The following is a 72,089-nucleotide window of genomic DNA, read 5'->3' on the forward strand; positions in this document are numbered from 1 at the left end:
TTATGTCTGCAGGAAGTGTGTTTGGCTGCGATTCCTATTGGAATGCATGGATCGGTTGGGATGACAGTTAGAGCCAAGGAGGAATTTATGGGAGCTAGGGGGTGTGATGAATGGCAGTTGCAGGAAGGGAGATAAACTGAAGATACATTCAGGTAGATGGATGACCTTCAGGAAAGGTAGGAGAGGGAGGCAGGTCATGCAGGAGTCTCCTGTGGCTATCCCTATCTCAAACAAGTATGCTGTTTCGGAAAATGTAGCTGATGATGGATTCTCAGGGGAATGTAGCATTGACAGCCAGGCTTCTGGTACCGAGACTGGCTCTAATGTACTGAGGGGTATGCCAGGTTCCAAGCTGTCAATTGTGATAGGAGAGTCTCTAGTCAGAGACACAGGCAGACATTTCTGCGGCCGCCAATGAGCCATTAGAATGGTGTGTTGCCTCCCAGGTGCCAGGATCAAGGATATCTCGGAGAGGGTGCAGAATATCCTCAGACAGGAGAAGGACCAGCAAGAGGTTGTTATACACGTTGGAACTAATGACATAGGAAGAGATGAGGACAAGAATCTGAGGACAGTCTATAGGAAGTTAGGCAAGAATTTAAAAAAGGAGATCCTTGAGGGAAGTAATATCTGGATTACTCCTAGTGCCACAAACTAATGAGGGTAGCAATTGGAGGATAGAGCAGATGAATGCGTGGCTGAGGATCTGGTGTAGGGGGGAAGGATTCACATTTTTGGATCATTGGAGTCTCTTTTGGGGTAGAAGAGACCGTTATAAGAAGGATGGATTGCACCTGAATTAGAAGGGGACTATTATACTGGCAGGGGGATTTGCTAAAGCTGCTGGGGATGTATTCAAAAATGAGAAACTGAGAGTCCAGAGACAGTATGTTCCTGTTAGGGTGAAGGGCAAAGCTGGTAGGTGTAGGGAATGCTGGATGACTAGAAAATTGAGGCTTTGGTCAAGAGGAAGAAGGAAGCATACGTCAGGTATAAACAGCAGGGATTGAGTGAATCCCAAGAAGAGTATAAAAGCAATAGGACTATACTTAAGAGGGAAATCAGGAGGGCAAAAAGAGAACATGAAATAAGTTTGGCAAATAGGGTTAATGAGAATCCAAAGGGATTCTACAAATATATTAAAGACAAAAGGGTAACTAGGGAGAGAGAGCTCCTTAAAGATTGCAAGGCCATCTATGAGTGAAATCGTAGGAGATGGGGGAGATACTATAAATGATTATTTTGCACAGTGTTTACTGTGGAGAAGGATATGGAAAATATCGAATGTGGGGAAATTAATAGCGACATCTTGAAAAATATCCACATTACAGAGGAGGACATGCTAAACATCTTAAAACGCATCAAAGTGGATAAATCCCCAGGACCTGATCAGGTGCATCTAGAACTCTGTGGGAAGCTAGGGAAGTGATTGCTGGGCCCCTTGCTGAGATATTTGTATCATCGATAGCCACAGGTAAGGTGCCAGAAGACTGGAGGTTGGCTAATGTGGTTCCACTGTTGAAGAAAGGTAGTAAGAAAAAGCCAGGGAACTGTAGACTGGTGAGCCTGACTTTGGTGGTGGGCAAGTTGGTGGAGGGAATCCTGAGGGACAGGTTTTACATGTGTTTGGAAAGGCAAGGACTGATTAGGGATAGTCAACATGGCTTTGTGCGTGGGAAATCATGTCTCACTAACTTGATTGAATTTTTGAAGAAGTAACAAAGAGGATTGATGAGGGTAGAGCTGTTGATGTGATCTATATGGACTTCAAAAAGGCGTTCGACAAGGGTCCTCACGGTAGACTGGTTAGCAAGGTTAGATCACATGGAATACAGGGAGAACTAACTATTTGGATACAGAACTGGCTCAAAGGTAGAAGACAGAAGGTGGTAACAGAGGGTTGCTTCTCAGACTGGAGACCTGTGACCAGTGATGAGCCACAAGGATCAATGCTGAGTCCACTGCTTCTTGTCATTTATATTGGGCGGCACATTGGCTCAGTGGTTAGCACTGCTGCCTCACAGCATAAAGAACCTAGATTCAATTCCAGCCTCTGGCAATTGTCTGTGTGGAGTTTACACTTTCTCTCCATGTCTGTGTGGTTTCCTCCTACAGTCCAAAGATGTGCAAGTTGGTGGATTGGCCATGCTAAATTGCCCCATAGTGGCCAGGGATGTGTTAGCTGTGGGTTGGGGGATGGGTCTGTGTGTGATGCCCTTAAGAGGGTCGGTGTGGACGTGTTGGCCCAAATGACCTGTTTCCATAGCGTAGGGACTCTGATTCTATATAAATGATTTGGATGTGAATCTAGGAAGTATGGTTAGTAAGTTTGCACTAAAATTAGAGGTGTAGTCGACAGCGAAGGAGGTTACAAGGTTGTAGATTTGCTCGCTTGTGTCCTTCTTTGTCTGTGTGTATTAAGACCAGTGAAAACTGGTCATGTCTCTTGGTGGCTAGTTGGTGTTTGTGTATCCTTATTGTCAGTCTTCTGTACACACGGACAAAGAAGGACACAAATTCAACTGGGACAACACATCCATAATAGCACAAGCCAAACAGAGACACACCAGGTAATTCCTGGACACCTGGCATTCCAAACAGAACTTCAACAGCAAAAACATTGAACTGGACCCGATATACAAACCACTGAAAAACAGAACGGGAAGTAATGCCACCCACCCCAGCAAACTGAGACAAATAATTAACAATTGGGACAGAACATCAACGCTTCACCGGAGGCACACTGACGATGTTACCTAGCAGGGTAACGAAACATTTGCAACCAAACCCACCGGCTCGGCAAGCAAATCTACAACGTCAGCCACAATTCGAGCTACACACTTTGAAGAACGTTACCTTAGAGTACGATTGGATCTTGATCAAATGGGCCTATGGGCTGAGGTGGAGTTTAATTTAGATAAATATGTGGTGCTGCATTTTGGAAAGGAAAATCAGGGCAGGACACTTAATGGTAAGATCCTGATAAGGAGTGTTGCTGAACAAAGAGACCTTGGAGTGCAGGTTCATAGTCACTTGAAAGTGGAGTCGCAGGCAGATAGGATAGTGAAGGCGGCGTTTGGTATGCTTGCCTTTGTTGGTCAGTGCATCGAGTATAGGAGTTAGGAGGTCATGCTGTGGCTGTATAGGACATTGGTTTGGCCACTTTTGGAGTATTGTGTGCAATTCTGGTCTCCCTCCTACAGGAAGGATGTTGTGAATCTAGAAAGGGTTCAGAAATGATTTACCAGGATGTTGCTAGGGTTGAAGGGTTGAGCTATAGGGAGAGGCTGAATAGGCTGGGGCTATTTTCCCTGGAGCATCGGAGGCTGAGGGCTGGCCTTATGGAAGTTTATAAAATCATGAGGAGCATAGATCGGGTAAATAGACAAGGTCTTTTCCCTGGGTTTGGGGGATTCCAAAACTAGAGGGCATAGGTTTAAGATGAGAGGGGAAAGATTTAAAAGGAACTTCAGGGGCAACTTGTTCACGCAGAGGGTGGTGAGTGTATGGAATGAGCTGCCAGAGGAATTGGTGGAGGCTGGTACGACGACAACTTTTAAAAAACATCAGATGGGTATATGAATAGGAAGGGTTTAGAGGTATATGGGCCAAATGCCAGCAAATGGGACTAGATTTATGTAGGATATCTGGTCAGCATGGACCAGTTGGACTGAAGGGTCTGTTTTTGTGCTGTACATCTCTATGACTTTATGTCTCTCAAAAACATTCATTTTAGTTCAGACAATTTCGTTTATTCCAAATTGGATTCATGAAACTTAGATAATCTGTGTAGTCAGCTGATTCCTGTGGCCATTTTAAATCAATGTTTCTCCTTTTTAAAACCATTTCAGTCCATGAAAGTCCTCAGGTATTAAAATCAAAAGATGGAATTTGAAAGTCAATGGTCCATATTTTATTACATTCATGACAGTAGCTAGTGTTGCTTGAAAAATCAGGGCAGAAATTTAGGGGTCATGCTTGCTGCTTGACACCAGGTTAGGTATGAGCCTGGGTAAAACACAAGGCGAAATCACAGTTCACTCTGATTGTTCTTCTTTGTAACTAGCATGGCTTCACACTGGCAGAGCAGTATATCACAATTTCTGTCCTTTGGAATATTGGAAAACTTACTTGATCGTGCATTCAGATGTCAAGCTACAGATAAAATAACTCGCAAAAGAGAACTTGTTAGAGGAAAATCTATGCCATTGAAAATGAGAAGCAGTTTGAACAGAAAGTGTACTTAATAAAGTTGAATTATGCAAAACAGTGGCCACAATCGAAGAAAAAAATTGCTGTGACTTGAAAGACTGAACTCAATTCAATTTAAAATATTTATAGCACTGAATCAAATGTGCAAAGAAGTCATCTATGACTTAAGGATTAATCTGAATATTTTGCAATTATTGTTTATCGTGTCAGCTGCAAAAAGTTGTCTAATATAATTTATTTGTCTTTAATGGGAAATTTATCTCTTAGTATTGTTAATAATAAACTGCCATTGTATTTGAGAATATGCTCTCAGTCACTGCCAATGAACATTGTATAAGGATATATTTATCTCCTGCATTTGATTCACTATTTCTTACAGATCCTATTATAGGTTTTTTTTTTGTGTACTGCAAAATGTTTGTTACCTAGTGTAAAATATTGGGCCTGCGCCCACCTCCATTAGGCCAGTTTATCCCCAGATAATCTTGCAGCCAACAACATTTTAAATGATACAAGGGGAGTCCTCCATCCCACACAAGAACAAAGTTCCATGTAAATGGAAGGCTGGCAGCTCTACTGTACCTGCAGTGCCACCAAGAATGGTCACCATTGCTGATACCACACAAGGTATCAAGAAAGCATTCATCAGTTTGAGTTAACCTGTTCATTCCTTTGGTGCTACAGTTGAAGGAATCTCACTGCAACTCAATCCTTCTAAAGCATTAGTACCGCTAATTCAACTTTTGCTCAGAACAGGGAGTTCAGATAGTGAGTAAGTTAATGGGGGGCTTTTTTTTTTAGAAAGTAATAACTAAGTTTTAGGTAGTAATTGAAACTTAACTTGTAAACTAACAGCCGATAGATGGTTAGTCATGTCATTTGGTGGGATTTTGTAATCTGCCTGTGAGATGTGGTCAATCGCGGATGCTGAGATGATCCCTGATAATTACATCTGCAGGAAGTGTACCCACCTCAACTCTCACCAAAGGAATGGATCGGCTTGAGTGGCAGTTCGAGACACTAAGGAGCACACAAATGGCAGAGAACATTGTAGATAGAAGTTATAGAAACGTGGTCACACCCAAGGCACAGGAAGATAGATGGGTGACTGTTAGACGGGGCAGGCAGTCTGTGTAAGAGTCCCCTGTAGCTGTCTCCCGTGTTCCGTTTTGGATATTGGTGGGGTTGCTAGTCATCAGGTGACACCAGCAGTAACCAGGGCGACGGCACCATGGCTGGCCCTGGTGTACCGAGGAGAGGGACAGAGCGTTGTAGAACAATAGTAATTGGAGATTTCATAGTCAGGGGCACAGATCGGTGCTTCTATGGCCATGAGAGAAACTCCAGGAGGGGATGCTGCCTCCCTGGTGCCACGGTCATGGATGTCTCTAACCAGGTACAGGGCATCCTGAAACGGGAGGGTAAACAGGCAGAAGTCATTGTCCAAATTGGCACAAATGACATAGGTGGGAAGAGTGACAAGGTCCTGCAATGACAATTCAGAGAGTTAGGTACTAAACTAAAAGGCAGGACTTCTGGCATACTAATCGTAGGATTACTCTCTGTGCCGCATGCTACTGAGGCTCGGGACAGACAGAGAACAGTTGAACATGTGGCTAAAGACCTGATGTAGAGGGGAGGGCTTCAGAAATTGAATCATTGGAATGTCTTCCAGGGAAGGTGGAACCTGTACAAGAAGGACGGGTTGCACTTAAACTGGAGGGAACCAATATCCTGGCAAGGAGGTTTGTTAGTGCCACTCAGGAGAGTTTAAACTAGTGCGGCAGCAGAGTGATAACCAGAGCAGCAGGTCAGTAAGTATAAAGACAAGGAAGAGCTTGAGACTAAGGCAAATATAGCTCAGAGGAAGAGTAGTCAGGGAGAGGTTGCTGAGCCCAGTGGAACTGGAGGCTTGGAATGTATTTACTTCAATGCAAGAAGTATAACAGGTAAGATAGATGAACTTAGAGCCTGGTGCTGTTATGCTATCACAGAGCCATGATTGAAAGAGGAGCAGGAATAGCAGCTTAATGTTCTGGGATATTGATGTTTTAGATGAGACAGAGAAGGAAGCAAAGGCAGTGGGGGAGTTGCATTACTTGTTAGGGAGCATATCACAGTTATGTTTATGGAGGACAGCCTGGAGAGATCTTGCAGTGAGGCATTATGAGTAAAGCTCGGGAATATGAAGGGTGAAATCACAATGCTGGGATTGTACTACAGACCTCTCAGCTGCCAGCAGGAGATAAAGGAATGCACATGTCATCAGATTCTGGAAAGAAGTAAAAATAACATGGTTGTTGTGGTTGAGGATTTTAATTTCCCCCCTGTATTGATTGGGTCTCCCTTATGTGCTGGGGGTTTGGATGGGGAGTAATTTGTTAGATATGTCCAGGAGGATCTTTTAAAACAGTATGTGGATAGTCCATTGAGGGAGGGGACCATACTAGGCCTGGTATTGGGAAATGAGCCTGGCCGGGTGATCAAAGGTCCTTTTTAGGAATAGTGACCATAATTCCATAAATTTTCAGATACTTATGGATAAGGACAAGAGTGGACCTTGGATGAAGGTGTTAAATTGGGGGAAGACCAACTATAACTAAATTAGGCAAGAATTGGAGAAGTGGATTGGGGCCAGCTGTTTGAGTGTATATGCGCATCTGACATATGGGAGTCTTTTAAAGACCAGTTGATTAGACTGCAGACAGGCATGTTCCTGTGACAATGAAGGACAGGAATAGCAGTTTTTGGGAAGCTTGGATGACAGAGGAAATTATCAACTTGGTCAAAAAAAAAATCCAATGTCTAGGAACTAAAAACAGGCAAACTCCTTGAAGAATATAGTGAATAAAGAACAAAGAAACATACAGCACAGGAACAGGCCCTTTGGCCCTGCAAGCCTGCGCTGATACATTTTGCCTTTCCATACTAAAACTGCCTTCACTTACAGGATCCTTATCCCTCCATTCCCTTCCTACTCATGTATTCGTTCAGCTGCTTCCTAAATGCTGCTATTGAGTCTGCTTCCACCATCTCCTCTGGCAACACATTCCAGGCACTCACCACCTTTTGTGTGAAAAACGTGCCTCACACATCTCTTTTAAATATCCCTCACCTGCACCTTGAACCTAATAAATGGCAAAACCCTTAGGAGCATTGACATACAGGGGGATCTGGGTGTTCAGTTCCACAGATCCCTGAAAGCAGCAACACAGGTGGATCAGGTGGTCAAGAAGGCATACAACACACTTGTCTTCATCAGCTGGGGCATCGAATATAAAAATTGGCAGTTATGTTACAGCTGTATAAAACTTTAGTTAGGCCACATGAGGAATATTGCATGCTCTTTTGATTGCCACACGAGGAGAAGGGCATGGAAACTTTGGAGAGGGTACAGAGAAGTTTTACAAGAATGTTGCCTGGTCTGGAGGAGAGGTTATGAGGAGAGCTTGGATAAACTCAGATTGTTTCCACAGGAAAGACGGAGGCTGAGGGGCAACCTGATAGAGGTTTAGAATATTATGAGAGGCATATGTACAGTGGATAGTCAGAGGCTTTTTCCCAGTTGGAAGGGTCAACTACAAGAGGGCACAGGTTCAAGGTGAGAGGGAGAAAGTTAAGGGGAGAAGTGTGGGGAGAATTCTTCATACAGAGGGTGGTGGGTGCTGAGAACGCTCTACCAGGGAAGGTGGTGGAAGCAGGCACATTAGCAGTGTTTTAAGGCTTATTTTGATAGACACATAAATGGGCGGCAAACAGAGGGATAAAAACCACGTATGGGCAATAAGTAGGGGGTCGAAAGAAGGATTAGGAATTGGTGCAGGGTTGGTGGATATCTTGTGCTGTGTTCTAATGTATTGTATCAACAGATCACTCTTTGGGTTAGTTTGAAATTACGCTGAACATGGTTGACATGCCCTGGTTTAAGGGGGAGTGGCCTTAAGAGGAGTGGGGGAAGCAAAACTGATAGGATGGGGTGAATTCAGTGAGGAAAACTGGGTGGGAGGTGGTGGCATTGTGGCAGTGTGAGCAGCCTCCCATTGACACCAGAGACCCAGAATGGAGGCACATATCCCTCTGACCAGAGCTAACAGGGTCAAATGTTCCAGTCTGTAGTTGGCCACAGGCGTCTCCAATCACCCTCCAATCAGAGCCACAGATGGGATGACACCCTTAAGACCTGCTTTCCCACCCACAGGGGTGCTATAATCCTAGCTTATATTATTAAGAATGTTACAGGAAGACTGACACGGGGCCTATCTCATGACTAAGTGGGTCTGACCACCATTTTTCCAGATTAAAAGCATCTCACAGTTCTCAAACTTTCCACTCTAAAATATCACAGAAAAATCAAGGTCTTTGGCTCACAGACTGGCCTTTTGCTAGCACAATACAATTAGTCCATCAGTTAATCATTCTCTTTACCCATAGCCCTGTTAATTCTTCCCACTTAAATTCTATTCTCCTTGCCTCATGTTTTTGGCTATTGTACAGTAAGTGATAAAGGTTGGTAATCGTGACTAAACAATAACTTCATTGTTCTATCATACAATGGCTGGGAAGTTAAAACATGAACTAGATGGACTATAATCATGTCTTCTCTTCAAACTTCCATGTCGCTATGTAGAACTACATAAAGCATGACATAATGTATTGGATGCTTCAGTGAAACCATTTAAGATAATATCTTGTAATTAGCTGTATTCCATAGTATCCTTTGGGAGTAGTAATCTTTCACATATTGATTGCCAACCAAAACCAGTCATTGTGATGGTATGTATGGATGTAAGACTACCATAGGGTGGACATCAAAAAAATCTGGAATTTCTCTGTTTATCATCCTTAGAAAGTTGAGATGACAGAACTTTCATTGCTGGCAGCAGTGGGAAAATGGAATCCACTGAACAATTAACAGACTCTGTTGATAACGATTCAGAGCATTATGAAAAGTAGTTTCAGAATATTTTTCCTAAAAATATATAGCACTATATTCAAAAATATGTTAAAGCACATTACTCTTTCTTTAAGGCAATATGATTTTGCAGTCCCAGTAGGGGAATCTCAATGCCACAACACACATTAAAATTGTAGGCCTTTGCTGAACACAAATGGCTCACCAATTGTCTTAAACGATCATAAAATTACCTGCAGTGCCCACCTGAACATGCTCCTATTGAGAGAAGCTTCTTTAAGGAAACACAGAATCTGAAAATTATCATTAATGTTTCCTACAGCCATGCTGCCATAGGCATTTGGCGTTTTGACTCATGCAATTCTACAACAATGTTTCCCTTGCTTTTTAAATTTACCGAATTTAAATTCAGAAGCAGAAGAAAAGATGACAAGTCATATTTGATGCTTGTGAGCTGAACCATCCAGTCATATAGATTGGTCCTCGTTTGGGATAGTGACAAATTACTGCTACAAAATATTTTACAATTGTTCACTAAATAATGTTCCTGATGCCACAATGTTCGGAGTCTATGACAAACTGGTCCCTGAGTCTGCCACAAATTATTTTTTACATACAATTGGTGCACATCACTAGTGCATTGTTTCTATTTTGGTCTCCCTTTGATTAAACTGTGCGCATAGGGACTCATTTTCCTGCCTGTTACTCCCATATACTTCAATACATAGGAGATAATAAACTGGAAAGATAGATTGAGATACATAATGGAAGATCACTGTCTTAGGTAAGGTGAATATTTCGAGGATTGTTGCAAGGCAAGAACAGAGAGCTCCCTTCCTTTTAAATATTGAAGACTGAGTGTTATTCAGAAACCTGAGAACCAATCACACAGATGTTGGCAGGCAAAAGGTTCCTGTCATCAACAACTGGTCACTGCTCTATAGTCCAATCAATTCCTTGTTGCCAACTAAAGCTCCACCTGTAAGCAACCCATAGGTTCCAGTTTGCCTGCAAACCAATCTTCAATTACGCTTGATCAAACTGCTGTTTACACAATGAATGCCATCAGTGTCAGGTTTACCTGCTTTTCACGACATGCAGCAATCTTTAAAACATTGGTTGAACAAACAGTTCTTTCTCATTTCAGTCCACAATTTTAACAAACACAAACATAAAAATACATGGTCTTTAAATTCGGCATAGAAACCACATTACGAGAGTACACACTGACAAGAAAGGCATTGAGGGTGTGAATAAGCAGAAACACAAGGTTTACATAATTCCTTTTGTAAAATATATAAATGTGTGCAGAAACATAAGCTAGATGACTTTTTGAACATTTTAAATCATAGCACAGAGAACATTAACAAAGAGGTAAAATTAAATTTGTGCCTAAGTATGGTTATAGCTACAGCTGTGGTATCCCATTCTGGAAATACACCTTTTCAGATAAAAGTGGATAAAGCAGAAGATCCACAGCCATATAGCGAGTAGGCCAGTGAAATTTGTTTTCCATTAGAACAAAGAACAAAGAAAATTACAGCACAGGAACAGGCCCTTCGGCCCTCCAAGCCTGCGCCAAACCAGATCCTCTGTCTAAACCTGTCGCCTATTTTCCAAAGATCTGTATCCCTCTGTTCCCTGCCCATTCATGTATCTGTCTAGATACATCTTAAATGACACTATCGTGCCCGCCTCTACCAGCTCCGCTGGCAACGTGTTCCAGGCACCCACCACCCTCTGCATAAAGAACTTTCCACGCATATCTCCCTTAAACTTTTCCCCTCTCACCTTGAAATTGTGACCCCTAGTAATTGAGTCCCCCACTCTGGGAAAAAGCTTCTTGCTATTCACCCTGTCTATACCTCTCATGATTTTGTAGACCTGAATCAGGTCCCCCCTCAACCTTCGTCTTTCTATCTAATGTAAATAATCTTAATCTACTCAACCTCTCTTCATAGATAGCGCCCTCCATACCAGGCAACATCCTGGTGAACCTCCTCTGCACCCTCTCCAAAGCATCCACATCCTTTTGGTAATGTGGCGACCAGAACTGTACGCAGTATTCCAAATGTGGTCGAACCAAAGTCCTATACAACTGTAACATGACCTGCCAACTCTTGTACTCAATACCCCGTCCGATGAATGAAAGCATGCCGTATGCCTTCTTGACCGCTCTATCCACCTGCGTTGCCACTTTCAGGGTACAATGGACCTGAACACCCAGATCTCTCTGTGCATCAATTTTCCCCAGGGCTTTTCCGTTTACCGTATAGTTCGGTCTTGAATTGTATCTTCCAAAATGCATCACCTCGTATTTGCCTGGATTGAACTCCATCTGCCATTTCTCCGCCCAACTCTCCAAGCTATCTATATTCTGCTGCATTCTCCAACAGTCCCCTTCACTATCTGCTACTCCACCAATCTTAGTGTCATCTGCAAACTTGCTAATCAGACCATCTATACCTTCCTCCAGATCATTTATGTATATCACAAACAACAGTGGTCCCAACACGGATCCCTGTGGAACACCAATGGTCACAGTTCTCCATTTTGAGAAACTCCCTTGCACTACAACGCTCTGTCTCCTGTTACCCAGCCAGTTCTCTATCCTCTGCATCTCTGCTAGTTCTTTATCAATGATCCACCTGACTTCCTCCGGTGCTATAAAATTCACTATATCAATTTCAGGGCTCTTGCTTTGTCTTGCGCAATGAGAACCAAAAACAGAAATTGCCAGAAAAGCTCAGCAGGTCTGGTGGCATCTGTGGAGAGAAATCAGAGTTACTGTTTCAGGTTGAGTGACCCTTTCTCACAAGGTTCTGAGGAAGGGTCACCCGACCCGAAACATCCTGAGGAAGAGTCATTTGACCCGAAACGTTGACTCTGATTTCTCTCCACAGATGCCACCAGACCTGCTGAGCTTTTCCAGCAATTTCTGTTTTTGGTTCTGATTTGCAGCATCCACAGTTCTTTCGGTTTTAACACTGCACAATGAGATACCAGTCTGGAGTATTTTTAGGTATCTGCCTATACCCTGTCCCTGAAGTTGTTTGCTCCTTATTTCTAAGTAAGGCTGTTCAACTCCTTCTGTGCATAGGAGGGTATCAAATACGGCTTTTAGGTGCCTTGCCTATGACCTTTCTCTCTCTTGCATTTTGGAATGGTGTCTTCTCTCTTCCTGAAAACAGTCAAGTGATCAGTTAAACGATCATGGGGAGGTGGAGGTACACATGAATTTTATTATACTACACTTCTACTGATCTGCCTTCTGAATCATGAAAATAAGAAACAAAATTATTTAATAGATTGCAATGATTCTAAGCTTAAAGAACAGTATCTGAGCTCTGAGAACAACTGCTTTGTTGTTGGGCATGCAATGAACAATTTCATTCTTCCACTGAAAGCTGCACACAATTTTCATGGTAATTAATCATGCCCTGTCTCCATACTGTTGGGGTCACATACCAGTAGTCCCTGAGATTCAGAATGTCCTTTCTTTTGCAGTGGCAATCATACTATCTTGTGATCTGCAGTGGTAGTGAAAGTGAATGAAATGGATAATGTGAAGCAGGCAACACGAGGTCAGACTGTGTGCCTGATAAAAATAAAACTGATTTTCATTTTATGAAAAAAAAGTGAAAAACATAAAAGATGCTTGAAAGGAAGCAAAACTATCATCAATGAATAAATTCTAAAGAAGTCAGTGCTAATATCCAGATGTTGAAACTCATTGTCTGAAATCATTACTTTTTATTCCTGTGAGATTGAACATTTAAGTGACTGTAATGTACATAGACAGTGAACATGCCTGTGGGGCCTATTCTCTGCTGAGTTATTGTTGCTACTTCTCCAGACAATCAACTTTTAAGAACCCGTCTGAACCTACGAATATTCTGCGTACGTGGAGTAGGAATTGTTCATTTGATATTAAATGTAATTTGTCATTAATTCCAGGACCACAATTAATTTCACTACAGCAAAACGTATCTCAGACTAGCACAATAGTTGGTCAGAGGCATGTCTACCACAGAATGATTATAATCCGAGGTCAGAACTTGGCTTTTAATGGTGGAGGTCAGAGTTGCACCCAATACCAAGGAAAGCTAATCATCTTCTCAGCTTCTGATACCTCTAGCCTTCAATCACTCCATTCCTCTTTCCTATGCAATTGCCCAACTCTACGACATTTTTCCTTTGATGCTGATTTACTCTTTGCACTTCTAAACCATTTTTCTGTCATTCCCAAAGTGTGACCTGTTATATCTGGTTTTGCCATTTTTAAGGGGGGCTGCAATATTCCATTACAACATTTTATCTTTTGCATATTTGTTTTATCGTATTTTTGTGAAGTCCCCGAGACATTTTATGACATTAATGATGCTATACAAATGAATGTTGTTGTTAAATGACTTCACAGGTCACAGTCAGTCACCTCCCATTCCAAACCTGAACACAAGTTCCTTCTGGACATGAAGGACATGGAGGAATTTATTTCCTTGGTTTTGATTTATCCCCTGGGGAGCAGTCCCCTCCCTGGCGAACAAGTCCGAGGTTTGGGCAGTTCACTCCAACAAACGTTTGGCGACTGTTGCTTCTTTAATTAGCTTGAGGTAAGTCGACTGCCACTATCTAGAGAGGAAGTCACACCTCTGAGAACTGCTGGACAATCAAATATCTGACAGCTCCCTGTTCTCAGGAGCGCTGCAGGTAATCACTGCTGTATCCAGTCCCTACATTGCAAAGCCTTAGATTTAATGTTAAGTAGAGTCGGCTAGAGGTGTGGGCAGGATGACGCTTCGGCAGGGCCACAGTCCAGGCTGCATTGAGAGGGGGCAGTGAGGAGCATGGTCAACAAGGAAAGAGGCAAAGGAGAAATTCAATGGGGGAGAGGGGGAAGGTGTATAAGACCTGGGGCGGTAGACTTCTGATGGACCCAGTGGGCTTGTAAAGTAGGTACATCCCACTGCCACTAGACATTGGAGTGAAAGCTGCCAAGCAGGGCACTGGCCTGGACTTCTTCATCTGAATGAATGAATGAATGAATGATTTTTTTGTCACATATATCTAGAAAAATACAGTGAAAAGTGTTTTGTTGCCTTACTGGGTATAATCGAGGTTATAGCAGGATGAACCTCCTAAGTGGCCACTAATCAGCCATTAGGGGCCTTAACAGGCCCAAGGGTGGCTAGGTTCCCAATATCTCCCCTGACATTAGTAAAATTGCAGCAGAGGCAAGTATATAGGTACAAGTAACATGGTCCTCAATTTTAGGGGCCCCTCCCAGTTGCTATCCCACCATGAGGCGGGTGGCACTGTCAAATCTAGCCCCTTTGTGTATCCTATTACTGTTAACAGTTTAAAATAAATAAAATAAATTCTGAGGAAGGGTCACTGAACCTGAAATGTTAACTCTGATTTCTCTCCACAGATGCTCATAGACCTGCTGAGCTTTGCCAGCAATTTCTGTTTCTGTTTCCGATTTCCAGCATCCACAGTTTTTGTTTCGATTTTTATTAAGTTAATCTAAATGTTTCCCAACCGGAAATCATGAACGAATCAGGAGATCCACTCCCTATTGAAGTCGTCCAGGTCTGATGTGTACAAGTCAGGCAACCCTGATCTATACAGGAAATCCAGGTCCAACCTTCATAGGGCCATCAAAGATGCCAAGAGGCAATACCAAACTAAGCTTGAGACCCAGACTATTCACACGGACACCCGTCATTTGTGGCAAGGCTTACATGAAATAACAGGCTACAAAATGAAGTCAAACAGAATCGTGGGCAACAGCACATCCCTATCCAATGAGTTTAATGCAATCTACGCTCGCTTTGAACAGAAGGTCAGTGAAACATGTCACCTATCTCCAACAGCCTTGAATGTCCCTGTACCCATGGTCACTGCCACGGGCATTAAATCAGTCTTCTTGAGAGTGAATCCATGGAAAGCGACTAGCACAGATTGATTCCCCAGCCATGCTCTCGGATCCTGTGTGGTCAGCTGGTGGGAAGTTGCAGAGATCTTTAATCTCTCCTTACTTTGATCTGAAGTCACCGACTGATTTAAGAAGACCACCATCATCCCAGTGCCAAAGAAAAATTATGCAGCACATCTCAATCACTACTACCCAGTTGTCCTGACCTCCATAATTATGAAGTGTTTTAGGGGTTAGTCATGGTTCACATCAATTCCAGCCTATCAAATTGCCTTGATCCTTTGCAGTTCACCTACCATTGCAACAGGTCCACAGCAGGTGCCATCTCCCTGGCCCACACTCATCCCTGGAACATCTGGATAACAAGGATAACTACATCAGGCTCCCACATATTGACTACAGTTCAGCTTTCAACACCATAATTCCAACCAACTAATCTCTAAACTCCGAGGTCTTGGTCTCGGCTCCCACCTCTGTAACTGGATCCTCCACTTTCTGACCCACAGACTGTAATCAGTAAGAATAGGCAACAAAGACCTCCTGCAACATAATCCTCAATACTGATGCCCCGCAAGATGTCTACTCAGCCCCCTACTGTATTCCTTGTACGCTCATGACTGTATGGGCAAATTTCACCCCAACTCCATTTACAAGTTTGCTGATGACACCGCCATCGTATGTCAGATCTCAAACAATGACAAGACAGAATACAGGAAAGAGATTGAATGTTTAGTGGCATGATGTAAAGAGAACAATCTCTTGATCAATGTCAGCAAAATGAAGGGGCTGGTCATTGACTTCAGGAAGCGGAGTGTAGGGCACGTCCCTGTCTGTATCAATGGTGCTGAGATGGAGATGGTGATGATCACTAACAATCTGTCCTGGTCCACCCACATTGACGTGACATTCAAAAAAGCACAACAACATCTCCACTTCCTCAGGAGGCTAAGGAAATTTGTCATGTCCACAAGGACTCTTACCAATTTTTATAGATGCACCATAGAAAGAATTAAATGTGGATACATCATAGTGTGGTATGGCATCTGCTATTCTCAAGACCGCAAGAAACTGCAGAAAGTCATGAGCACAGCCCAGTCTATTAAACAAACCAGCCTTCCATTTATTGACTCCATGTATACTTCCTGTTGCCTCAGGAAAGCAACCAACATAATCAAAGACCCTTTCCACTCAGTTATACTTTCTTCCATCCTCTTCCGTTGGGCAGAAAATATAAATGTCTGAGTACACGTACAAACAGATTCGAGAACAACTTCTTCCCCACTCTTACGTGACTTTTGAATGGACCTCTCAAATGTTAATGTTGATCTCTCTAGCTGCGCCTTTTCTGTGGTTGTCACACTGTATTCTGCTCTCTGTTCTGCCACCCTGATTCACTCTGTATGGTATAATCTGCCTGTATAGCATGCAAAACAACATGTTTTATGTATCTTAGTACATGTGACAACAATACATCAATCAATCAGCACTTGTGTCATTCCAATGCATCTCTTCTGCTGTCTCTCTAAAGCCTTGATCTCCTTTCTGAAGTATGGTGCACAGATTGGACACAATACTCAAGCTGAGGCCTAAACTAGTGATTTACAAAGGAGCAGCAAAACCTCCTTGCTTTGCTCTGAAGCACTAGCACCTTCCTCTCATACTGTATAAATTGGTGTTCCTTTTCTAAGTTTTATTTCTTGAGTCCAGGTCCTGATGAATACAAGATGGAATGCTTTGATTTTGTGTCTCTTTTTAAGCTATGTTTAAGACGTGTACTAATCAGCTGTAATAACTGCAATGTTTTAAAATATCAGAGTGAATTATCCAATTTCATGTGAGCTCCTATGTTTGAGTATCAATGAATTGGGAATGGATAGTAGGTAATGTATTATTGTCTTTTTGTTGTGAGGGATTGAGCAAAGTCTGCTCGACTAAAAGGAGAATTTATGGGTTGAATTAAATTTCATTCTAGAGGTGATTTTGGTGTTGGTGTTGGAAAAGTGAGACGTCAAGGGTGGGTGGACTGGGGGTGAGATTTAATATGGCCTCCTGCTGCTAACCTTCTAAAGGCCTGTGGAAACCCTTCCCGTTCTCATGCCAGTTGAGCAATCCTAGGTCAGAGACAGTAACAGCAACAGTCATCTCCCTGATGGCATGGCCAAGTAATGAAGAACTGCTGGCCTCTGTTTGGCCTACCACCCTCAGATGGTGGGACATCCGTCTTGATCCTGGGGCTGTTCTGCCGTTGCACAGTGAAGTGTCTGATCAGCACTTGGTTTGGCAGGTCTTCCTGAAAAGATGCAACGTGGGCCTTTCGGTAGTTGTTTGCATAAAGTAGCACCCTATAATTCTGCACTTGTGTTCATTACTGCTTTATATGATAATTTCAACATATATGCCAGTGGATTAACCTCTCTGCTCCTATGATGCTGCTTGGCCTGCTGTGTTCATCCAGACCTGCACCTTGTTGTCTCGGATTCTCCAGCATCTGCAGTTCCTACTACCTCTGAGTCAATAATAGCATTTTCTTTTATTCTGTGGGTCTGTTTCAACAATATACTGTCAATATTATGGCTCAGATCAAGTTTCCATGCAATAGATTTCAGGTGATCCGACTCCCTGTAAATCAATGTTGACAGATTGTGGAGGCATGTTAATCTGCTGTCATTCCGTCTGACCATTTAACTGTGGATCTGACAAGTAATATAGGCTTTGATGTGACTGAAGTCTCATAAAATAAAATAAAAACATCAGAACCTAAGTACAGTAATAGGAGCTGGAGTAGGGCATGTGGCCTTTAAAGCTTACTCTGCTATTCAATAAGATCATAGCTGATTTTGTATCTTAATTGCACCTTCCTGCACTATTCACATAATTACTGACTTGATGGTAATCCAAAAATTTATCAACCCCTGTCTTGAATGTGCTCAGCAGCTGAATAGTCATAGTTTTCTAAGGTAGAGAATTCCAAAGATTCTCCACACTGAGTGAAGAAATTTCTCTTTATCTTAATTCTAAATAATTAAATGCTAGTTCTGAAATTTAAACCCTTATTCTAGACTCCCTAGCCAGAGGAAGCAATCTCCCAATGTCTACCCTGACACAGCTCTTATTGATATTGATATATTTCAATGCAGAATATTAATACATAACAAGACAATAAGAAATCTGTTCATTTTAATGCGGGCTTTTTGGGGCTTGATTGTGTTTTAGATTGTAGAAATGGTTTAATCCTAACAGCATGTTACTGAGAATGCATTTACACTTTTACATCATGTTGTGTATTTTCAAAGCATTAAAATATTCGATTTAAATTTTTAATAAATTAGTTAATTTACCAGTTCTGTAACCAATAGTCATTGTTACCTCATTACAAAATAGCAATGTATCTGTTTTTAACTTTCAGTAGCAGGGGATTTCACAATTCAGTTCAATTATAAACCAACCATTATTTTGTATAATCCAGAATAATTTTCTTAAAAATCGTTCTGTCTCCTATTTGAATTAGTTCTTTTTAAATTTAATTTAATTCCACTTTCCTGTTTATTGCACCAGTGTGATAATGTAAGATGTCATTTTATTGATCATACTGGTTTTATACTCATTATTAATTGCACATCAAAGTCAATATCAATTCCACTAAACTAGATTTCCCACAAAAACAATATACAGTCATGAAACAAAGGTTCTTCACTAAATGTTGAGGTGAGGAGAGCTAACCTCATTTTTCTACGTATTGGCATGCTTTGTATTTTTGAGAAATGGGAGTAGATAGTGTGTTTTCCTTGCAGTTTATATTCAGAGCTTCCAATAAAGCAGAGTCAATGAAATTTGATTCATAGCATTTATCAGTGCTCATTCTTGTTCTTATTTATGTGTGGCACACCGGGGAGTGAAGCAGTTTTTATTTCTGCTGACAGCTAAGATGTAATGCAGAGTTTCCCTATTACTGCCATATGAATGCTTAAGATTGTCCCAATTGACTTTGACATTTGGGTTGATATGATGCAGATGGGGAGTTTGAGAAAGGGAAACAGGACACTGCACTAAATATGCACAATAATTACTGTCTGGTTTAATACATAACTACTGCCAACATGGATGGCCTACTCTGTTTTAATGACCTGTGGTAATGTTTGTCATTGAATCTCATGATGGGGAGCTTAATTACAACTTCTTGTTAGGAATTCCAGCTGCTTGTGTTTAGCTGCAATGGAACTTGACCTTCAACTTTCCAGAACACAATAGGAAGTTTCAGAAATAAATCCAAGTTAAATCACTAAAGCCTTAAAGGCTGCAACACAGCAACAACTTTGGTGTTTTTTTGGTAAAGGAAGTAGGGATTTTGTTTTTGTTTTCAGTGTGGGGAGGTGGTTGGGGGGCATAGGTTAGGCTTTTAATATGCAGAAATTCAGACCTCTATGTTCCAGAATCTCTAAACCAAGTCACTATGAAATTCACAGACGTAGCAGGCTGAACCTTACATGGTTATGGTCAAGGTTGAATTGAATTGGGTTTATTAGAAGGATTTCCACCTTGAAACCTCACACAATTTCCTACCATATCTTACCAAACTGCTTTCATTAATTACCTATTCTACCCTCTGACATGTCATGTCTGATTGCAGCCCCACCTTACCACAAGCCATTTCCATGGTAACCTGCTTCTCAGTGGATATCCCAGAATTCACCAGTAACTCTTGTGTATGAGCCATCATTAAAAGGCCATTGTGCACCCATACAAGTCTAGAGCTGACCTGTACTGATCCTGACATTTATCCCAGACATGGCAAACAGGAAGTAGTTGATGTCTCCTGTGCAGGCAGTGTCTTGGGGCCTCAATTGGATGGGATGGTGCAAAAGCAGGACTAACTCCAGTCCTAGCATGTGCTAGCCTGAGGTTGTCACCCAGGTAATAGCTGTCTTATTTGTTTAAAGGAATGCCCAGAAGAAAGTCATTGACCTTCTGTGCACCACCAGCATAGGTGCTCCCATATTCTCTCCATGCCTCACAGTCTATCTCAGCTGCTGCATCCACCAAGGCTCATGCTCTACTACTGTCATCTGTTGTCACCCACTCTCACATTACTAAACCTGTATGCCCTCTGCGCTGCCTACTCACTCACTTGCAACACCTCTCCACCTGCACAAAACATAACAGCTGCGCCATCAACTTGCGTCTTTCTGAAATTCTGCATCTCTCTTATATCAGGAGGAAAACAGCTTCCATTAGGACAGAAAGAGTCCAGATGGATAACTGGCTTCCTGACATTCAACTCCTCACCCCTTATGTGGAGAGCATCACGACTCTGTCTTCCCTGATTGGCTGACTGACAATTCTAAAACCCCTGGACAGGTATTGGAGGCTGCCCTTGACTTACTCTGCTGGGACTCTCTGAGTAAAGGCTATCCCTACTAACTTAACAGTAGACTGCCTTCAACCATGACAAGCTTCCTTGCTTTGCGTCTGTGCTAAAAGCAATTCAAGATAGAAGTAACATGGAGCCTCATTTCTATGGCTGAGATGGCAAAGTGTAAAAAGGCAACTAAAGACAGTGCAAGACAGAGATGCTGTGAGCATCCAGGTGGACTCAGTGTGAGTGAGCACTATGGCAGTCAGTGAAGAGCTCCAAGATGCAGTGTCTCTGAACACATAGGGTCCTTGCTACCGCATGACAATGATAGCTGCTTGTGCAACCTGAGGTGCATCTTTAATGTGTAGAAGCTTTCAGTAAGTAGAATGGAGATGTGCCACTAGCATTCTTAGAGACTTCACATATCGAATGCTAACATCCATGGGCATGAGATGTGTAGGACCAGTATTCATGGAGCCTGGAGATGTTGGTTTCCAGTGTGCAACATGGAGGTGCTTCACAACAAACTGCAAGTCAAATTCACCTGCACTGGTTTTGCATTGCGTTTTCTTGATGACGACGTCCAGCTTGTTTGGATAGCTTGGGAAAATAGCTGAATATTAATGAGCTGAGCTGAGTTGAGCTGCTGGCAAGGCATTTAACAAGCAATGATCCCTTTTAATTAGCACTTCACTGCTGCCTAGTCAGAAACTAAATTTGCTGTTTGTCAAAAGCATAAAAGATGGAGCAAGATGCTTTCACATCAACATGGGTATGACTATAATGTTGTCCAATTCTACCACAAATCCTGCAATAGCTCACATTATTCTGACCCCTATAAGAACTACCTAGTGGCTCTGTTTGGTGATAATGGAGTGTACATATTTTCATTCTAATGACACATTATGCTTGATTTGTATTCCGCCATGACTCGGGATTGGCTTTTATGTCCTTTGAGACACTTAAACGTACTTGCATAAAGATAGTTCCATTAGCAGTGTATTTGATTTTCATCTCTGATCTTTGCTAAAGCTCAAGTTGTGCAGAAATATAAAGGAAAGAAGCACCAAATTGAACATAATACTGTCGGCTCTAGAAATGCTAGGGACAAATTGTGAGTGCTACAAAAATTAAGTATTTTTCTTTGTCTGGCTTTATTTTAGTGGTTATTCCCTTAATAGGAGATAGCTGAGTAGACATTGAACGCTGGGGTTGGGTATGTTTAAAATCGTGAAGGGCTTAAATAAATGTAGAGAAGCTTTATCAAATGGCTGGAGGATCAATACTAAGAAACCCACAAATCTAAGTTGATGGGCAAAAGCACAAGCAGTGATATGAAGAAAATCTTTTTTTTAATGGAACAAACAGTTAGGAATTAAAGTTCACTCCTTGACAGGATATTGAATACAGCAACAGAAGCCTTTAAAAGGGAATTGGATCAATACTTGAAGGAGAAAATACGTTACAGGGAGATGAACAAACAATGAGGAATAAATAGTCTGCTCATCAAAAGAGTTAGCACAAACTTAATGGGGCTGAATAGCCTCCTTCAGCATTGTATGTTTGATGATTCTATGACATTTTTAAGTGAATTTTTAATACTCAGCTTATATGATAAATAATTTCAGGTTTTGTTCAGCTTGTCTTCATTGTTGTTGCTTTGGGTGCAACCAAGTATTTAATTTGAGCTGAAAGCTGTCTAAGTGGTTCGATTTGTGTACAACTGACAGCTCTTTTTGAATTCAACTATTCATTCATTCATTCATTCAAAATCACAGCAACTGACATGGTAAGAAATGTCTAGAAAATAATACAGATTCCATCTAAAATAAATATTCGGGAGCACTAAATTTATACTGTACTGTAAATCACCAATTAGTTCACTATTTGCTGTTCAACTTCTGTTACACAAATACACTTACTGATAATAAGGTCTAATGTGGTGATGCTCTTTCAGTCACTGAAGACTGAAGAGGAATCCTATGGAGACACGGCATAATTCCAATAATTGAAAGCAATTAAGCAATTTCCATCTTGGGCGCGTTTCCTATCCTAAAATTACCTAGATATCTATGAAAACAAAAAAATATCTGAGAACCCAGTGTTACAAACACAAATAAAAGAGAACTTGAACTCTAACCTCCTTCATGTACTGTCTGTATTCAGTGTTTTTTTTAAAGGAATATGTGAGAGTTTCTCAAACAGTGTTTATGGTCAATTTGAATAATCAGCAGCAACCATTTTAGGTTTTAGCAAAGATCATTGTTTATTCACATATTCACCTCTAAAACCAAACTCTCACCATTCTCATACACAGAGGTTAGCAGACATTTACAAGCTGTAAAAATAGCACTAGCTTATAAGTCACATGATTGACTCATCTGGTGCATGCTGGGAAGAAGAGGTGCATTTCCACTTATGAAGTGTATCTGAGTGAATTCAATAAATTTGTTACCAGCTTCCCTTGAAAGGGTGGATTTTCAGCAGATCACCAAGTTAAATGTTTGTAGTCTTATTACTAGGTGGTTGGATTTCTGTACTGATGAACTTCAAAAACTTAATATTCTGAGGACATGGGTTCAAAGTCCACCTTGGCAGATGGTGAAATTTTAATTCAATAAAAATCTGGAACAAAAACCGAACATGATGGCGACTATGTAACCACATTGATTGTTGATTTAAAGAAGGTCTACATGTGAATCCAGACAAACAGCAATGTGGCTGTTCTCTCTCTTAAATTTCAAGCTTGAAAATGGTAAATCCAGGCGTTTATTGATTTTAAGTTTTGGGTAAGTCCACAATTGGTTTTGACTTGGTGTGTCCATTCAGAGGGGGAATACTCCACCCAAGATCTTTTAATTAGGAACTTTGTGAAGACTTAAGATATTTATGAGTCCATGCAAGAAACTCAAAATTCCTCTGAGTCTTAGCAGCCATCTTAGCAGCCTTTTAAGGTCCATTTTATAAAGAAAATGCAGTTCTAGGGAATACTATACTAAATACAAATGTATGTCATGTCATTACTGGGCATGGAACCAATGTATGAAACATATATGGGGTTCTGGAACAGTCGTAAGGGGGATATTTGTCTTTGGTAGGATTCTAAGTAGATGGGGCCTGTGGTTTGGTAGAATAGTGTGGAATAATGTGGATGATGGGATTTGATTTTTTGGGGAAGTCATATTGGGAGTCTGAAACTAATTGATGCAGCCTGTGAGGATTGGCATACTGAGATGTGACAGCTTTATCAAAAGTGTCGCTGCAGATAAATTTACACATGTAGTAGCCTGTTAATGGCTTAATAAACGCATTAACATTTTACTTCAAGGCCACATCTTATCTCAAAAGCCTAGGCTTAGATTAGATATTTTCCCAATTATTGAAAGCATTTACCATTGTGCCTTGGAATCTAAGGAAATGTATATTCCAAATAGCAATAGATTTATTTCAAGAGCTTCTGAGCTCAAGCTTTATCTCTTGATTCTTAGGCATAATTTTGATATGTCATTTTGATAGGATATTATTTGAAAACTTCCCAGAGATTTTTTTTCTGTAAATGGTAAATTCAAGCAATCATTCACTTTTAACCTTTTGTCCATTCTTTTTAACCTCAGGAGAATGCATGATAGAGACAACTAGAGACACAGGGCATGGGATTAGACAGAGAGAAAGACGGAAATGTTTTCCTCCTCAGTGATTGAGACACAGACAGAAAGAAAACAGCGGCAGCTCTGGTAACAGCATCAACTTTGTCACGCTATAGTAAAAAAAGTTTTTGTTTGGTCTGAGAGATCTTTCTAATGGCTTTTCTTAAAGTTCAAAAAAAGTGAACTTTGAAACCATTTCAGTTCAACCAAACAAATTAATTATCTTATCCATGTTTGCTTTTGAATAGCTCAATATTTCATTTTTTTTTAGTCTACAATATAAATGATATCAATTACAAAATAAGCACAGATATCAACTACAGTGTTAAATTTATATTCACTTTTAAGTATTTTCATTCTCAGGAGTCCAGAATATGTCCAATTGTGTAAGATCCCGTTGAGATCCTACTGTGTGTTAAAGTTGCCAGTCTGCTGCTTTACCTCTCAAAGGTGCCAAAACCTAAGTTCATTCAATTATACCAATCCGAACTCTCTTCAAATTTCTTGGATCATAACCTCCTTTCTCCAGTACTCCAAGGCTTTGAGATCCCCCTTGATGTTGTTGGACTCTAGTTCCTCACTTACTGAGACTGAACACCCATATTTCACATATTCTCCATATTGCAAACCCTTGAAATTCTGTTTTAGCGTTTTTAACCTCTGGGCTCATCAATTCCCATAAGGATCCTGTTTTCTGAGTCCCCATTTCCAGCAGCACATCTTTCAGACTCCAGGAACATCTCTCAAATGATCCAATATGCAGCCATTCCCATCAAAACCGTACATCCCCATTCCCAATGTCTGATAAAAGTTTACAATTCATTTGAAACCAACTGTATATCATTTGCAGGGAACATAAATTTTCCACATAGCAAAAGAATTGTCATGATATATTTTAGCATCTTGCAGTACTTGCCTCTATTAAGTCAGATAGTCCATGGTGCTGCTATGTTCACTGTACTTTACTCAGTGCTTCCTCTTAATCAAAGTATAATTCTTCTACTTTCTAGTATTATCTTTCTTCTGCGTATACCTATCATTGAAGAAAGAATTGCGATTGATGGATTGGCTGTTAGGACCTGCCTTGAAATTATTCCTCAACCATCAACAAATGATATAGTCATTATACTGTTTGAGGCACCTTGCTGTATGCAAACTGGTTGCCATATTTCCCACAGCAGTAACTACACTTCAAAAGTACTTAATTGGCTGTGAAACACATTGAGAAGTTTCGAGGTTTGAAAGTTGCTTCATCAATGCAAGAGATAGGATGGGTTCCAATCTATCATATTCCTGGGAGAATGTAGCCTGAACACCACTAAAATCAAGGTTGTTTTGATAACAGGTTGTTAAGAAATGTATTTCATGTCCATAATAGAAGTTGGAGTTGGCAAATGTTTAGAATTCTGCTAAGAATTGAGATTGAATTCTACATTCAATTTAACGTGAGATCTTAATGATTTTAACATTTTATTTTTTGCATTGTTCTGAATGTTGGATATTTCCCTCATTTTTGCTGCTTAAACAATATTTTGCATGGCATTTATAAATATTTCTCATCATGACAATGTTTCATAATGAATAACCATAACCATCATTGACAATTTATCATTGATATTAAGTGACTCAGTAGACATTGGGAAAGGGAAAGAAAATTACAGTAAAATTAAAAAAAACTTACATCTATGTAGCTGCTTTCATAACCTCAACACTTTTTCTAGGTGTTTTAAAAACAATGAAGTACTTTTGAAGAGTAGTTACTGTGGCAGTCAATTTGTTTTGAGATGTTGCCTGAGGGATAATTACTGGCCAGAATACCAAGGAGAACTCCTTTCAAATGATACCCATGGCAGGGTGGTTCAGTGGTTAGCACTGCTGCCTCAAAGTACCAGGGACCTGGGTTTGATTCTAGCCTTGGGCAATTGTCTGTGTGGTGTTTGTACATTCTCCCTGTGTCTGCATGAGTTTCCTCCAAGTGCTCTGGTTTCCTCCCACAATCCAAAGATGTGCAGGGTAGGTGGATTGGCCATGTTAAATTGCCCATAGCGCCCAGGATGCTTAGGTTAGGTGGGTTAGACATGGTAAATTAGGGTAATGGGCCTGGGTAGGATGCCCTTCAGAGGGTCGGTGTGGACTTGTTGGGCTGAATGGCCTGTTTCCACACTGTAGGGATTTGTTGTAATACTGTTTTATCCAATAGAATGGCAGTCCCTCAGCAGTGCACTGTCAGCCAGGATTATGTGCTCAGAGTCCCTGGAGTGTGATTTTAGCCCACAGTCAACTGACTCAGAGACAGAAATGCTACCGACTGAGCCACAGCTGACACCTGCAGTACCACATTAGCTTTTCATATTTTTTCTGCGACATCTGCGAGTTTTTCTTTTGAAATATTGCTGTAGCATTGAATATTATAAAAATATAATTTCAAAAGTATACAAAGCCAGAATAATTATCCAAATTCATAGCATTCTAAATCAACTAGAAAATTCCTGCTTTCAGAGAATTCATTTTCAATATCCTGTTCACATCCAACACTACATTACATCGCTGAATCTCAAAATCAAGATTCAGAGGCATGGTGGCTCAGTGGTTAGCACTGCTGTCTCACAGGGCCAGGGACCTGTGTTTGACTCCACCCTTGGGCGACTGTCTGTATGGGGTTTACACGTTCTTCCTGGGTGCTCCAGTTTCCTCCCTCAGTCCAAAGTTGTGCAATTTAGGTGGATTGGCCATGCTAAATTGCTCATAGTGTCCAGGCATTGGTAAACTACGTGGATTAGCCATGAGAAATGCATGCTTACAGGGATGGTGTGAGCGGGATGCTCTTCAGAGGGTTGGTGTGGACTCAATGGGCTGAATATGCTTTTGCACTGTAGGGATCCTGTGATGTAAGATTCTCAATGAGTACAGGCTCTTGAGCAAAAACAGGTGATCATTTACCTGACAATTTTCCACTGCAATAATTCAGAAATCTGGATCATTCCTTGATATAACTGTTGCCATCTCTTAGAGCAGCTCTTACATCATTCTAATCTACTTTGATGCACATGGTTCTAGTAAATGCTGTGGATGTGTAAGGTCTATGGTGAGGTGAAATGGCCCATGAAGCTACTGCATCTAAGATTTTATTTGATCTCACCTTGTGTTGCAAAGAAGAATTGTTTTGGTCTTGTCATGGTTTTGAGGTGAAATACAGGTTTGAGCTCGACTATTCAGTAATGTTAAAGCATTAGGTGAAGTCACATGTTAAATTTCCCATAAAATAAGGGAAGGGACTGTGCAAATAAAACTAATGGCAGAATTTTCCCAGACCCTGAAACATGTGGGCATTGCCAAGTCTGTTGGGAAAATAGGGTGAGAATGGAATGTGATTCTCGACATCAAGAGGAAACAATCTGCTTGCAGCAACTAAGTTTTGAACAGTGAGATGAAAATCTTGCTCGTGACCATCAAGACGCCTAATTACCACAACGTGCACACATTAACATGTCATTATCTAATCAGTTTCCCATTCTGCCCCTCACTGGATAGAAACTAGACAGTGTCAGTTCCTGACATTAAATTATAAGTGGGCGCCTGGTGAGTACAGCGCACCACTTAGGGAGTCCCTGTCCATGGACATTGGCATAGGACACATTCCAGCCTCACTGCTCTCTGCATCTACATCCCAATTATAATGTGGTTTTGCACTTCAGTGCTTCACTTTGGAACACATTGGCAACTATCATCGTAAGTTGCTCCAAGGCACTTTGTGTCCAGGGATAAACACCCATCTCATGGATTGTTAGGGAGCTAGTTAAGATTGTCAGTAGTCACCAGTCAAGTGGTGGATATGTTGTGTACGGCACCATGCTATGTCAATCTCACAGCTGCACCATGTGTTTGCCATATACATGGAAACCACACTATGTGCTTAAAGCAAACGGCCATATCTCAAAGTCTAAAGGAAGTTGTCCTCAGTAAAGTCAATGGAGATACCTTCAGCTAGGGGTGCCGGTACGATAAGTCACGGGTAGAGCCTGCTGTCAGAGCTTGGGAGGAAAATGTCTAACACAAGGGTGTGGTCATCAACAGTTAGCACCACCCTGACTTCGATGTGGGGTCCAGTCACTACAATGTCTGGCATGACTATACGGTTATCCTGGGGCTCAGGGGATAAAGGATGGAGAGAAACAATTTAAGAAATGGGTCGGATAGCAACATGGAGGAAGCTGAAACCCAAATGGGGTTGACAGATGGGATTACCAAGAAGGGAATATGAAGATTTGATGGTGTTATCTGCCCAGAGAAGCTGCCTTTGTGACTCATACCAGAAAGTCCAATTGTTGGGTCTAACGAAGGGTTCATCGTGAGGAGTGGTTGAGGACTCTGGGACTATGCTTGATGAAGTTTAGAAGGATGAGGGGGAATTTGATTGAAACTTACAGAATATGGAGAGGCTTCGATAGAGTGGATTTGGAGAAGATGTTTCCACTAGTTGGAGAGACTGGGGCCAGAGGACACAGCCTCGGAGTGAAAAGACGACCATTTAGAACTGAGATGAGGAAGAATTTCTTCAGCTAAGGAATGGTGAATTTCAGTAAATGATTGCCACAGAGGCAGTGGAGGCCAAGTCATTGAGTGTATTGAAGGTAAAGATAGATAAGTTCTTGATTTGTTAGTTACAGGGAAATGGTAGGAGAATGGGGTTGAGAAACATCAGCTATGATCAAATGGCAGAGCAGACCGGGTGGACCGAAAGGCCTAATTCTGCTCCAATGTCAATGGTCTTAGCTTTAAAATCCACAGGAGTGAAGTTGACAGATAGAGAGAGGTGGAAAGTCCAGGCATCTCTGGAATATTCTGAAAGGTGACTTCAGCGTAGGGGGCATTATGTGTGGTTCTTCCTCAGACTGACTGCCTAGTGGTATCATTCTGGCTTCTTGTTGGTGAGGTTAAGATCTAACCTGGAGTGAGGTCAAAGCCACCCATCCCCCTCTTGCTATGTCTTTGATGCTGAGCACGAATGGTTAGTGCAATGCATTGCAGGTCTGTCCATGTATCCAACAGACCTGATTCCCTAAAACAGCTGCAAAACTGTCAGAGGGAGCAGCCAAACACTTACCCGCCAGAGGCTGAGGGTACCAACTGGATCAACCAATCTTTGAGCCAGTTTGCCTAGTGCCCAGTGCAGAATATCCTGCCTGCTGCCCCTGTACCCGCTTGTGCATTTACATGAGCTGTCTGAACTGCTGACACCATGGAGCTCTCTCCTGCCGGGAACTGAGCAAGTACCTGGTTTCTGGCCATCCTCCATGTGCCTGTGACCTGTGTGTTTCTTCCTCAGCCAGCAGCAGAGAAATGGCAGTGATGTTGCCTCTCGAATATGGCTTCATTCTAAACCAGAAAGCATACCCACTGAGATGTCAGTATATGAACAGATGGAGCTTGCAGGAGGCGGTCTTGCCGGTACATTCTCTGAGGGGCCTGTGACTTCTTCCTCAGTGGTAGAAGAAGAGATTACTTGCAGGACTGTCCTCGTGATGCCGAAGACTGTGAAGAGTCCACTGATCACTGCAGGAGACAAAAAAAGAGAATGAGTTCTGAAATAGGGGTAGAAGTTTGGGCAAGTTAAGAATACATTCACAGTGACAGTAATGAGAGAGCAGCACAGCAATGGACGATGATTCTTACTTTCTTGTTCAGACATGAAAGTTTCACCATCACTGCATGAGCAGTTGTGATCCTCACCAGCTATGTCAATGACTTTCTCCTTGTGTGACGGAGGAAATGAATGTTGGGCACCCCAACACCTATTGTGGATCTTTTTTCCCTTGAATAAAGCAAAGGGTCAGTAACGTGAAAGAACTTGGGATAGGTAAGAGTGAATGATGGAAGATGCTGCATATGCTGTGAGAGTGGTAAGTCATGAGCCATGACAAGGAGGTCAGTATAGAAGCAAAGGTCCATTGAGTGTGAGAAGATGGTGGCACTTAACCTCATGGAGCAGAGAATGTTATTAATTTACATGTGATATTGCTGGACGTTCCTCCGTACTGTGGAATCACAACTGATCTCCAGGCCATCATTGGAGCAGACTGGTGATACCTGGTGGTATGATCTCCTCTGCTGGTTCTGAGGGAAGAGTACAGCTCTGCAACACCCCATCTTGGAGGATCTTCGAGTCCCTGTTAGTAATCAGGTTGCTAAGTTGCCTCTGTCCATTCTCTCTGGAGCAATTCTTCAGATGAAGGAACCATGCAGGTCAGCTCCAGAATAATAGCGCTTGGCCTGGTGCATGCAGGGCTTTAAAAAAGGCAAAAGGAATTCTGGGAGGTGCTGGAATCACTGTGCACTTCTGTAACTGGCAAAAATCAAGATAGACACGCTGGGTGCTGTAGAGGCATGGTGCATAGGTAATGAGGTAAGTCTCAGAGAATGGCCTGAGAAATCTCACTCGGGTTCACAGAGAGAAATCTTCCACAAAACTCGCCAAAATTGACATTTCTGGTAAAATTCAATCCAATATGTTCAAGCCTCGTGTCTTTTTTTGAATTACCGAAGAGCACGGGGAGACAACACTTCCCCATTTCTTTCTCAACTGCAGTACCTTGGCAGATCAGATTAGCACCCCTCGCTCTGTATATAGATTATTATGATTGTTTGAAATTTGGTATTCATGCATTTTCCCTGATGAGTCTGATAGGGTTAGGGTTCGCAAATACATCCCTCTTTCAGCAAGATTCAAGTTCCGCACTATTAAGCAGTGAATGTCAGTTTTGTATGGTATACAGTGCTGTAGTAAACATTTGAATGTTTGCTATCAACTCTAATGCACTGGGAAAATTTTAGGGAATCACTGAGATTGCCATTAATCTCTTTTTAACAACTAATGGATTGTGCTTTTAAATCCTGCAGTATGGCACTTGCATAGAACACGTGCTTTCTATCAGACCATATCATCCTATATCCTATAAATCACACCACTATTGATTGGTTGGGATGAATTATTGAAATAAAATTTGCAATCTAATAAAAGTAAAGTGCAACACCAAAACTATAGAGAGATGTAATTCTGCAGATTAAAGAAATTCAACTCTCAGCTGGGCAGCTCAACTAACAATTTTAACTGCAATGACAGGAGATACCAAACTTTAATATTTTGCTTGACAATTTTACAATGTTTTCTGTCCCTTTGAGTGTTTTGAGCTCTTAATGCAAAATAGTACACCTGCTAGAGTCTTAAATTTGAGTTCTTATTAGCAAAGAGATTGATCAACTAGTCCATGAGCCATAAAACCCACCAGTCTTTAACATATAGGCATACATGCCTGGAATCTCACTAGCTGTGAAACTCATATACCACATTACTTTTTAGTGTAGTTGGTAAAATACCTTTTTTGGTTTGAATGCAGCATCCTGCTAATAGAGAAAATCATTCATCACACTGCAAAATAGAATATGAGATGGCTATCTTCACCTGCTGTTCAAATCTTTGAGACACCCCCTTCCAATATAATCTGAGATAGACTTCACACCTTTCAGATATTTTCCTTGTGAGTTCCTTTTTCAGACTCACTCTTACAAAGCGCAATAAGTCCTGTGAGCTTTCCTCTGACATTTGCAAACCTTATACTTGGCATTTACTCCTAATCCTTGAATACACCTTGAAAAGTTACCTTGTTTTACTGTTTCAAATTCATTATAGGTTTGCCCAGGCTGCTTCATCAAATTTTGAAATTTTTGACTGTATGCTTCAGGAACTAATTGCTCCCACAATACCATTTTTACAGGGCTATAATCCATAGGAATTTCCTTTTAAAGTAATGCATAAATCTCATGAGCTCTATCTGTCAACTTGCATTGCATGGGCAATGCCCATTTTAATGACAACTACTTGGTTTGTTTTGTTATGTTCTCAAAGTATATAAAAAATATATCCTCATTCTCTTCCATAAATTTTGGTCGGGTCTGTACAAATTTAAACATTTCTTTACTGGCTTCAGATTATTATCCTGAAGGAGGAGTCTGAGGAAATGTCACCAGATCCGAAACATTAACCCTGATTTCTCTCCACACATGCTGCCAGATCTGCTGAGCTTTTTCAGCAATTTCTGTTTTTGCTTCTGATTTCCAGCATCAGCCGTTCTTTCAGTTTTTATCTTTCACGTTCAAGTTACTTAAATGTAATTGAACTCTTGCTAACTCAAGAAACTCAACACTAATGTACCTAGTCCCTTTTGTATTTCCACCAGTCCCTGGTGATTTGCCAATAATGTAATGCCTTTGCATTCTTGGCTTTGGTAGGCAATTTCACCACTAAGGAGCCAAATGTCAAACAGTCTATCACCCACCTTGACTCTTTTTGCCTGAATGATTGCTATTCAGGAAACAAGTAATTCACAAGCCTCTAATAAAAAAAAAACTCCTCTATTGTAAACAGTTTTTAAAAAATGGTGAAAAAAATTACTAATTTATTACAATTTAATGTGCTGTTAAATAGCCCTTTAAATCCCACTCACGTATATGCACATGCATTTGTGAATAAGATAGAAAATCAGACATTTGACAGATATAAAAATACAGAGAAAACAATTTCTGTAGACCAAAGGTCCAGACCACAGTAGTTACTTCTTACAGTTCTTTTGAATGTAACAATGATGGCACAATGCTGTCTGCAGAGCAATGGTTGATTTTTGATGTATTAGATGATCAGGTGGGCCTAGATAGTTTGTTATATTAAAATTCTTTCTTTTGATTTTCTACATTTTCTTGTCTGTTCTTCACACAGAGAGAAGGGAGAGAAATGCTCTCCATGTGTATGCTTCTGAATATCTCTTGTTATACATCATTGACAAGCCAGTAACAAACCACAGTTGAACCAATCGAAAGGCTGTTGCTAGGCTGCCTTTCCTTAACTCTAAAACTCCTGGTGCCTGTGTTTCATAATGTATTGACCTCTCTGCTTCAACCAGTAGCACAATATTGTATAGGTGTACACCATACAATCCCACTTGATTTTCACGTTGCACAGCAAGTAAAAGAAACTTCCTGGTACTTTTTAGCTATATAGCAGTATTTTCCATTTTTAAGTTTAATGTCCCAAAGAAAAAATTTGTCATCAGTTCCATCACCTTTACTCCTTCTCCATCTTTCAGTATCATTGGTTTCTTTTTAACAGCAGGAATTTTCTCAATTCCTTAATTGCTGAAGCCACCTTCGAGGAAACCTTTAGTTTCATAGCACTTTTAGTCTCAACAGTTGTTAGTTCAAGCCTATTCTGGGCAGAAATACTGAACCATTATCTGGTGAGGCTCCTCTCACACATTATCCACATATCCAGACGTATACAAAGAAAAGCTCAGCATGCAATAGAACATTTGTTTCCACTGCCTCTTTCTCTCTCTCCCTCTGTGCATGCAACTTTTTTTATTGCCTCTATTTTGTGTCATAACAGTGAATGTTCATGTCAACATCTCTCACATGTTCTCCCTGATATATCATCTTAATGATTGTTCCTCCATCCAACATTACAATGAACCCAAATTCAATGTACCGCCTTTGGCCATATTTTAAAACTAGGCATCTTCTTCAGTCCTTTCCAGTTTTATTGTTAAGCTTTTGATATTGGCAATTTTCCATATTGCCAGTTTTTGCTCTTCATTTTAGTTTCTCACCACAAATTACAACAAATTCATTGTTGAGTAGTTCCAATTCCTACAAAGTTCTCAGACACAGCTAGCTTGAAAAGTCCAAAAAAAATTCAAACACAATAACTATCCTCTTGTTATCTTAGCAAGCAACCAGATGGTACAACACTGGAAATATTTCCAGGACAGATTTCCAGATGTACCAGCAAAATGTGATTTTACAAAGGAACTGATCAATCTGAACTTGATACCATGTAATTCCAATATTATAACTTCAATAACACTGGTCACTCATCACTCTGAACATTCAACTTTCATGATTTGCTGTATTGTGTAATTCAAGCATTTTGTCACGAATGCCAGAAAATTAGGAAATGTGAAATCTGGGATTCATAACAATTTTCTACAGTTTTAGGTTATGTGTCAAACCAGCTCAACCACATACACATTGAATTTGATAGAAGTACTAATGTAACTTGAACATGTCAAAAACTTACTCTAAGTATGCTGTAGAAAGGGAACCTGTAAAGTTTAATGTCAAGACAGATTGACAATACAGATCCATACAATGTATTTAGAATCATAGGATCCCTACAGCACGGAAGCAGACCATTAAGTCCACACCGACCATTTGAGGAGCATCCCACTCAGACCCACACCCCGTACTCCTGTATTTCCCATGGCCAATCCACCTAACCTGCAAACCCGTGGGCACTATGGGAAATTGAGCATGGTCAATCCACCTAACCTGCGCATCTTTGGATTGTGGGAGGAAACCATAGCACCCAGAGGAAACCCATGTAGACATGGGGAGAATGTGCAAACTCAGACTGTCGCCCATGGATGAAATCGAACACGGGTCCCTGGCGGTAATGATTAATTCCAAAAGACTTTACATTTGGTAGGGAGGGAATGGACATTGAGCAGAATGTGTGAGATAACCAGGAAAACTGACTGAGGGGAATTCCAGAATGCAGAATTTTTCAAATTGCAGAAGAAGTGGAGAGAATGTATGACAGCCAAACTCAGAAATTCAAACGAGCAACATGAGGCCCTGAAATGGGAAAGGGAGTTCGGGAATTGTGTGGTAGGTAACAAGCTCAGTGGGACAATGGTGTGTTATACTAAATCAGGAAGAACAGTGCTTGTGGAAAGGGGACAGTTTATAAAAACAGTAAGCTTTATGCCATCACTTCTTTTTTTGAGAAAACAGGCAGTGGGTTTCATGGAGTTGAGCATTTGGATTGAGAAGGTGGAGAAATTGCAGGACATTCTACAGTCAGAATTGGAGAAAAGTGGACAGACACTGCAGCAATTGAAACACTAATTTCAATGCTGAGTGAAATTAATGTGTTTTATGTACTAGTTTGATCTTACAGTAGGACAATAGGTCGGCACAACATTGTGGGCCAAAGGGCCTGTACTGTGCTGAAGTGATCTATGTTCTTCTATGAATAGAAGAAGGGAATTTGGATGAGAAAAGGGAAGTGAAAAGAGGTAGTTTATCATGGAGAAGGGATTTATTGTAAAATTATAATCGAAGGTGACAATAGGAAAATAGAAGAATTTGTTGGCAGAGAGGAAGAGAAGATTATGCTTTAATGGCCAAGCTGAATCTGGCAGTGGACAATCCCGTGGACAATACTTAAGTCTGCTGTTCTCACATTTGAGATCCCAAAAGCAAACAGACAAAGTGCTGTGATTAGGAAACCATGACAAATCTGCTGAAGGTTTCAAAAGAGAAGCAAACCCAGCTGTTTAAGATGTCTGTTGGAAGAAAAGTCATGTAAAAGAACACAATGAATCAGCAATCTCCACTAGAGGCCAAAATAAGAGATCGAAAACAGAACTTAGAGTGTACTGACCCTGCAGATTTAGTACTATCCATTTACTCTGTTAGAAAATATTATTTGCCCGTAGTCATCTATAAATCAGCACTCGTATAACCCATGTTATTGCTCACAGTAACAGAAAGCATGTGCTGTTTTCTAATAATAATAGGGGCATTATTACAATCCCCATAGAGACCTAAAAAATTTAAAGAGAGATGAACTTCCCAGTGACCTACACAAGGGATCAAATAAGAAGATTTCACATTCTAAGATTTTTACTGTTAAACTCAACTAAACTTGACTAAATATTTCTTAGTCTGCAACTAATATTCAGGACTACAAAAAAGTATTCCCTGGATAACTACTTAATACAATCTTCACACTATGTTTATATATTCCATCAGGCTCTCTGCAGAATTGTAGTCTTGATTAAAGTCCAAAGCTCCTGACAACTTTTCCAGGATCATTTTCCCTTGCTTTAGCTGGGAGAATTTTCCAGGGAACCATGAGAAAAAAAGTTCCCTTTCATTCAACCCTTTCAACAGTACCTACTAAACATGTAACCTCTACCATCTAAAGTTATCACAGTCTTACCAGACCATAGGGCTGCTCTCTTATTAGGGAAAGATGACTGGGGGTCACCATGCCTCAAGCAAGGCCAGAGGTTTAGAAGGAGAACCCTTCATGGTAACCCTCGGCCAGTGTGGAATTGAACTCATGCTGTTGGCATCACTACATCCAGCTAAACTGGCCTCTCTACCTGTACAATGGCAACATGTGTATGGGAACATGACCATTTGAAAGTTCCTTTCATTCTCTCTCTAGATCTGGAACTATATTGCCGTTGCTTTACTGTCACTGGAACTATCTTTTTAACAACACCTGGTGGTGTACCTACACCCAAGAACCGCAGTGGTTAAGAAGGCAGCTCACCACCAGCATTCTAGAGCAAGTATGTTCGGGCAAGAATACTGTCCTAACCAGTGAAGTCAATGTTCTGTGAATTCATCTTAAAATATTAAATAAACTTTCTGTTACAAGGTACCTTTTGGTGCTTCAATGACTTTCAACTCTTTACAATCCATAATTCAACAAAATTGGGTTCTGCCTTTAATAATATTCTTGTGTTATCTAAATGTAACATAAATTAAGCACATGAACTTTGTTTACTTGAAGATTATTGGTGTGTTTACTCAAAGTTATATTAATATATACAGTAAAGTGATCACCAAACATAACCTGTGCCATGCACGCTATAGCCTGTGGCTAGTGACAACATTTTTTTTTATTCATTCCATGAGGGCACCGCTTTTAGGCAGCATTTATTGCCCATCCCTAATTGCCCAGAGGGCAGCTAAGAGTCAACCACATTGCTGTGGGTCTGGAGTCACATGTAGGCCAGACCAGGTAAGAATGGCAGTTTCCTTCCCTAAAGGACATTAGTGAACCAGATGGATTTTTCCCAACAATCAGCAGTGGATTCATGGTCATCATTCGACTTTTAATTCCAGATATTTATTAAATTCAAATTCCACCATCTGCTGCGGCGGGATTCAAACCCGGGTCCCCAGAATGTTATCTGGGTCTCTGGATTAACAGTCCAACAATAATACCACTAGACCATCACTTCCCCCATCACCTCTCCAGGTAGTTAGCTCATTTGCTTATTGAACTCTTAAAGAGACTTCACTCCAAAGGTGAATTAAAAAAAACTCCCCCGTAAAATTTACAAGTGTAGAAGTAAGTCAATATATTGTTTCTGCTGTTTGACAACTCTTTCACATTTCATTGTGTGTGACCTTCAGAAGTGAGGATTTTGCCTTTGGTTGTTCTCGGTGTCTGACTTAGTTTCCCTCAGTTTTTCACATCTGCACGTCTTCCTTCCTGTTTGCTCTGCACAACTGGTATACTGTACACTTTACCTTGCTAGCAGGTCCCCCACACATTGCACCAGGAGATGGTCTTGATTGACTTGTAAAGAACTCACAGCTTTCCCAAAAGACAGATTCCATGCTTTGAGTTGTTCAATATCTTCAACAGATTTCTACAGCCAGTCTCCATGAGGTCCCCTGCCAGTTTTGACAGTCTCTCCTCTGCTGTTTCTGTTACATTTCTTTTGATGCTTGCCTTATGTTGAAGTTTCAAGTTCCTTTTCATATCTGACTTCAACGACTGAGCCTTTCCTTAAACTGCATCAAAAGTCTCAAAGCTCCATGGAGATTGGTGGAGCTGACTGCTCTTGAGGCACATATCCCCAGGGCTGAACTGCCTGACTTTGGTGTTCCACAGCGCATTTTGGGACTTCCTGGAGAAGACCAAATCAGGTTCCTGGAGAAATGTTCAGCAACCGGGGAGGTTGGCCATCTTACTGCCTAAGAGGGGGGTCTCTGACTCCTTAAAACTAGCATCCAGTCTCTTTCCTCAGGATTCCAAAATCTTTGCGAGGGCAATGTCCCCTTGTCTTGACACTGTGCTGGACCAATGTTGTACCTTAACCTGACCTACTCAGTCCTAGGTTGGAATGCCCATGGCAACATTTACCTGATGTGGAACTTGAACCACCTTACCCAGAAAATTCTTCTGATCATTGCCTTCCTGCTCTTTGACCAGGAGGAAGCATGTGACAGGATGGACCATTAATACTTATTTAGGACTCTGGGACCATTCAGGTTCAAGACATAATTCATCATCTTAATTCTATATGCCACCTAAGTGTCTGACTAATGTTATTGGATTCTGGACAGGACCTCTTTGCTTCAGGAGAAGAGTGCACCAGGGCTGCCACAGGTCTGGCCAATTGTATTCTATTTGCATTGATCCATTCATCTTGCAGAAGTTGTTGCCAGGTTTAGTTCTCTGTGGGCTGGGTGTGGAGGGTGTGAAGTCCTTTGTTAAATTGTTAAGTTGTATATCAGCCCCATTCTCCAGATCTTTACACATCTAATGTGGAGAAAGGCACTTAGCCCAGAGGATCTCCTTAAGGGTCTACTCCTGTGCCGAGCCAAGGTGGCTATTAAAAAGTTCAGACAGTGAACCATGAAGAAGATCTTTGTACCAGACTGTCAACCTATCTTCTGTGGTTACAAGTGCACCTGCATGTCTTTGCAGTGGAAGCACACCATGTCCACATTCTGTGACTGGTGCGCACCTCAGGATCTGGGGTGAATTTCATAATCTTCTTTTGTTAGTTTGATTTTAGTCATCCCTTAGGGGCTGCTGTCTACTCTAATTTTGTTTGTTTTAGTTATTTTAAAATAGCAAAAAAAGAAGATTGAGAAAAATGACAGTTCAGTGCTAATCTCATAAAACGTGTAATCCAGAGAACCGAGCTAATATGATGGACACGATTCAAATCCCACCCTAGCTGCTGGCCAAATTTAAAATTCAGACATCTAGAATTGAAAACAAGTAATGATGAGCATGAAACTATGATCAACTGCTGTAAAAAAGACATGAATGGCAGTCTTTTATTCCTCTGGTCAAAACTATGCAGAATGCTGATTATCATGAACTTTGGACCCTTTAAAAGACTTCATTGCAAGTCAATCAAGGTTCTCCCAAGGTAGCTAAAGCACTATTTATTTGGTGAATGTATGTCTGCGCTCAACTTATTTCCTTAGGTTCCACAGAGATACTCTGAACTATGGCTGTTGAAATAGTCTTGATTCCAACCTATAAATATACATTTATGGGGCAGGTATAGTAAATAGACAAAGGATTGCCTTAAAATGAAAAGATCGTGACACTTGTTTGGGAGATAAGCATTGATTTGTATAAATGACTCCAATCAAGATGGACATTTTAAAGTGGAGAATCTTTTCCTTTTGACTCGGATATATGAATGTGGAACTTTAATAGAGTTTACAACCTCTGTACATTTGAGAATTTTGAAAAGGTACGGTTAACTTGCTTTGTGCACCTCTACTTGGCACTTTAGCTTTTGTTGCTACTGCCTCCATTAATAACCAGTAACACATCCCAACGCATCAAAGATCTTCAAGAGGGGACCAAATTGAAAGAAGTCTGTTTTTTAATAATTCCTAAATTCCCAGGTGTCTTGTCAAAACTGCTGTCAATTTCAGCTGCCACTATATTAGGAATGTGTCACGAATGGCTCCCGAGATCAACAGATAAAAATATTAATGACCATATGGTTTAAAACTGCTTGTGCTTCATATAGGACCTCCTGTTAAGCTTCCTTGTCAGCTGCAATTTTCCCAAAATAGATTCAGCACCTTTGGTTTGATCAGGCAAATGAACTGGAGTAATATTGTTTCATGTACCGAACAACAAAATCCCTTGGGGGAGAAATCAAAGTAGTGATTTTTGCTTTAAAATTGAAATGCAAGTCAGTGAACTAGAAAGCAGTTCTGCATTATATATAGATCACTGATTATAATTGCCACACAATGTTTCATTTTGACTAACTTCATTGGTATGTGAGAAAAGGAGATATTAAATGCAATCCAGCACAGTGTCTCTTTTTTGAGTGTAGAAGCTATCACTCATCTAAAAACAAGGCTTTCTTCACATGATTGCTGATCACAGTAGCTAGATGGACAAAGATCAACTGGCAGCCAGCGAACCTTTGATTCCTGGATTGAAGTGCATTGTGCATATTAGTACTGATGAGCCATTGTTTAAATGGGTTTACTTAGGATAAACAAGTAAATATTATGCTGTGGTTGGCAGATAAACCTAATCCACTTGGACAATAATGCGCAAAGAGCTGCTGCAAGGGACACGCATACTGTTGCGTGCAACAAAGCATGACATCAGTATGGTCACAAGTGGTAAGGGGAAGGAAAAAGATACAGAAGGATTTTTACTGATTATTTTATTGACTGAAGTTCCTTTATTTTTCAATAGCATAATTTCTATTTCATAAACCAAATTCCTATATTCTGTAAAACTCTTTTAATTTGAATTATACTGTGCTGACTGATATACCACTTAAAAATAATGCACAAAGTCTAATGCAATTTTGTTATTTAATTCAGCACTCTTATCAGTGCTAACAAGCAGGTAATTATACTTTTGGACAAAGCTTTTGTCAGTGCTAATAGACACGTAAATATAATTTGGATAGAGCTTTTGTCAATGTTAATGGGCACGTAAATATATTTTGGACATGGACTTCAGTAACATAATTATGAAGTATGTCCAATGAATGAAGACATTTTTAAGATTTCTTGCAAATACAGTGAAGTGTTTTCAAATGAAACATCCCAGGCTATTTATTCCCAGTTTACTGAAACAAGCCTGTCAGGCTCCCCACATCTCAATGAAATCAATTACTTTGCAAGCTCAGTCAATTCTAGATAATACCTTTGGTAGATGCTACTGTTGAGGGGCTCACATCGCTATGTTACGCGATGGGATGCACTCTGCACTCCAAGGACATTACTTCAAATGGTAGTGAAGCAATGGAAACAGTAAAGAACAGCTCTTTTGATAATTGTTTTAAATCTCCGACAGGTGCAGTGAATTTTGCAATGTGAAGTTGGCAGCGGGGTTTTACACACTGTACATTTTCTGATCTTCGAATCAGTGATGAAAGCCTTGAATGTTCTTCCCTCATTCCCAAGAGCAGTGGCAAAATCTGGTTACAGCTGGTGAAAAATATATGTTTCAGATAACACCAACACCACAACAACAAAATAAAATGCTGGTATGCAACAATCGGTTGGTGACTATCTAATTGTTGACAGCAAAAGTAAATGTCACTGGCAGTCAGTAACATGGATACAACCATTCCTTTGTCTCTCCTGTGTCATAATTCAAATGATTTTTGCAACACTGCATGAAATTTGATTCTTTGATCGAGTGGATTAAGGCTATACATGAATTAGTGACAACTACCTGGTTCTGATGGAAGGATCAGGGAAATACTGCACGGGCATTTCAAAGGCCACCCCAAGGTGGTCAATTCAAACTCTTTTTAAAAACTAGGACTGGTTAACAGGCATGATTTGTTGTGCAGTGCTGTGCAGACATTTTAATTAACCTGTTCACATATGTTCACACTTGACTGGGGCAGGTGGGACTTGAACCTATACCTTCTGAGCCAAATGTAGGTACATGACCACTGCACCCTCCTGCTCTGCAACAGAAACATGGAGCACTGTGAGATCAAAATGAGGAGACTGTCCAAAGTGGTCACAAGCAAATAGTTACATGGCTTCCAACAAAATGCCAAACCCTAAAGTTATCCCTTCAATTTGGCTGACAACAGAAAATGTACCAACTAAAATGAAAGAGAAGTGAAGCGATCGCAAAAAATGTTGCGACACTGTTAGGCAGACATCTGTCAGTGTACAGATTAGCTCATACATGCGGAAGCTGACCAAAACATATTACTCATCCAGTTAACTGCAGTTGGGCTTTTTGTCACAAAACAAATGGAGAAAATAGAAGTTAGCGGCATATATAAAGTGGCTTAACAACCTTAGCAGAATAACTAGAATCCATACATCAACCATCATTTCAAGGAATAGAAATCAGGGACTTCAAGAATGTGATGAAAAGCTCAGTCTTGAAAAAAAGCAAGAGGGCTCTTATGGTGTAGTGTCCCTACCTCTGAGCTAGTGGTTCATGTTCCACCTGCTCCAGAGGTCTGTAATAATACCTGAAACAGGTTTATTAAAAGACATCTAGAAGAAGGACAAAGAGGCTTGTAATATCTGCTCAATGTCATCGAGAAGAAAACCTGTTTATGTCTTAATCATCAATTATGCACAGTTAACAACTGATTTTTTTCCCATTTTCCACTCCTACAATACATGAAAGAGTACAAACAAGCATTTGTGTTCTCCTGAAGGCTAAGTCACACAGCTCCCAAAAATGGATACGGGTATCCTGATGCACAATTAATCCAAATGCTTTAATTGCAATACAGATAGTACATCGACCCTATGCTGCCTGCTCATATAAATGACTTATGCCACAGCCGGCTCTGTTAATTGGTTGCATGCATTAGCTGCTAGTCTAATGTTGTAAGTTGCATGTTCCTTTTAAAGTTAGTGTGCACATCTTAAATGGGATTTGCAAAGTGACTGGACCACAGGTATCATGCAGGAAGTAATCTGTCCTGGAAAATAGTTAAAAAATGTTGAGCCTGGGAGGGATGTCAATACTTTTAGACTGCAATGGCCTAGGTCGAGGAGCCTATATGAGGAGAGATGCTCTATAGCTAGAGCAGGCCCTCCAGTGAACATAGTTAAAAGCCAGTGAAAGTAGATAGGGCTGGGGTTTCATCGTTAGGAACCAAAACAGAGGACCTGGATTCAATGCCACAAGAAATTCATGTGGTCAGGGATCAGGAAATGCATCTTTATATGTCATATTCCATCCAATGCACTAATTAGCTCAGAATATGCGCAATTCGCCACATGCTTGTCAATCACCTAGTAGCAATCTGAATCAGTAACCACTCACACCTATCATTCAAATGCATCACCTCACCCCCACATTTATACAGTTCCATATCTTACAGCCCCGTCTCCTTACTGGAACACTATTCAACCATGAAAGCCACATTCTTCACCTCGTCCTCTCTTTCAGGTAAAAATGGTGCACAAGTTGAGGCAGCTGAAGTTACAATTAATGGGAAAGATGAAACTGTACATTATGAAACATGTGGAGGAGACATTACTATTATTGAAACGTGTGATGTTGAGGCTAAAGCCAGAAGCAAAAGATCAGGCCACCAAAGCTGATGGTCCCATATTCTCTTCTAATTTCCAAGCTGCAGAACAAGCTGTCGCACCAATACCCTGGACATATCTTCACTCTGGCTCCATATTATCCTTGTCTTCCAGTGTCTGGCTACAGTTTCAGCAGTGGACCCCATTTGTAACTAGCACTAATGGCACTTACAGAACAGCTAACAAATCAGACAGGCTGGCAGCCTTGAAGGTGGAACTTCCATTCAGATAGGGGTGCACATCTCACCCTAACACAATTAAGTCATTTTCCAGCATAAAATGGACACAGAGCAGGTTCTCATTTGTTGGATGGGTTCCCTACTGAACTTTTATTCCGTGGATATGTGCAGAATAAAGCGCTGGGGGCAGTCAGAATGGATCATTTCCAGAATCCACATTAATCTTCACATGCACTTATGAGGAAATTCTTTCCACCATACCCAAACATTCCCTGAAACCATATCTTTCAGTGAGTTCACTGCCAAATCTCCTACCTGATTCCTAGAAGCAAGTTAAATCAATAAAGTAAATTGTAAGTTCTTTCAAGCTTCCCCAGTACATTAAACTGTTTAGTGAGCTAACCATATTAAACTGTTAGTCATTTCCCATAGTCTTTCTTGCAAATGAACAACTTTATGTATGGCTGTTGTGAACTGGCATGAAAAATTGATTAACAGTAGAAAGCAAACTTAGATTTGGTTCAAAGTCTACACCTTCACAGCACGCTGATCATGAAACAACTAAATGAATTTTTGGAGACGACAAGGGCAGAGTGTTCACACCCTCACCTACTCCCGGCAGGAAAACCCAGAGTCGCACTGACCAACTTTCAGCCCTGCCCTACAACCTGACTGTGCTCCAGGTGGTCTAGAGGATTCAGGCCAGACTTGTACCCTCCAGTAGCTGGAAGTCACAACCTCAAGAGATGCTGAGCAGTGCCAGAACTGAGAAATTGATGGAATACTGCAGCAGATCCATGGATGAAGAGGTCATTAGAGAGAAGCAAGTCCAAGGCATCGGACGGGGAAGGATCTAGCAGCCTAGGGAGGGATGTGATGGAGATGTAAGCTCATTTTGCAGGCCTGCCAGGAAGGCGCAGAAGGGAGATAAAATTATAGAGAACTATCCTTCACTACTATGTGCACAGAACACACTTTCCATGAACAATATGTGCCCTCCATTCTATCCCAACTTTTAAGCAGTTAGATTAAAAAATCTGGCCTTTCCATCCTGTCCACCTACTCTCGCTGATTATATTATGGTGTGGCAACATAACATTTAGATTAATTGATTTTTAAAAAGTTCAACTGCCCCTTTTTGTTCCATTTTCAACAAGAGATCAGTCTCTTGATTCAAATTTAAAAATATAAAACAGATAGAAAGTTAGCCTGGAGCAGTGATGTTTAGAGCAGTAAGACTATTTTCTGGATCTGTAGATTATTAATGTGCAAAGATGGCCTTACTAAGAGTAATTTTGACGTCAACCAATTCACGATGTTGTGGAGGTGGGACAAAATGCTAACTAACCATCATATCTTACATTCTCTTCCATGGAAACTCACACATCGTGGTGGGGATAAGATGGAGCTATAATATCCAGCCCAGATCCCTCTGTCTCTCTCTACCCCCCTTCCCACAGATTCTGTCTGATCTATTGTGTATTTCTATTTTTACAGATTTTAAAACCATGCCCTTACTGAATTATCTTTGTAAAAGGTACACAAAAGAGTCAATTTATTCAGCAACAGAATGCAAATTCTAAATTTTTTTCCAGTTTGCTATCAACAGAAATTCATATTAGAGATTGTATTATGTCAGAATTGGAAGCAAGTCACTCAACTAGAATGTGTTAAAACAAGATAAAGAAGGGCAAAAGATGTTTGAAGCAAGGAATCTGTCTTCTTCCAGCTCCATATTCACCCTGATGACTCTAAACTGATCAAATACAAATCCTGTCTTATTTATTTGACTTAATCCTACTACGTACAATAATTTGCTGAAAAGTAAATCATCAAGATGGAGGACAGGAAAAAATTGTAGCTTTAACAGCTACTCCTTTTTTGAGGTACTTTCAGTATTGGAGCTGATTTCATCGAATTCTCGGGGCAGTGATTACTGTTTTATAAGCTGTTGTATTGGTTTGGAACTTTGCGGGAAAAAAAAATCAAAACAACAACCCTTTGAAAAGGAGGGAGGGAGACAAAGGTAGTGACCAGACAGTGAGAAGTGAATCAATGGAAGAAGAAACCTAGACTGCTGCCTGACCCAGCAGTGAACATTCACAGCTATACTGCCTCTGCTGTTTGATTTCTAGTACCTCTGGACATCGGAGTTCATCTAAGAAAAATAAACAAACAGCAAAATTCACAGCTGACCTTGGAGAAACCTGTGGGGTGGTGACCACAGCAGCTATGTGGCTAGATTTTTTTGTAAATCTACAATAGTGAGTAGAGTGCGTTCATTTTTATTATGTATTTTTATTGAGATCGGTCTCTTGATTCAATTTTTAAAATATAAAACATAGATAGAAAGTTAGCCTGGAGCAGTGATGTTTAGACCAGTAAGACTATTTTCTGGATCTGTAGATTATTAATGTGCAAAGATGGCCTTACTAAGAGTAATGTGCTCTTCCTGTTGGATGTGGGAGATTATGGAGAGTTTCCATGTTACTGATGAATATGTCTGCAGGAAGTGTGTTTGGTTTCGAATTCTATCAGATCGCATGAATCAATAGGAGTGACAGTTAGAGGCAATGAGGAACTTACAGGAGCTAGGGGATGTGATGGATGGCAGTTGCAGGAAGGGAGAGAAACCAAAGATACAGTCAGGTAGATGGGTGACCTCCAGGAAAGGTAGGAGAGGGAGGCAGGTCATGCAGGAGTCTCCTGTGGCTATCCTCATCTTAAATAAGTGTGCTGTTTTGGAAAACGTAGGGAGTGATGGACTCTCAGGGGAATGTAGCATTGACAGCCAGGTTTCTGGTACCGAGACTGGTTCTAATGCAATGACGGGTATGCCATGTTGCAAGTTGTCAATTGTGATAGGGGACTGTCTAGTTAGAGGCACAGACGGACGTTTCTGCGTCCGACAGGGAGACATCAGAATGGTGTGTTTCCTCCTTGGTGCCAGGATCAAAGATATCTCGGAGAGGGTGCAGAATATTCTCAAAGGCGAGGAGGTTGTTATATGCATTGGCACTAACAACATAAGAAGAGATAAGAACGAGATTCTGAGGAGAGAATATAGGAAGTTAGGCAGGAACTTAAAAAGGAATTACTCTAGCTGTCACAAGCTAGTAAGCGTAGGAATAGGCGGATAGAGCAGATGAATATGTGGCTGAAAAGCTGGTGCAGGGGAGAAGGTTTTCACATTTTTGAACCATTGGAATCTCTTCTGGGCAGAAGTGACCTGTATAAGGACAAATTGCACCTGAATTGGAAGGGAACTAATATGCTGGCAGGGAGATTTTCTAGAGCTGCTCAGGAGGATTTAAATTAGTAAGGTTTGGGGGAGACGGTGTGCGGTGGGGTTGGGACCCAGAGAGATAGTGAAGAAAGAAAGCAGTCCGAGGCTGATAAGCAAGATGTGGAGGTGTCAGCATTGGACTGGGGTGGACAAGGTCAGAAATCACACAACATCAGGTTAGAGTCCAACAGGTTTATTTGAAAACTCAAGCTTTCGGATTCTCAGTCCTTCTGGATGGCAGATATTGATGTGACTCGGCCAACGTTGTCTATCTTATATGCAAGGGTGCCCCGAGGCATGGTACATTGGCGAAACCATGCAGACGCTATGACAACCGATGAATGGACACCGCGCAACAATCGCCAGACAGGGATGTTCCGTCCCAGTGGGGGAGCACTTCAGCAGTCAAGGACATTCGGCCTCAGATCTTCAGGTAAATGTGCTCCAAGGTGGACTTCGGGATACATAACAATGCAGAGTGACCGAGCAGAGGCTGCCAGCTAAGTTCAGTACCCATGAAGACGACCTCGACCGGGATCTTGCGTTCATGTCGCACTACAGGTGACGCCACCACACTATACACTCTCTCACACACACTCACACATGCACACACATGTAAATCTATGGGGAGAATTTGTATTTGCAGATAGATTTTATTTTGTTCAAAAAGCACACAATTTATAGTCAGTCAGTGTGGGATTTTTAGAAGTAAAACCAGTCTCACTCCAAACTCAAATACAAACAGATTCTAAACAAGGCCTCACACCTAACATGCATTGTTTGACCTAAAATGTCACCTCTTCTTTACACTGATAAAACCTTTAGTTCTCTCAGGACCGTGACTTGAAAGGAGATTGGGGATTTACATAAACATATTAATCAATAAAAAGCTTCTAACTGATTAAAGGTTTAATAGCATCTTAGATTTGTTCAATACATCCTCATCAGTCATGTGAACATTTGATCTTTTACTTATAAATTCTATGTCTGATATGACCTCTCTCACTAACACCTGACGAAGGACTAAGGCTCCGAAAGCTTATGTTTTCAAATAAAACTGTTGGACTATAACCTGGTGTCATGTGATTTCTGACCTTAAGACTGTAACAGTTGAGAAACGGAGTAATTCAAACAGTAAAGGCAGGCAGGAACAAAGCAGAGAATGAGGTCGGACTGATGAGTTAAACTGCATTTATTTCAATGCAAGAGGCCTAACAGGTAAGGCAGATGAGCTCAGGGCATGGTTGGGAACATGGGACAGGGATATCATAGCAATTTACTATTGACTCCGGGATGGACAGGACTGGCAGCTTAATGTTCCAGGGTATAGATGCTATAGGAAGGCTAGAAAGGGAGGCAAGAGAGGAGGAGAATGGCATTTTTGATTAGGGATAACATTACTGCTGTACTTAGGGAGGATATTCCTGGGAATACGTCCAGGGAAGTTGTTTGAGTGGAACTGAGAAACAAGAAAGGGATAATCACCTTTTTGGGATTGTGCTATAGCCCCCAATAGTCAGTGGGAAATTGAGAAACAAATTTATAAGGAGGTCTCAGTTATCTGTGAGAATAATAGGGTGGTTATGATAAGGGAATTTTAATTTTCCAAACATAGACTGGGACTGCCACAGGGTTAAGGGCTTGGATGGAGAAGAATTTGTTAAATGTGCACGAAAAAAATTTCTGATTCAGTATGTGGATGTACCTACTTGAGAAGGTGCAAAACCTGACCTACTGTTGGGAAATAAGGCAGGGCATGTGGCTGAGGTGTCAGTGGGGAGCACTCCGGGGCCAGTGACCATAATTCTGTTAGTTTTAAAATAGTATTGGAAATGGATAGACCGGATCTAAAAGTTAAAATTCTAAATTGCAGGAAGGCCAATTTTGACAGTGCTAGGCAAGAACTTTCAGAAGTTGATTGGGGAGGGCGGCAAAAGTTCGCAGGTAAAGGCTAAGCTGGAAAATGGGAAGTGTTCAAAAATGAGATAATGAGAGTCCAGAAATAGTATGTTTCTGTTAGGGTGAAGGGCAAGGCTGGTAGGTGTAGGGAATGCTGGATGATTAGAAAATTGAGGTTTTGGTCAAGAAAAAGAAGGAAACATATGTCAGGTATAGACAGCAGGGATCGAGTGAATCCCTAGAAGAGTATAAAGGCAGTAGGACTATACTTAAGAGGGAAACCAAGAGGGTAAAAAGGGGACATGAGATAGCTTTGGCAAATAGAGTTAAGGAGAATCCAAAGGGATTCTATAAATATATTAAGTACAAAAGGGTAACTAGGGAGAGAATAGGGCCCCTTAAAGATCAGCAAGGCCACCTATGGGTGGAACTGCAGGAAATGGGGGAGATACTAAACAAGTATTTTGCATTACTGTGGAGAAGGATATGGAAGAAAGAGAACATGGGAAATAGTGACATCTTGAAAAATGTCCATATAACAGAGGAGGTGGTGCTGCATATCTTAAAACGCATAAATGAGGATAAATCCTCCGGACCTGATCAGGTGCATCTAAAACTCTGTGGGAAGCTAGGGAAGTGATTGCTGGGCCCCTTGCTGAGATATTTGTATCATCGATAGCCACAGGCGAGATGCCAGAAGATTGGAGGTTGGCTAATGTGGTATCACTGTTTAAGAAAGATGGTAAGGAAAAGCCAGGCAACTATAGACCGGTTGAGCCTGACTTTGGTGGTGGGAAAGTTGGTGGAGGGAATCCTGAGGGACAGGTTTTACATGTGTTTGGAAAGTCAAGGACTGATTAGGGATAATCAACATGGCTTATGCGTGGGAAATCATGTCTCACTAACTCGATTGAGTTTGTTGAAGAAGTAACAAAGAGGATTGATAAGGGCAGAGTGGTGGATGTGATCTGTATGGACTTTAGTAAGGTGTTTGATAAGGTTCCTCACGGTAGACTGGTTGGCAAGGTTAGATCATATGGAATATGGGGAGAACTAGCCATTTGGATACAGAACTGACTCAAAGGTAGAAGACAGAACATGGTGGTGGAGGGTTGCTTTTAAGACTGGAGGCCTGTGACCTGTGGTGTTCCTCAAGGATCGGTGCTGGGTTCACTGCTTTTCATCATTTATATCAATGGTTTGGATGTGACTATAGGAGGTACGGTTAGTAAGTTTGCAGTTAATACTAAAATTAGAGATGTAGTGGACAGCAAGGAAGGCTACCTCAGACGACAATGGGATATTGATCAGATGGGCCAATGTGACAAGGAGTGGCAGATGGAATTTAATTTAGATAAATATGAGGTGCTGCATTTTGGAAAGGCAAATCAGGGCAGGACTTGGACTCTTAATGGTAAGGTCCTGGGGAATGTTGCTGAATAAAGAGACCTTGGAGTGCAGGTTCATAGACCCATGAAAGTGGAGTTGCAGGTAGATAGTATACTGAAGGAAGTGTTTGGTATGCTTGCCTTTATTGGTCAGTGCATTGAGTATAGGAATTGGGAGGTCATGTTGCAACCTTACAGGATATTGGTTCAGCCACTTCTGGAGTATTGCGTGAAATTCTGGTCTCCCTCCTATAAGGAAGGATGTTGTGAAACTAGAAGGGTTCAGAAAAGATATACAAGGATTTTGCTGGGGTTGGAGGGTTTGAGCAATGGGGAGAGGTTGAATAGGCTGGGGTTATTTTCCCTGGAGTGTCGGAAACTGAGGGGTGACCTTATGGAGGTTTATGAAATCATGAGGGGCATGGATAGGATAAATAGGCCTCCTGGGATGGGAGAGTCAAAAGCTGGAGGGCATAGATTTAATTTGAGAGGGGAAGATATTAAAGGGACTTAAGGTGCAACTTTTTCACGCAGAGGGTGGTGCAAGTATGGAATGAGCTGCCAGAGGAAGTGGTGGAGGCTGGTACAATTACAACATTTAAAAATCACCTGGATAGGTATATGAATAGGAAGAGTTTAGCGGGATATGGGACAAATGCTGGCAAATGTGACTAGATATCAGATATCTGGTCAGCATGGACAAGTTGGACTGAAGGGTCTGTTTCTGTGTTGTACATCTCTATGACTCTGTGACTCTAAATAGAATATCCAACTGCTAAGGCTCAGTATCACAACCGTTGTGCCATTTTTTTGAATCACTTATTCAATATGCCCCAGTCACAGCAAAACTAAAGTATGCAACCAATAACTGGAAAAGATGAGTGTTTGAGACGTGTATGAGATGATATTAGATATAAACAATGGAGCAGTCAAAACAACTATATATCTACCTTTATCTTGAAAGGTTCAATTGCACCAAAACCCACAGATCTCGTGAGAGATATTACATTTTGTGCAGAAAAGTGCTGTCTGGTTTCTCTTTGAATAGCTTGGCTCTCATTCTTAGATTATGTTCCTTTGTTCTTTATTCTCTCACCAAGGGACATAGTTTCTCCATATTTATCTTCAACTTCTTTTAACATTTTAAACACATTGATCACCACTCAATCTTCTCTGCTCGAAGTAATCAAGCCAAAATTATGCAATGTCTTATAATTTAACACTTTCAGCACTAGTATAGACTGGTGAAACAACTCCAAGATGAATACAACTTTTGTGAGGAGCAGTGCTCAAACAAACTGCAGTATACCAGAAGAAAACTTGACCAAGATTTTATAAAACTGAAGCATAACTCTTTTCTATTCATATTCCAGCCCCGTTTCCATAAAGACCAACAAGAAGTTGAATGCAAATTAAAAAGCTTCAGCAGAACTAGAACATGAGAAGCCAATGTGAACAATGGGACACCATTTTATACAATATGACAAGATCATGCTAGTTGGTTGGGCCATCACTGGCAGGATATAGAGATAGAACAGTTACCTGTCAATCTTCTTTTTAAGACAAGTAGATTCTGATTGGTTAGGGGATACAGCAGGGATCAGCTATCTCCATGACTCTCATTTTTGAAAAGTTGCAATGTATGTCGGATAGGATTATACTACAGGACCCCAGCAGCCACCAAGACATTGAGGAACAAATATGTTGGCAGATTATGGAAAGATGCAATAAAAACAGAGTTGCCATAGTGGGTGACTTTAACTTCCCCAATATTGACTGGGACTCCCTTAGAGCAAGAGGCTTAGATGGGTGGAATTTGTTATGTGCATGCAAGAGGGTTTCTTGAAACAGTGTATAGATAGTCCAACTACAGAAGCGGCCATACTGGACCTTGTATTGGCTAATTAGCCCAGCCAGGTGACTGGCCTTTCAATGGGACGGTATTTTGGGAACAGTGATCACAACTCCTTAAGTTTTAAGATAGCTATGAATAAGAATAAGTCAGAACTTTGTGGAAAGTACTAAATTGGGGGAGGGCAAATTACGTCAGTATTAGACAGGAGCTAGGGAGTGCTAATTGGGAGGAGCTGTTATCAAGCAAGTCCACATTTGAAAAGTGGGAACTGTTTAAAGACCTGCTGGGGAGAGTTCAAGACTGCATGTTCCAGTAAGGAGGAAGGATAAGGATGGTAAGGTAAGGGACCCTTGGATAACGAGGGACATTGCAAATTTAATCAAAAGGGAAAAAAAAGCATACGTAAAGACTAGGAAACTAAAATCAGACAGGGCCTATGAGTAACTTAAGGAAAGATGGAAAGTACCCAAGCAGGGAATTAGTAGAGCTAGAAGGGTCCAACAAATGACCTTGGCAAGTAGGACTGTGGATAATGTAGAAGGTTGTCATAGGATACTGTGGGATATAGATCCATTGCAGATATGGGCAGAGAAATGGCAGATGGAGTTTAATTTTGGTGAGTGTGAGGTGCTGCATTTTGGGAGATCAAATGTTAAGGCAAAGTATACTGTTAATGGCAGAACTCTGAACAGCATAGATGTACAGAGAGATCTTGGGGTTCAAGTCCATAGCTCCCCGAAAGTGGCCACACAAGTAAACAGGGTGGTAAAGAAGGCGTATGACATGCTTCCCTTTATTGGTCGAGGAATTGAGTACAAGAGTCAGGATGTCATGTTGCAGCTTTATAAGACTTTGGTTAGGCCACACTTGAGTATTGTGTTCAGTTCTGGTGACCACATTTCAGGAAGGATATGGAGGCTTTGGAGAGGGGGCAGAAGAGGTTCACCAGGATGCTGCCTGGATTAGAAGTTATGAGCTATAAGGAGAAGCTAGAAAAACTCAGGATGTTTTCTCTTGAGTGGCGGAGCCTGAGGTGAGACTTGACAGAAGTCTATAAAATTATGAGATGCATAGCTAGGGTTGATGGTCAGAATCCTTTTTTCCCCCAGAGTTGAAATGTCAAAACTAGGGCATACGCATTTAAGGTGAGAGGAGAAAAGTTCAAAGGAGATGGGAGGGGCAAGTTTTTTACACGGTGAGTGGTAGGAGTCTGGAACGTGCTGCCACGGTGGTGGTGGAGGCAGATACAAAAGGAGCATTTAAGGCACATTTAGATAAGTGCATGAATATGGAAGGAATGGAGGGATATGGACCAAGGGCAGGCAGAAAGGATTCGTTTCATTTGCCGTCGTGTTCGGCACAACAACGTGGGCCGAAGGGCCCATTCCTGTGCTGTCTTCTATGTTCTAAGCTCTGTGTACAAATTCCTTTTACTGACATAAACCAGGAACCTGTGTAACCTCCAGTGATGCCTCAACACCCTTCTCCCACCCCTTCTTCTAAGCCTGTTTCTTACACTGAAGAGTGCAAGAAGAAAAGTTTCAAATTCTTGTATCCTTTCAGCAATGTTTAGTTTCTGTACTACAAAGCAAATATTTCTAAAGGGCAACATTCTGTTAGCTCTTTAACTTGTTTTGTTTTATTTAAACTATCCACTAGTTATTAGAATCATATCTCTGGACAATATCTGGACTATAGTTAAACTGTTTGGTTCGAAATTTTAGCAAGCTTATTAGTTCATTGTCAGTCAGCATTTACTGGTGCATTCTCTATGGCAAAATCTCTACCAATAAGGGTGTATTTGTAACCCAATTAGTCCTGTCCAGTCAGGGTGTAAATGTTGCTTTCCCATTGGTATTCATTGTGACTCGTCCTGATGAATGCAAGATGAAACCCTTGGACAAAATGTATCTTTTGTTCAGCAATATTCGAGAAATCCATTTTTTTATTCATTGAGAGGATGTGGGCATCACAGACTCGGCCAGCATTTATTGCCCATCCCTAATTGCCCAGAGGGCAGTTAAGAGTCAACCATACTGGTGCAAGTCTGGAATCACATGTAGGCCAGACCAGGGAAGGATGGAAATTTCCTTCCCTAAAGGACATTAGTGAACCAAGTGAGTTTTTCCCCAACAATTGACAATGGGTTCATGGTCAACATTAATTTCAGACTTTTTTTATATTTAATTCAAATTCCATTATCTACCATGACAGGATTCAAACCCAGGCCCCCAGAGAATTACCCAAGTCTCTGGATTAACAGTCCAGTGATAATACCACTAGGCCATTGCCTCCTTCTTAATTGTCTATCTCTCTTAGAGGGGATATGATACTTCATAATGAAAATGGAAGAGAATTTCAGCAAGAATATCCAAAGCTCTTCAAAGGTTTAGGCAAACTGAAATGAAGCATCACAGTGCTCTGTATAAAGATGCTAAACTCATCTACTTAAGCACACCTAGCAAAATTCCTCATCAAGTAACCAGAAAAGTAAAATCTCAGTTAGACAGAAGGATGGAAATTGGGATCATGTTGCCAGTGTCAGAATCGACACAAAGGTGTTTATAGGGTTTGTATGCACGACAATTGGAGAGCAAAGACTGGGTATGAAATTCATGCAGTTAAACAAAGGAGTTAGAAGGGAAAGCATCTAATTTTGTCTGTTAATTTAGTTTGACCAAATTGACAACAAGCAAGGTTTTTTCACAAAAATAGGATGTCAACAGCAGATTCTGGCAGATAGACTGAGAACAAGAGTCAAGGTTGCTGATGGCACTTACAACACTATTTGGGCGGTATTCCTTAAAACGTCCACCATTTGGGATCCCCTTTACACCAGAGATTTTCAAAATAGAAATGTCTTGAATTGTGAAAAGGAATAAGGGAACCATTTTCCATACAGATGCTATCCTACTGCAGGGCACAATGGAGAAATAACATGACCAGAGGGTCAAGGACATATTAAAAGCATTATAGAACATGGACTCTAAATGAGAAATGACAATTCTCCAGAACAACGATTAAAGTCCTAGGACAAATTATTCAAGAACAAAGCATCATGGTGGATTCAAAGAAGACAAAAATTATCAGTGAATTTCTGGCACTGAAGTATATAAATTACATACAGTGATCCTTGGGCATGGTGAATCATGTGGAAACACTTACCTCCAACTTAGCCAGTAATAGTCAATCTTAAGAGATCTTTTTTTAAAAAAACCGACAATGGTGTCAGGAACAGACTGCAGGTTTTGGAAAAATATTACTTTTTACTAATGTTTTTAGATATTTCAATCCAGGTGTATTCATTTTCATAGCTGTGGATGCATGGTCCACAAGACTTGGTGTAGTCCTTATTTAAGTGCAAACCATTCAAATTCAAAATCCATCTATTTTATGTTGAGAGTTTTAATGGAGACTGATAAAGGCAGAAAGTGTCAGCAGATACTTGGGGATGTAAAAGTTTCACAGACTATTGCAATGGACTGAAATTCGATGTCAAGATGAACCACGAGCCTTGAGCAACATTATCAGGATTGAAATAAAGATAAAAAGTACTTTTGTGCATTCAAAGTTTCAGGTTTAGGCTGATGAGATACAATCAATGGAATGGTCTATGTGAAAGGCAGGGTATAATGCTGGATGCACTCAAGGGCAGCAGGGGACTGAGCAGAAGATGATCTTATTCTTGAAAAATCAGGGTGCTTTTCTAGAGCAATAAACAATACCAGCAACTGATGGAAGATTCAGCCAAATTCATGCTGCTCAGAAATCTGACAAACGTCTGACAACCCTATGCCTATGAAAGCAGTCTACATAGAGTCCAGCAGACCAAGATGATTCTGGATAGGAGCGAAAGTAACAGGGTAGTTGTTATGGGGGACTTTAACTTTCCAAATATTGACTGGAAACGCTATAGTTCGAGTACTTCAGATGGGTCAGTTTTTGTCCAATGTGTGCAGGAGGGTTTCCTGACACAGTATGTAGATAGGCCAACAAGAGGCGAGGCCACATTGGATTTGGTACTGGGTAATGAACCAGGCCAGGTGTTAGATTTGGAGGTAGGTGAGCACTTTGGTGATAGTGACCACAATTCGGTTACGTTTACTTGAGCGATGGAAAGGGATCGGTATATAAAGCAGGGCAAGAGTTATAGCTGGGGGAAAGGCAACTATGAGGCGATGAGGCAAGATTTAGGATGCATAGGATGGAGAAGGAAACTGCAGGGGCTGGGCACAATTGAAATGTGGAGCTTGTTCAAGGAACAGCTACTGCGTGTCCTTGAGAAGTATGTACCTGTCAGGCAGGGAGGAAGTGGTCGAGCGAGGGAACTGTGGTTTACTAAAGAAGTTGAATTTCTTGTCAAGAGGAAGAAGGAGGCTTATGTAGAGATGAGGCGTGAAGGCTCAGTGAGGGCGCTTGAGAGTTACAAGTTAGCCAGGAAGGACCTAAAGAGAGAGCTAAGAAGAGCCAGGAGGGGACATGAGAAGTCTTTAGCAGGTAGGATCAAGGAAAACCCTAAAGCTTTCTATAGGTATGTCAGGAATAAAAGAATGACTAGAGTAAGATTGGGGCCGGTCAAGGACAGTAGTGGGAAGTTGTGCGTGGAGTCCGAAGAGATAGGAGAGGTGTTAAATGAATATTTTTTGTCAGCATTCACGCAGGAAAAAGACAATGTAGTTGAGGAGAATACTGAGATACAGTCTATTAGACTAGACGGGATTGAGGTTCATAAGGAGGAGGTGTTAGCAATTCTGGAAGGTGTGAAAATAGATAAGTCCCCTGGGCCGGATGGGATTTATCCTAGGATTCTCTGGGAAGCTAGAGAGGAGATTGCAGAGCCTTTGGCTTTGATCTTTATGTCGTCATTGTCTTCAGGAATAGTGCCAGAAGACTGGAGACTAGCAAATGTTGTCCCCTTGTTCAAGAAGGGGAGTAGAGACAACCCTGGTAATTATAGACCAGTGAGCCTTACTTCGGTTGTGGGTAAAGTGTTGGAAAGGATTATAAGAGATAGGATTTATAATCATCTAGAAGGAATAATTTGATTAGGGATAGTCAACACGGTTTTGTGAAGGGTAGGTCATGCCTCACAAACCTTATTGAGTTCTTCGAGAAGGTGACCAAACAGGTGGATGAGGGTAAAGCGGTTGATGTGGTGTATTTGGATTTCAGTAAAGCGTTTGATAAGGTTCCCCATGGTAGGCTATTGCAGAAAATACGGAGGCATGGGATTGAGGGTGATTTAGCGGTTTGGATCAGAAATTGGCTAGCTGTAAGAAGACAGAGGGTGATGGTTGATGGGAAATGTTCATCCTGGAGTTCAGTTACTAGTGGTGTACCTCAAGGATCTGTTTTGGGGCCACTGCTGTTTGTCATTTTTATAAATGACCTGGATGAGGGCGTAGAAGGATGGGTTAGTAAATTTGCGGATGACACCAAAGTTGGTGGAGTTGTGGATAGTGCAGAAGGATGTTGTAGGTTACAGAGGGACATAGATAAGCTGCAGAGCTGGGCTGAGAGGTGGCAAATGGAGTTTAATGCGGAAAAATGTGAGGTGATTCACTTTGGAAGGAGTAACAGGAATACAGAGTACTGGGCTAATGGTAAGATTCTTGGTAGTGTGGATGAGCAGAAAGATCTCGGTGTCCATGTGCATAGATCACTGAAAGTTGCCACCCAGGTTGATAGCGTTGTTAAGAAGACGTACAGTATGTTAGGTTTTATTGGTAGAGGGATTGAGTTTCGGAGCCATGAGGTCATGTTGCAGCTGTACAAAACTCTGGTGCGGCCGCACTTGGAGTATTGCGTACAGTTCTGGTCACCGCATTATAGGAAGGATGTGGCAGCATTGGAAAGGGTGCAGAGGAGATTTACCAGGATGTTGCCTGGTATGGAGGGAAGGTCTTATGAGGAAAGGCTGAGGGTTTTGAGGCTGTTTTCGTTAGAGAGAAGAAGGTTAAGAGGTGACTTGATAGAGACATACAAGATCATCAGAGGATTAGATAGGGTGGACAGTGGGAGCCTTTTTCCTCGGATGGTGATGGCTAGCACGAGGGGACATAGCTTTAAATTGAGGGGTGATAGATATAGGACAGATGTCAGAGGTAGGTTCTTTACTCAGAGAGTAGTAAGGGCGTGGAATGCCCTGCCTGCAAAAATAGTAGACTCGCCCACTTTAAGGGCATTTAAATGGCCATTGGATAAACATATGGATGATAATGGAATAGTTTAGGTTAGATGGGCTTCAGATTGGATTCACAGGTCAGCGCAACATCGAGGGCCGAAGGGCCTGTACTGCGCTGTAATGTTCTATGTTCTATGTTCTATGTAAGTGCTGAAAATGTACCATTAACAAAAACAATGCTTGACTATAATGGAAAATTTATTGATGTACCACCTTACAATGGCTATACCATAGCCAATTTAAAGAGAAATCTTACAGAAACTCCACTGGGACATCCAAAGTAACATGAAGTGAGAAAGAAGAGTAAATCAGTGTAAGAGTCAGGTATATTGAAAGACATAGGATTCCATTTTGTCAAGCCCTACACATCGCTACAGAGTGAATGATTTAATCAATGTTTCCAGCAGGACTGTAGGAAAGGCCATAAACAGATTTGTTCAACTTTAGAGGTAATGTGTATTTAGTCCTAATGGACTGATATTCAAGGTAACTTAAAATGGCAAAACTTTATTCAACCACAGCAGACTCTGGAATCTGAGCAATTCATGGTTTTCAGGAAGAATTCTTGTCAGATAATAGAAATCTCAAAATGTGAATGAGGATTTTGGGAAGTTTACTTTGGAGGCAGTCATCAGCTAAGTGACAGGTTCCCCAATTTAACCGGAGTCGAACAGAGAGACAAAAAGTGTAGTCAAGACTGTGAAGTCATTGATGCATAAGAATCCAAACAAGAAATTAACTCTACACAGTTTTAGAGCAATACCACTGAATAACAGGTACTCATCAGTGGAATTGTTAATGTGTTAAGTGTTAGAATGTCCAACTTCTCAGGACGACGAGAAGGTAAAACTCCGGAGAAGCACCACAGCAAAAAAAAAACAACAGGGGTGTTAAATTTAGGGCAAAAACTCTTCAAGCTTACAGCCAAAACAAGAATTTTAGTTAGTGGACAAGAAGTCAGAAGCCAGGGCAATCAGACAAACAGATCAATTGGGATATTATCTTGAAAAAAATTTAAGAGGAACAGGAAATCATTGATCTTACTCAAGCCAGAAAGTGAGACTGAATATGATGATCACAGAATATGTTACAGTCATACCCATGCTATATCGGATAGTGTACCAAACAGTTCAATTATTCCAAACATTACAACATCATCACCCTAGCGTTGAACTCAGACCGTGGCATCAGTCAAAGTTCCAGAGTGAGCTGTGAAATTTGCTGTTTGGAAGGAGAAAAGTGATGATGATCACAATGATAATGTCAGTAATTATGTTAAGGATTTCAAAGTCTAAGTAAGTAGAAGTAAACAATTGGAATAATGTAGGCCAAATAGAGAAAAACTTGGGGAGGCTACGGTATAACAACATTTTTATAAATCATGATGATGTAATTGATCACATGACTCGATTCAGTAAGAGAGAAGAAACCAGCCTGAGACACTACACTAAAGAACTACATCGTATAATCTACCTAAAAATCTAAATGGAGTATTATATTACATATGAAGTTGAAGAGCCTTATTTAAAGATAAGAAGCAAGCAGCCTTACAAACAGTGTAAATGCAGACACCCACAGCCCAGGATGTTGCATTTAACTTAATGTGCAAGAACAGTGTCAGCTTTAAGCACATGATAAAGCAATAATCACTTTCTGTCCTTTTTAGTATAGAGTCTTCTACATTCTTGAATACAAAGATATCTCTTACTCCAAGACCTTACTAAATATGAGGTTTGGAGAACCTGACTTGTCATTTCCTGCAAATAAAAATACTTACATTTTATCCCCACTTTGTTTCCTACTTACTAAATGACTTTTAACCCCAGACAAAAAAGTTCTCTCTATTCCCTGGATTCTCATTTTTACTTATTATTGCTCTTGTTAATTTTTACAGAATACCTTTTGAAAGTCCACACTCATATTGGCCCATTGTTTGTTGTTAAAACAATTGTGAGGCTACCAGCACTTACCATTATTAAAGAATAAATTGGACAGCAACATATGGCAACTAAATACATGGACCATGCAGAAGGCAGGAAGTTTTTACCAGAGTTGTTCTGTTACTCAGAAGTTGTGTGATGCCTTGGATTCAAACACAGGACGGTCATGAAGTTGCAATGTATACCCACTGAATACACCAGAATGAGTCAGGGCTCCTCCATGCACGAAATGTTTTGCTGCTGAGAGGAAGGAGTTGGCTTCTTGCTTTCTCTTCCTCGTATGTCTTTCAATTTGAGGTATCCCTGATGCTTTAGAAGTGTGGTATCCCATGAATTTACACAGGGATTTGCTAAGCAGCCACAGAATTTACATATACAGTCACCTTTTGACTGTACATCTTGTTTTGATAGTCCAGTATACGCGTGAGTAATCCAAGGTTATGATCCATTCTTAGGTAAATATAAATTTACCACTGACTACAAATTCTGTGTCATCATTCATGTGCATTTCCTTACCTTCCTTCTTTCTCTATTAATCATTTCCTCAAATATTCAACTAAAATGGTCTGACATGACTTACCCTTGAAGCCAAGATAGATGCTTTAGATCAGTTCTTATTTATTCTTAATCTCTCTGTCCTCATGAGTGATTCTAATTCTTTCCTAATATCTGAATCTCTATAACTATCTCCATATATTATTGGTGTGCATGTGTGCATTTTATGCCAATTAGTTTTCTAGATTGATCCTATTGAGAAAAAGAGTGTTCCCATGTATTGCTGCAATTAGACACAAGTATCTGTGTACATCCAAAAGTAGCTATCAATGTGTGGACAATCTATTGATTTCTCTGCCTAAATTCCCTCTGTGCACAATCTGATCTTCTACAAGGGTTAAAAGTAGTAATTGGCACATATTTTCCTGAAATAAACATACAGTATTTCATAACTATTTTGAAAGTCTGTCTAACAAAGTTGGAGATTTATGGCACGTAGCATTCCGTGCTCCTAAGTTTATTTTTTTTAAAAACAGAACTTTTCCAAACTACCTCATCTGTTACATATCTGAAACCAGAGGCTCCAAGTCTAAATGCGTCTCCTGTGAGAGTCATTTGTATTTTGGGGAAACAATGAAGCAGTACAGCAGAATTCTTACCCACTTCAGTGCTCAGAGCTTGGAGACGGCTGAACCACTCCTGACAGCATTTTGCTAACCATTCCCAGGCAGCTATTGTGGTATTATGAATAACCCTATAAATTGCAGTTTTCATACAATAACCAATGTAAGTGATTTATGAAATGGCAGAATTATGACATCACTAAACAGCTTAAGAAAAGCTGTGGACTCAAGTAAGTGAGAAATGATGAGCTTGCATTACAACAGATGGCAATGAATAAGTTCAAAGTGAAATTTCCAAATCTCTGATTTCAAATCAAATCAGAACCTGATTCACACACCCCTAATTGTTAGCACAATTGATTGAAGACATCTGTTCCAAACTTACCTTAAGTATACATAAAGACTGGAAACCGACAGCTTTGCTAATGTGGTCTGCACAGATTCAGACCATAAAAAGGAAAATGATCATTGGATCGGAGCCTCGATGTTGGACCTGAGCCGCGACAATTTTTCTTTTGAGTATGATTTTTTTCCTTTTTCTCCAGTCCCTAGTAATTAAGGAAAGCAAACAAAATTATGGAAGGATTATCATAGTGAGCAAAGCTAATTTCTGCCTTTGGGTTACCTTGCGTTAAAGTTAGCAAATTTTGTAAAAAGGCATTTTGCATTTGGCTTTTCCTGCAAATTACCACCTGTTTTAAAATATTAAGTGTAGCAAAATGTGCTAGTAATAATTGAGGTCTTAAAGCATTTGTCTAATATCAGAATTTTCCAACCAGAAATTGCTCCTGCTTTTGAAAGCCTAGTTGAACCTCTCTCTGCTGCACTTAGAGTCATGGAGTCATAAAGATGTACAGCATGGAAACAGGCCCTTCGGTCCAACTTGTCCATGCCAGCCAGGTTTCCTGAATTAATCTAGTCTCATTTGCCAGCATTTGGCCCACATCCCTCTAAATCCTTCCTATTCAAGTAACCATCCAAATGCCTTTAAAATGTTGTATTTGTAGCAGAGCACCACCATTTCCTCTAGCAGCTCATCCCTTACACCCATCACCCTCTGTGTGAAAAAATAGCTCCCTAGGTCCCTTTTAAAACTTTCTCCTCTCACCTTAAACCTATGCCTTCTAATTTTGGACTCCCTTACCCTGAGGGAAAACAACCTTGGCTATTCACCTTACCCATGCCCCTCGTGATTTTATAAACCTCTATAAGGTCACCCTCAGCCTCTGGCGCTCTGGGGAAAATAGCCCCAGCCTATTCAACTTTTTCCTTTAGCTCAAACCCTCCAATCCTGGCAACATCTTCATAAATCTTTTCTGAACTTTTCAAGTTTCACAACATCTTTGCATTAGCTGGCAAACCAAAAGTAGTTCATGTCAAGGGAGTGTGCTTGAAGCCTCTGAGTAATTTTACTCAACTTTAACCCCTGAATTTGTCCTCAAAGAATTATTGCCATGTAGGAGTACCAGACACTATCTCATAGAGAGAATTGGTTAGGTGAGATTAAACACATCTACTACCATATTCAAGAACAGCTTCTTATCCTGCTGTAATCAGACTTCTGAATGGACTTCTCAAGTTTTAAGTTTAAATATTGATCTCGCTCTTCTCTGCAGCCATAATATTCAATTCTTTGTTCTTTGCTCTGTTCTACGATCCTAATGCACTTTGTATGGCATGATCTGCCTGTACTGCACATAAAACAAAACTTTTCACTGTACCTAAGTACAGGTGACAAAAATAAATCAAACCATATCAAATCGAAAATTTGCTTGCTATAACTGAAGGTCAGTGTTCCTTTGCTGTATTCGAGTAGTTCTGTATTTTCTAAGCTCTGTCGAAACTTTTGCAGTGAAATGTAATGTTAACAGTATAGTTCTAGACTGTGGATGTGGTTTCCTCAGTGGGAGTCTCATTATTCTTCAGTTACAAAGAGAAGAAGCATAAAGAACCGGAAGAAGCTTATTGGATATTGTTTGATAATACTACTTACCACACGCTATAGGCAAGGTTTAGAGATAACAGGTCTTTATTGACTATTATGACCATTGTTGCTTCAGAAAGCTGTCTTTCTTGCTGGAGTTTATTGGAGAGATGTTTCAACTTTTGACTGAAAACCTGTAGCCATTTCCACCAAAACATCCTTCTCTGTACCAGTCAAGTTCATCACTGCTTTGCATTTCAATACGACTGGACCTTTCCAAACAATATCTAGTGGAATTTTAGTTGAACAATATTGAACAAATTAATAACAAAAATACATATCTCACAATAGCAAATGCATCCATTGATTTGCCTTTTGCGTCATTAATAACTTCAACAACATTTTTACTATAAAGCCACGGCTTAATCTCAAAATCCTAGGTTTCTCCTGAACATGGATAGATTCTTAGCATGAGCAGTGTGCAGATGATCATTTCCTGAAAATAAATTTAATGTGCTTATTGAACTTTGCTGGAAAATGAATTGGAATCATTGAGGCTTTTGATTAGCTGCTGTCTACCTCAATTGCTGCAAACCATTTCATCTTAATTTTGGCTCTAAGTTCCATTACAAATCCTTCTATTCCAAGAAAAACTCTAATTTGTGAGCCCAGTGAGTTTTCTTTTAAATAAAACAATGAACTTTTCAACCAATTATGAGGTAATATTTGTGAGATTATGCAGATTTATGGCTAACAAAGAACATATAAGTCAATAAACCCTCAATAGTACCCTTTGTACTTGAAGAACTTAATGCTAGGAATTCACTGAATGATGACAGAATGGTACGTGCACAGTAGCCAATAGAGGGCACAGTTGGCTCAAGGGAGGAGGCGAAAAGGCAAGTTGTAGGGGTCAATAAACAACTCAATATACCTGACTTCACAAGATTGCCAACTTGCAGCCCATGAACACAACCACAGTGTAGCACAAATAGCACTCACCTATCCTCCTGGAACTGCCTGCAATTCTGAGTAGTAGTCCCTTCATAATATCTCTTGGCATATAACAGGGCACTTCCAAAATGTCTGACTCACTAGGAATAATGCCACAGACAATCAGTAAAAATAATGAAAAGAAAACATTTTGTCACATATCCCAGGTATCACATCTTTTTCACGCCTATGTGTAGGATTTTATTTTTGAAACAAATGCTTTGTCATTGTCTTGCTTACAGCCAAGTGAGAAGAGGTGAACTAGTGCCCCGTTTTCAACCTCCTTTCTTGGTGTCAACAAAGATTAAATCCTTTCTAGCACAGGGCTGCAACTGTCTCCAATTAAAATGCAGTTAACTCTTCTTCTTGTAAGTGATAAAAACACCAATCACAATGTGTTCTTCAGCTCACACTTCTATTACTCACTAACTCAGAGAAAGATTATATCATGCATTCAGCCTTTGTGCAGTCACTTGATCCTTCATGCATGCACACACGCACATGTACAGTTAAAATGGGATAGTTACAAACGCAAAGTACAGATGATACTGGAGATCTGAAATAAAGTCAACGTTTTAAAAGCAGGTGTGGCAACATTGTAGAGAGAGAGAAAGAGTGAATATTTCATGTCCAATATGACTCTTCTTTGGAAGTAAAAGTTGCTGGAAAGCGATGGTATTTATGTTGTTAACAAAGGGAAGGAGAACAATTGGAGCAGAAAGTGAGGGTTCCTAGAGCAACAGACAACAGAAGTGCTAATGGTATTTGAAGAATGCTATAGATGCAGAATAGATGTTCATAATAGGTGTGAATAATAGAAAATAGGTCAGCACTGCTGACGGCAAACATATACCAACAATACTGTGGTGACGGCTGGGTGGGGAGTGGGGTGGGGTGGGGTGCAGAAGGGGTGTAATCAAAATAGAGCACAGTGTTCACGGTCTCAATTTACTGAACCTCATGTTGAGTTCCAGCAACATGCAAGGCGAGCTGGATGAACTGGACCTCATTTTCCACTGAGGCACTTTACATCCTTCAGAATTCAATATTGAGTTCAACAACATCAGATGTTAACACCATGCCCTATTTTGATTGGACCACCTTTTCCCCACCACTGTTGTCTGTAGAATGATGGTCCATCTTCAGTTTTGATGTTGATCAGGTACATTTGGGTCTTTGTTTGAAATGGATTCTTTGTTTTACGCTTTCTTAGTTTCTCTATTTTTTCCCATGGGATGGGCAGGGGTTGGGTGAGAAAGAGAGAGATGATTACTTTATGCCTGCAGGCTCTGGGTGTTTTTTTTACTGGCAACACTCTACAGTGCAACCAATCAGATGACTGTTGAAAAGCAGAATTTCCTTAACTCAGAAAAAGCAAGTGAGGGAAGACCCTGGAGGCAAGAGTGAGAGAAGATAGTGGCACTTATACATACAGAGTGGAGAAGGTAATTGACATTCTTCCTACTTTGCCGTGCATTTTCCAAATGGCTGAGTCTGAACTGATCCAGCTGGTAACCACAGACCAGGCTACCAAGGTCAAGTGTCATAGCCTCCCCTGCATTTTCTGGGGAAGAAGGCATCCCACATTTGCACCATCCTGTCCAACAGAATGTCAAGGGCCCTGCCCACAAGGTGGGACACAGATTTATTTTTGTCTGCCATGTGTGGGGGCAAATGTCAGGGTAGTTACAAGCTGATGCTGCTTGGCTGGGTGCACAAATGGCCTTTTATAGATAGCACCAATGCCAGGAATGTCAATCATTTCTGGGCATTCTGGCAGTGGCGAGTTATTCTGGGAATCACACCTGCTGTAGATTGGTGCGAGAATCAGGCAAGAGGGCCAGCACAGGGGTGGGGTACATAGTTAAAAAGCCGAGTTTGGTAAGGTATGGTGAGAGGTCACTCCAGTCCTCATGGAGTGAATTCCTTTATGAAGTGAATATTGACACTTAACCAAAAAATGTAAGATTCGGCCGATTACCCTGAAATAAGTATATAGTGAATAATGCCTATGCACAAAATGATTTATTGTCATGAACAATATCAAACCACGTCATACATACAATATAGTGTTTAGCACAGCCCTCTTCATTGCCACATAGAGACACATTTATAAACATTTTTAAATTCATCTTTTTATCTATGCTCTAATAATAGTACCAGTTACACTATACTAATGGAAAATAAAGTAGCATGTAATTAGATATTGATTTATCTGGATCTCTAGTATTAAGATAAGAATGATCCAATTTTTACCATGACGAAGGCACACAATTGCTTCTGTCCTTGAGGAAGTTTGGTTTCTCCGCAGTGGTAACTGAAACTGCTGCCTGATCTCAAGCAAGTAAATAATGATTTTAATGAAGTAATCTAAATCACGAAGTTTGATGTGCATTCCTGAAATTTAACTTCCTGTGAAGGGCATGGTGTGAAAACGTTAACTTGGGAAATGTTTTCATTTCTAAGGTTTAAGTACACTGGAGTCAAAGTGTTAAATAAAAGATTGTGGGTAGAATTTAAATGTTTGCTGCCATGAAGTGGGTAATTAATAGATGGGAAGTTGGCTGATGTCAACCTCGCCACCCCAATTATGTTCATTGTGGCAAAGCTTGCAACCCTCCCCATCGCCAATTTGAACAGACTTCCAAAAAGTGTCAACACAGGGTTCTTGCTGGCTGGAGGTGAGATCCTATTGTCTTAATGAAATATTGCCCCTTATTCCAATTTTAAATCAAAATTGCAAAATTATTTAACTTGGTTATTTCATCCCTATCTACAACCATGGAATATAACTTTCCACTTATTTGCTTCTAAGGTGAATCAACTTACTGAAAAATATGCTTCATTGCCAAATCAGATAAAACGATAGAAATAAATATGGGACGAGGGCAAAACTTAGGTGAGCACAGAGAAGAGACTGAGAATGGTTTTAATGTTTTAAATCTCCAGCAACAATAAAAATCTGAAGAAATGAGAATCCACACTTACAATAATGAATTTTCAGTGCCAGAGGGTTTGTTTGGAAGTAATCATAACTTATGATATCATTAAAAGAGCATTTAACTTATTGAGCCAAACTTGGTTCATATTTGCCTTGAGAATACCACAACATCATTCAGGGCACAGTGAACCAGGTGAGGTTGAGTTCCCATTTTCATAAAGCTTATAGTGGGGTGATCGAATATGATCAGCAGCTTTTGAATATTCAAATGTAACCATGCATCTGTCCATCATCAGAAACTGTTGCACCATTTGCAGATAAATAACAGAGAGTACTATCCATACTTTCAAGTCCCACAAAGGAACTCAAACCTGAAATGCCCATTATTTTTGCTGATATTGTACCATCCAGTTGTTCTCACTTGTGGGAAAGCCCTGCATGCACAGAATGTGTGCAATAGATATTTGAAAAGTGTATTTGGTCCAGTACGACTTGCATATAATGCCATGTACCTTACAAAGATGGATCGTGGAATTGACATCCACTATTTGCCTATGAGTTACTGGCAGTTTCAAAATAAGCATTGCTGCATACTCATATACAACATCAGAAATGTAGAGTTGAAGCAATAGGAAACCCCACAGCATAATTCTGTGACACCATTCATGCCCAAATCAATATCATTACTTATTGGCTGTACGTGACCAAGCCATTCAAAAATGAAATATAAACACAATCTAATTAGAAACTGGTAAAGCTTCCCAATAGACCAACAGATTCAACTCACACAAGCATTACAAATAACTGATTCCTCTTCAACAAAACCCCAAGTGATATCATCACAACTGCAGTGATATGGACTACAGACCTGTCAATTATCACGCTGGAGTGAGAATCTCTCTTTCTCTTTAAAAAAAGTTTGATATATGCCAACTGTAAAGAATAAATATTGTTCCAGATTTTAAAATTGGTTCCCAGTTTGTTGAAGTATAATTCTGAATAATTCATTACTGTCATCAAAGCTGAGAGTCAGGCATCTAATTTACAATCAGAGGCATAGCCTGAAAGAAGACATATAATTTTATATTTACAGTCATGAATACAGAATGTATATATAGTTAGGAAGACTTCTAAGTTAAACATTTTGGACATAAGCCTAGGTGAATGCTGGGGTATGGGGGTGGGAGAGGGTGGGGGTGCGGGGACGCGGGGACGCAGTGGCAATAGATCCCAGATTTGAAAGGATTGACGGAATGGGGTTTCCCTCTCTTAGAAAAGGTATTTTGAGATGAAATATGATAAAATATTTAAACTAGTGAAGCTTTGCACAAATTAGATGTACATTGATATCTACTTTATGCAAATTAAGAACCCTCATCAGCAACCCTTTTGTAAACAAAGATATTCTAAATGATTGTCATGTTTGTCTAGCAAACAGTTGCTAGATATCTCAATTCCACGAAGAACCTTGAATAGTTTCTGAAATGTTTCTCTGCAAGATAACAATGACTATTTTTGAAAGAAATCATCTCTTTTTGGTCTCAGAGTACAATGTTTTAATTTCTCAATTCATTACTTCTGAACAATTGGAAAACCGCTATGGAAAAATAGTTCTCATTTACATTCCATTGCAACATTGATTCAAAAGATTCTTCTATGGAAACATGATTCCAAAGACATCACAATGGATTAAGTTATTTGTAAGTGTTGAGTGGTTTGAGGTAGGAACTATTAAGGATGGTTTTTTTTGGTGATTCACTAGGCTTTTCTAAAACTAGTAATACTGAAAGCATCCATGATTTCTTCTTTCCGGCAGCAGAAGCGCTGTTTCTATGAGTTTGCAATCGCATTGTGGAGCTTAGTATGCTGGCAGTGCATGCTGTGAGTTTAGGTGGAGGGTCAGCAGACAGAGCAGAATTTCCTGTTCTATGAAATATGGCAGAAAATGCATTTCAAGTTGCTCATCATACTAGGGGCACAGGTGTCTGTTTAGTGTCATGTTTTTATTCATCATCTAAGTACATGATGTGCATACTCCTGAAATTCAGCAAAGCCTGTACTGACAAGCTTCCATCAGAAGTTGTTCACCGATGATTGCAATGTTCAGCGCCATTCGTGACTCCATTTGTTCAAATGCAACAAGATCTGGACAATAAACAGGCTTGGACTGACAAATGGCAAGTAGCATTCATGCCAGACAAATGCCAGGCTATGACCATCACCAATAAGAAACAATCTAATCACCACCCTTGACACTCAATGGTGTTACCATCACTGAATCCCTCACTATCAAAATCCTCCGAATTATCATTGACCAGAGACTCAACTGGACTCACTACATAAACACAATGGCTACAAGAGCAGGCTAGAAGCTGGGAACACTGCAGCAAGTAACTCACTTCCTGACTCCTGAAAACCTGTCCATCATCTACAAGGCACAAGTCAGGAGTGTAATGGAATACTCCCCACGTGTCTGGATGAGTGAAGCCTCAACAACACTAAAGAAGCTTGACATCATCCAGGACTAAACAGCTCGCTTGTTTGGCACTACATCCACAAGCATCCACTCCCTCCAGGCTCAGTAGCAGCAATTTGTACTATCTAAAAGATGCATTGCAGAAATTCACCAAAGATCCTCAGACAGCACCTTCCAAACCCACAACCACTTGAATCTAGAAGGACAAGGGCACAGACATATGGAAACACCACCACCTTCCAAGTTCCCCTCCAAGCTACTCACCATCCTGACTTGGAAATATATCACCGTTCCTTCACTGTCGTTGGGTCAAAATCCTGGAATTCCCTCACTAATAGTATTGGGGGTCAACCTACAGCAGGAGGACTGCAGCAGTTCAAAAAGGCAGCTCACCATCACCTTCTTAAGGGCAACTAGGAAGGGGCAATAAATGCTGGCCAGCCAGCGACGCCCACATCCCAAAAAATGAGTAATTTTTTTTAAGAGGTGTCTTATTTTGTCGCACATTGAAAAGTCAGATTGCCTTTCTCTTCATTCAGACAACTTTCCATAACATTATGATTCCACAATATTAAAATGAATACTTACAAACCCAGTTTGTTATTACAAGCATGTTTCTTAGATATTGAAGTGATAAAGTAAATAGCTGTAGGTGATTCCTGAGCATGTAGTGACCTCTAGAGTCATTGCAAAATTAAAAAATACTCATCAATTACTGAGATAAAATCTGAGATGCTTGCCTATGTATGTTCTTATCTTAAACTTTTTGGCTTAGGATGGGACAAGCGCTTAGAGACAGACCCAGCATGCAAATGATGGGCCCGAAGATTTTCTGTGTGTTTTTTGAATTCATTCAGAGGTTCTGGGTGTCAATGGTTGGACCAGCATTTATTGCTTATCCATAACCGCCCAGAGGGCAGTTAAGAGACAACCATATTGCTGTGTGTCTGCAGCCACATGTAGGCCAAACCAGATAAGGATGTCAGATTTCCTTCCCTAAAGGACATTAGTGAAAGAGATGCTTTTTTTTCCTGAAATTGGCAATGACTTCATGGTCATCCTTATAACCATTGTGTGATTCTGATTTAAATTCTGTCTTTATTAGCTCCTTGAAAGAGAGGCAAAATAAAAATCTAGTTAGTAGGATCCCAGGGCATTCAAAACGACCAAATGTTCAGTGGGGCATAATTGGAAGAGTGCCTTGTCACAAGATATGAAGCTAGTTCCAAAGGAAGCAAAAGCATTTGATGTCAAGAAATGGTAACAGCAAGCAAATCCTTTTCAATTGAACCTAGGCGTGAGCAACTCTATTTTCAAGCACAAAGTGGGAAAATATTAAAGGCCTTGTTTTAACAAAGTCTAACATTACAGCAATGGTATTTCTCAGAGATTTATACATCAGATAGTAATCATCTGAGCAGAGGGGAACAGTACCACAATCCAAAAACTGCAGCATATGCTGACTTTTCCATTTCAATTAATACTGTAATACATTCATAGTCTAACTTTTCCCCCCAAAGAAAAACACAGCACAGTCCTGAAGTATCCTGGTGATCAGACGTCATTTACTGAGGCCCAAGCATAAAGACAGACATCTGATTCTCATTATAAATGTGGTATTAAGATCTGCCTCAATACAACAAAGGTTGATTTATGTGTTTTAAAATTAGCAGCTGGAATAACAAGGCAAGAGAGCAGAAAACGTGACTATTTCTCAAATTGTTTTTGCACCGGTTCTTCCAAGAAATATACATGCTTAAGTTCATTTAATGTTGGTTTTTCCATATCCTCTGTCACATGGTCCTAGCTTATTCCCTTCTTTATAGAGTCATAGAGTAATAGAATCATACAGCATGGAAACAGACATTTTGGTCCAACCAGTCCATACTGAACATAATCCCAAACTAAACTAGTCCCACCTGCCTGCTCCTGGCCCATATCCCTCTAAACCTTTCCTATTCATATATCCATCCAAATGTCTTTTAAGTATTGTAATTGTACCTGTGTCCATCAGGAAGTTCATTCCACACGCGAACTACCCTCTGCTAAAATAAATTTACTCATGTCTTTTTTAAATCTCTCCCCTCTCACCTTAGAAATATGCCCCTAGTCTCAAAATTCCCCATCTTAGGAAAAAGACAACTACCATCAACTCTATGTACACCTCTCATTATTTTATAAACTTCTATCAGGTCACCGTCAACTTCCTATACTCCAGTGAAAAAAATCCCAGCCTATCCATGCTTTCCTTATAACTCAAACATTCCACACACAGCAACATCCTGGTAAATCTCTTCTGAACCCTCTCCAGCTTGATAATGTCCTTCCTATAACTGGGTGATCAGAACCGGACACAATATTCCACAAGATGCCTCACCAAAGTCTTGTACAACCTCAACATAATGCCCCAACTCCTATACTCAAAGGACTGAGCATTGAAGGCAAGTATGCCAAATGCCGTTCTAACCATTCTGTCTAAATGTGATGCAAACTTTAAAGAATTATGTACCTGCACTCCTAGGTCCCTCTGTTCTACAACACTATCCAAGACCCTACCATTAATTGTATAAGCCCTACCCTTGTTTGTTGCACCAAAATGCAATCCCCTGCATTTATCCAGATTGAACTCCATCTGCCATTTTTCAGCCCATTGACTCATTTGATAAAGATCCCTTTG

The sequence above is a fragment of the Rhincodon typus genome, chromosome 6 (assembly GCF_021869965.1).
Source record: "Rhincodon typus isolate 14 chromosome 6, sRhiTyp1.1, whole genome shotgun sequence".
Classification (NCBI taxonomy): domain Eukaryota; kingdom Metazoa; phylum Chordata; class Chondrichthyes; order Orectolobiformes; family Rhincodontidae; genus Rhincodon; species Rhincodon typus.